Source organism: Phymastichus coffea, unplaced genomic scaffold, assembly GCF_024137745.1.
Source record: "Phymastichus coffea isolate CEN01 unplaced genomic scaffold, Cenicafe_Pcof_1.1 PCOF00007, whole genome shotgun sequence".
Lineage (NCBI taxonomy): Eukaryota > Metazoa > Arthropoda > Insecta > Hymenoptera > Eulophidae > Phymastichus > Phymastichus coffea.
In genome coordinates, this window is record NW_026706818.1 from 10,133,730 (window position 1) to 10,194,677 (window position 60,948).

Genomic DNA, 60,948 nt, shown 5'->3' on the forward strand with positions numbered 1-60,948 from the left:
GTTGATCCATTGAAGAAAATTGTGGAGGTAGCTATTGATAAAACTAACGATAATACTGAACAGGAAACGAACAAGGAGAAGAAAATTACGTTCGATAAAGTTTTCAAGTCAAAAACAACAGCTGACACTCGCTATAAATCTCGATATTTCAATAGTACTGTTAATGACGTAAATTCAACATTACATCCGCTTGATTCTACATTTGAATTCGCTATGTCTATTACTGATGATGGTGAGGAAGACGAATTTAGTAAGACTAGTGAATCAACACTTGATAGAACTGCAATAAATTTAGACAATGTTAGTTCAAAACAAAATAAACTGGATGACTCAATTGTAGGAAACTATATTCGACTATTGCACAGAAAAGTAATTTAGACAAGACATTTGGCGTTCGCTTGCATGAAAATACATATGTAATAGGCAATTCTCCAATTTCCTTCCAAAACGATAATGTGACTGTGAATGATAAAGCATTCAGCAAGACGCCTGGATTAATGGAACTTCTCTTTCGTAAAGAACCTAATTCTAAATTAATCAGTTCATCAGATATTGAAAATTATATAAAAATTCTTGAAATCACTAACGCTCATCGTAAGAGATATGAAACAAATGGAGAATATCGCAATAAGCGTGTAAATAAATTTAAAAAGTATATTGGTCCAAATTTATCTTTAAGTGGTAGTGCTAAGTTGCGAAAATTGACTATTGATGGAAGAGGTCTTTTTCCTAACTATAAAATAGCAAGAAAAGGAACATTATTTGATTATGTATATTGGGATGATCCAAACGAGCTCGTTGATCGATTGAGATTGCTTATCGCCGAACAAACCGCTGGTAATCCTAGTCATATTAATGAAATTCATTCAATCATTGAAGAATTACGTGAAGCTGGCTATATATATTAAGACAATTCTAAATATTCCTCAGTAATAAAATGAGTGTTGATGTATTTGGTTGTACATTGAAAAAAAAGGAGGGTAATCAAGGTCCTCCTGGTATAGGGTATAATATCACTAAAGACGGACAATACGACGCGAATGACAAAAGAATTTGTTATATAGCCGATCCTCAGGAGAGTAACGATGCTGTAAACTTACGAACGTTGCAAAAAACTATTGTAGCTAACGTTACTACGCTTACGAGTATGATAAATGATCTCTCAAAATCATTGAATACAATAAGATTAGAATTAGTAAAGCATCAACTAATTATTACTCAGTTAGGAAAAGATAATATGAGTAATCATAAAGAGAAAGAGAAAGAGAAAGAAAAAACTATTGGACCGTTAGACATTTTAAAAACTATTGGACCGTTTGAAATTTAAAAAAAAAACTTTAAAATGAAACATCAAAGAGTGGTGGATGAGTTACACAAACCAGCACGTCGAAACTATCCTCGTCGAAAAGTCGATATACGCGGAATAGATGAGACGTGGCAAGCTGATCTTGTTGAGATGCAAAACTATTCTAGAGAGAATAAAGGTTTTCGCTATCTATTAACTATTATAGATACATTCTCTAAATATGCTTGGGGAGTTCCAGTAAAACAGAAAACTGCTACAGATGTCACTAACGCAATGGAGTCTGTATTAAAAAAGGGACGCTTTCCTAAAAATCTCCAAGTGGATAGAGGCAAAGAGTTCTACAATACAAATTTTCAAACTTTAATGAAAAAATATAAAATAAACCTTTATTCTACTTATAGCAATCTTAAAGCATCAATTTGTGAACGTTTCAATCGAACACTAAAAAATATTATGTGGAAAAAATTCAGTTTAATAGGAAATTATAAGTGGATTGACTTTCTCCCCAGTTTAATAGAATCTTATAATAATCAAAAACATCGTACCATAAATATGAAGCCTAAAGACGTGACTAAAGAAAATGAAATGCAGGTCTTGACACGATTCTCTTACGATCAACGTCTTTTCAAAAAACCGAAATTCCAGGTAGGAGATAAAGTGCGAGTAAGCAAGTCTAAACACGTTTTTGAAAAAGGATATACGCCTAATTGGTCTACAGAAATTTTTACTATTCATCGTATTTCGAGAACTAAACCTGTAACATATCACCTACTAGATTATCAAGAAAATCCCATTGTTGGAGGTTTTTATGAGCAAGAACTACAGAAAGCTATGTATCCTGATATTTATCTTGTAGAAAAAATTCTCAGAAGACGGGGTAATGAAGTCTATGTAAAATGGCTTGGCTTTGATAATACTCACAATTCTTGGATAAATAAGGAGACTATTCAACAATGAATTACAAATATAAATTTATATGTATCTAGCTTGTATTTAAATAAATAATTGTTTTCATTTATAAATATTACATTGTTTTTTTATTTTAAGGATAAGAGCCCCAACCTTCGCTCTTACCTGTGAGGTACTTCCATTTTTTATATTCGACACTAGTGAGTCCATTAAGACAAGTCGAAACCTGCTTTAATAGAAACACTAATGACTCATTTACCTCTCCAGAAAATAAATTTATATAATACAATCTTTATTGAGATCTAATAAGATATACAAATACATTTACTTAATATTAAATTGAAATCGATCACATCCATAATATTGAATAAATAATGCATATTTTTGTACTCTATCAGAAAGATAAATAAAAAGATCCAAATGATGAATTATCGCTCTTGACATTCGGTCCGGTAGAACAATTTCGAACTCACAATCGAGTTCAAGAATAATTCGAGATTCATCTTGTCTCATGAATGTTATTAGATAATTCTCATCTTCATGCAATTCATAATGACTTTTTTCAGGAAGTATATCGAAAAGCTTCATTCCAATGTTATTCAACATTTCAAAATTCATCTTGCTGTAGGTAAAGAAATCTAGAATGTTACGTATTCTTCTTCTAATACTACTTCTACTACTACTACTTCTACTACTGCTCTCACTGCTGTTTGTACTGTTACTGCTGCTGCTGCTACTACTGCTACTACTGCTACTACTGCTACTACTGCTACTACTCGATTCTTGAGGCAGAATGAAGCTCTTCGAGGCTCACAGCTCTTTTAAAACCTTTCCCCACTACTTTGGTTTTCGAGCCGCCACAACCGCCTCCCTCTACTTTAAATTAGATTTCCATTTTATTTAACATATATATAGTGTGATGATTTTCTAATATAGGACCAAGCATTCTATTCATCATCAATATACGTTTCTTGAGTAATACTCGTGATATAACTTTATTCAATTCAGCAATACGTCTTTGGAGATGTTCGTGATCTCGTGCTATTTGCTCCCAAATACCTTTTCTAGAGTCTTCTTCTTCGTATGGAAGATGATGTATTTTAACATTCTTTGCAAACCATACATGCTTAGAAGAGGAGTGAGATCTCCTGTTGTCTCTTATAGCTGGCATGGCTAAGCTTCTACTACTACTACTACTTCTTCTTCTTACCAATGCTTCGAAGAGAATGGTATTCCTATTAACATCTTATCGATATTTTAGAATATAACCCCACTACTTCGCTTTTCGAGCCGCCGAAATCGCCCCCCCTCTCTTTCTTATTTTTTATTAGGGAATGGTGAGAGCCCCAACCATCGCTCTCACCTGTGAGGTGCTTCCACTACTAACATTGCTTATGAGACCTTTACACTAAGTCGAAACTCAGCAGAAAGAACGCATAAGTAATTACTTCAACCTCTCCAAAAAAAAAAAAGGATTTGAAGGAATAATTAAATTAGGATTAAAGAGATAATTAAAATTATAAATATAAATTTATTTACTATTTATACATTTACATATTATGCTAGATTAATTTTTAAAATTAATTTAAAATTTAAAATTATGCTAGATTAATTTTTAAAATTAATTTAAAATTCGAGCCTTCTCGATGGTAAATAAACAACTCCATTCTTTCCATAGTCTCGAATAATTTTTTCAGCATATCTTCATCTTTTTCTAATGCTAAGCTTACTCGCTTAGGTAGAAATATTTCGAATTCGTCGTCTACTGTTATAACTACACTAAATCCATAACGAGTATTAAGCCATCTTAATCTCGTTATCATGTAAGTACAGTTATTTTCTAATTGTGCCATCGTTTTTCTTGGTAAGAATGCCGATTTGGCAATTTTATTAATTGATGAAAAGTCCATTCTACAATAACAAAAAATCAATCAATAATTAATACTACTAGGATATATAGTTAGAGAGCTACTAGTATACAAGAACCTTACTTTTAAGAGAAAATCTAGAAGTTTAATAGGAGAACTAGGGAGAGAGACTACTGCTGTTGCTTCAACCTACTGCTGAAGAACTGCGACGGACTGAGGTGTTTTCTCCGTTTTGTACCATGCGTCCCCTCTCGGAGAACTCGAGCCGCCGTAATTTCCCTCTCTTTTCGCCTTATCCCCACTTGAGTAATTTCTCATATGATTCCATTGCCCATACTCCTCAGACTTCAGTCGCCATGTTTGCCGTTGTCCCCCACTCTACCGTTGTCCCCACTCTCTCACTATTCTATCATTAGTCTTTTCCTAACTGAGCCTTCTTCCTCCCCACTATTACTACTCTGTTCTGAGCGACTTCTGTCGGAGGTTGGAAGAAGCTTTCAACTTTCTTGAGGATTTTCTTTCATACTACTCTGTTCTGAGCGACTTCTGTCGGAGGTTAGAGGAAGCTTACAACTTTCTTGAGGATTTTCTTCCATTTCTATGATCTTTCTTTTCCTGCGTTGTTCCGCACTTTTGATTTTAAGCTTTGACGTTTCAATAGTTTTGTAATGACCCCGTGGAAGTGTATCAGGATTTTTATCGAATATACATCGTTTATCATCATATGGACTTAGTGCTACTTTCTGCACTCTTTTTGTTCTTACTTGATGTAATACACTTCGTATATTACATTGCTCACGCCTAATAATTTCTAAATCCAATAAACAGTTTCGAAAATCTTCATGATCTATTGTTTTTATGACAGTATGTGTTTTTACGCCTTTTGCTTTCTTTATTGCTTGATGGTTTTCTATTAGTATACTATACATTTTACTTCGAAGTCCAATGAATTCTCTCATAATATTACCATTGCATTCATCTTTCATAATACCGAGAACCTTTTTATTAACTAACAGCATATTAAACTGATTATTTTCTGAGTAATCTGATGTATCAAATTTATTGATATCTTCTTTCATTATTTCATATATATCAACATCTTTAAATTCATATACGAGGCTATCTGTATCAGTATAAAGTAATTTTGCTTTATGAGGTAGTCTTTCTTTTATGTAGCCATAGTGGAAGTCATATACTAATGTTTTTGAGAGATCTAGCACACAAAGTCCAATATATATTGGTTTTTTAATACTAATAGACGTCCATGATAACTGTATTGCTACTAAATTTTTATTAAAGATTGAACTACTATGAAAGTTGGGTTGTGCGATTCGTGCTTCTGATCCATATCTACCACTCCATGTACTAATTAATTTAACGTCTGTTCGTTTCCTTTCATCCTCCATAGTCTTTCCGTATACTGCATCAATCATGAGTTTATAGAATAACTTTTCAAATTCATTTTTAGCTTGTTTTCTTTATTCTGTATTCAAATCTACATAAGTTTTAAGCCAAGGCTTTTGATTAAACTGAAGTGCTCTGTGTATTTGTTTTATTTTGAGTCCGTATTTAATAGCCTGCTTTAGCGCTCTATAATGAATGACATACCGTTCTTTATCATACAGTGTTGTTAAAAGTTTTTTTTGTCTTGATCCAGGTGGTGTGTTGTGTTCAGGACAAAGTGGAAGGTCCTTATGTTCGTCGTGTAGTTCTTTTGGATACTCTAGATCAACTTCTAAAATATATCCAACCTCATTGTTATCGGAAACATTGAAAAAATGAGGCTCATCGATGTTAGAGACCCACTTAAAATTTTTATATGGTAATGATTGCGTCATCGCCCATCCATATAAATTGTTAACGTCAAAGTACATCAAAGTCTTGCTAGGTTCTTTTTCATTATATTCTGAGCCCATATATCGATTATTAGCTTTTGAGTATCTATTATAGCATTGACTAATACCTCCTCGAATGTCTTTTTGGATGAATAAAACCATGTCTATATCGGTTAAAAGTTCTAGCTCAATTTTTGTACACTTTAACATAGCATCCCATGTTAATCCACGAGTAGTATAATAGTGTGCCGGGTCGAGTTGATACGCGTCCATACACGTTTTACGAAAATTTTCAAAAATATCGGCCAAGAGTAATACGTCAGTTTTTAAATATAAATCACAATACTGTCCTAAATCAATGATATCAAATGCATTCCACACTTTTTGAGCATGCTCATAGTCAGCTTCAGAGATGTTGCTATCTATCAATTGACTATGAAAATCTTCGATAGGTGGTAATTGAGTCTGTTTTAATCTTTCAAAACTGTTAACATACTCATATGGAAAAACGCCTTTTCTCTTCAATAATTCTATTTGTGTTTTTGTATATTTATCTATCTTGAATTCATGCTCTACGATATTTAGTTTGGTTAAGTATGAAGACAGTTTTTTGAGAGATGATGGCATAAAACGAAACGAATCAATAAATCGAAAATTTATAGTACTACCGTCCACGTGTTTTGTGAAAGATATATATCTTTCCTTGTTTTCAGCTAAAACAGTCACATTTCCCTCAAGATCAGAGCTAGTAGCTATTTCTTTTATTATAAAATGAGAATCATATCCAGTAAGGTTATGGAAGACAACTGGTATAAAATAAGGATTCTTATAATTTAAATTACAGGATGCGTGAGCAGCACCTCTAAATCGACCCGTCAAATGACAATGATCTCTAACTCTTGTTTCATCAGGTTGAAAATATTTTCTATAAATATGACACATTTTGCTTATCTTGAAATCCATTTGATTACGCCATGAAAGATTCATTTCTATTGCATTCTTATATATTTGATTTATTTCATCTAACAAAATCTGAAATTGTTTGATAATCTATTGTGCGGGTGATTGTTCTTCTTTCAGTTTTTTTCTATACATCTTAAAGACTGATTTGAAATCATCATAACTACATTTTATATAAAGCCCCACACTAAAGGCTTCATGATCTTGGAAGGATCGTCCGTTATTTACTGGTTTCAATAAGCACTCTAAATCAGCATAGATAATAAACGGAACCATTTCTTTTCGATCATAATGATTAAATTTCAGAAGAGAAAAATTAGGTAGATTAACTCTATATTTATTTAATTTTGAACAATCTGTCTCATGAATATTTAATTTTTCTTTATTATTAAAATAGTGGAGACAGCGTTCACAGAGATAAATTTGTGCAGTATGTTTCGTTACTTGACTTCTAACAAGAGCAGATAAGTTTTTAATCCATTGTAACGTCGGGCCGTTTATTAGAAATAAATTTTTTTTTCCTCATGTACTTTTGTGTAGCTTAAATTTTAACTCGGTAAACTAGCGAAGGAGAGCCTTCAGCTGAAGCAGCTGGAGGACACGTGAAAATAGTCGTCCCTTTATCGCGCGCTTTCCGATGTTTACCTCGCACGATCATAAAGTTTTTTGAGTAGGTTTAGATAAAGAGTAAAGGAGCCGCGGAATTCCACCTGCATCCTGTTACTCGATTTCACCCAAAAGATTTCCACTTTTAGAAGTCAAAACTTTTGCTATAAAAAAAAAAACCTTAATAACTAATTTTACATAAATGAATCGGGAAAATAACAGCATGATAGGAAAATTTCGCAGCTTCTTGAAACCTCTCACGCTCCCACGCTCCACACAAGGTTTTAAGTGCAACTCATTGACCAAGTGCCAGGTCCAGATTGACTTCTCCAGTACCAGTTAACTAAATAAAAGAAAAGTAAGTTGAAACAAAATTTTATTCACTATCTCTCCTTTTCCTCTTCTTGTTAGAGTAGCTGATCGAAACTCGTGAAAAATAGGTCTTCGAAAAAGTATTTCAGCAGGAATTGGGATACTTTTTCAATAAGACAGTCGCGCCGTTAAACTAAAATAAAATACTTTTTATGTGATAATTCCGGCAAGGTTTGGGATTTTCACATCCAAGTCCCGATTCCATTGGACCCTGGTGTTTGATGGAAGGCTTGTAGTCCAGTTTAATTTTTTCACTCTTTTTACGCGAAACGCGAAGTAGAAAAGCTCTAATTCTCCAATCGCTCGTCCCGGTTTAAGCGTACGCACGCAAACCAAATAGAGCGCCTGAGATTACGTCCACCTCAGACGTACCTGAGATAGTGACCCGGATGTCACATAAAATTTTTGGAGGCCCCGGAGGGATAAGTTGGAGAAAAAGAGCTTTATAGGGTACTAACAACCTCATACTTTCCTGTCTTCTTTTTCTTGTATAGAAAATTACGGATTTGAAAAAGTAACGGATTTAATACAAATTAACGAATTTGAAAAATTTAAAAAAAAAAAATTTTTGAAATAAAATAACGAATTTGATAAATATATAAAAAATTCGAAACAAATTAACGAATTTGAAAAATATAAAAAAAAAATTTTTTGAAATAAAATAACGAATTTTATAAATATATAAAAAAATTCGAAATAAATTAACGAATTTGAAAAATATAAAAAAAAAAAAAAATTTTTTTTTAAATAAAGTAACGAATTTGATAAAAATATAAAAAAATTCGAAATAAAGTAACGAATTTGAAAAATATAACAAATTTGAAATAAAATAACGAGGTAGCAAAAATTGAGAAGTTGCAAAGATTTAATTAATAAAATAAATCAAAAGCGAAAAATTAGAGAAAATTATCACGTATTAAATAAAATAAAAAATTTTTTAGTGAAATCTAACCTTTTTTTTTTTTCTTCTTTTCTCTTCTGCCTCCTGTTATGCCTCCCTTTGTAGAATTTAGCGGTGTTTCGTACGATTTAATAGAAACGGTAGACCAAGTTGTAGAAGATATTTCAACAATTAGAGAAAGTCAGGACGCGGTAATAAGTCGGGTAAATAATCATAGTAACGATATCGCGAAAATAAATCAGAACGGTCGTAGTTTAAGTGCACGTGTTACGGAATTAGAGCTAGAAAATAAGAATAGAATTTACCAGATAGCTAGTTTAGGACATCTCTGCGTCAACCTTATTGAATCTAACACAGCCTTAAAAAAGGAAATAAAAAAACTTAGGAAGCGATCAGGAATTAAAGATAAATTAATCTCCAAAACCGCAATTTCGAATAAAGTTTTAACCGCAAAAATCGCGAAGTTAACCTTAAAATTAGAAAATTTAAAATTATAAAATAATATTATTAATTAATTAATTTAAAATATTTTTAACATAGTAATCTTATTAGTTAAACCTGAAAAAAATAAGGAAACTTAAGATAGTGTTAGTTTTTCGTTTGTATTTTGACTAAGCGTGATAATTAATAATTTTTTTTTTTTTCCTTTCTTTTGCCTGTTCAATTTTAGTGAACGCAGAAAACCGGCCCATTAGAAAGAAATTGACTAAGTGTCAACGCAGAAGGTTAGCGAGGGAGATCCAAAAACATCCCGACGCTCTACCAAAACACATTTATGAGGCCGAAAGAAAAAAACAGTTTCAAATAAATAGGGAAAGAAGAGACTTAGACCTGCGGATAAAGACCTTGTTAGCCGACAACAAACCATTCAGCTGCAAACACGGGAACGACCCGTATTACTGCAGGCTTTGCGTGCAGACATTCGAAAAATTAGGGCCTATCCCTAAGAAAGTAATAACCCCACCGAGTCTGCAAGAGCCTGCAAAAGAGCCGGAACAAATTAATAAACAAAATTGTGGAAAAAGGGACCCAAACAGGCTATATAAAAAACTATTTGCTCCAGATAAAAAAATATTGAAAAAAATAAATCAACACAAAGAAGAAAGGAAGAAAACAGAAGAAAACAGAAAAAGGGAAGAAGATAGAGCGAAGGAAATAGAAGAGCTAGAAAAGAAAATAAAATTAAAAGAAAAAGAAATAAAAGCAATTTTAAACAATTTATAACTTATTTTGTCTTTTTTAAAAAATATATTTTAGTTAAAATAATAAATTGGTGTTATTTTTTTTTTCTCTCTCTATTCCCCTATAAAATTATAAAATATTTTTTCCTCTCTTAATGAATAATAAAGAACCGGGTGATAAACGATTGACGCGTAGCCAAGCCCGAAATCCGTCTACATCTTGGACGGTAGGTATTGGTTCTGGACGGCTTAGGCATTCCGACGAATTTCAACAGGAGAAATCTGACGAGAAAGGATCCATAAACCCAAAATCTAACATAGGCGATAACGTATACCCTGACCTAGATAAGTTAAAAAAATTTAACGAAGAATTAGATAGTCTAAAAATAAATAACGAATTGGAAGGGCTAATAGGGAGGTCAGCTCCAAATAGTCAATTAGGATCTAGTGAAGATTTAGACAACGTCACTATAGAGATCAGCGACGAGGTTTTAAATAAGTCCATACGCGAAAATCACGGCATAAAATCAAACTCGGCTAAAATGGATCAAGAAATTCAAAGGACCATGAAGCAAACCATCCAATTGAAAGATGCCTTAAACGTTGTACCCAACTTCAATGGAAACCCTAACCAATGGGTACCATTTACAGAAGGTTGTAGGGAAGCTTTAAATATGCTGCCTTCAAAATGCGAAGAAGATCTAGTAAAATTAATAAAAGGTAAACTAGAAGGAGAGGCCAGATCAACAATGGTTGGCATCAATTTTAAAACCATTAACGAACTTATATCTCATTTAGCTGATATCTTTGCGCCACCTCAAACCATGAATCAATTATTAGGAGAATTAGGAAATGAATATCAGAAAGATAATGAAAAAGTCTTAACGTACGCTAATAGAATTCGCCTATTAACCACTAGGATAATAGATGCAAAAAAGAGACAAGACAATACCGATTCTATAAACATCGATGAGAAAAATGCCTTAGAAGAAAATGCATTTATATGCTTTAAACGAGGATTAAAGCCAGAAATAAAAATAAATCTCCCACCAGGGATTACTGCCACTAATGCCTTAAAGGAAGCCATCAAAGTAGAAAAAGAATTAGAATTACAAAGAAATCTAAGAGGAAAAATTAACTACACTTCAGATTATCTACAACCAAAGAAAAATGTAAGAATATGCCAAATTTGTGAAGAACACGGACATGAAGCTTTAAACTGCAACACGCTCGTGAACAAACATAAATTATGTAATTTCTGTAATAAAACAGGTCACGATACAAATAATTGCTTTGCTAAAATTAGGTTAGATAACCTAACTTGTCAAATATGCGGAAAAAAAGGACATAATGCACGCGAATGTAAATCGAGATTACAATGCCAAATTTGCAAAAAGATGGGACACGCTGCTAAAGAGTGTAGGAATAGAATTAGGACACAGGCTATACATGAAATAAAATGCCAATTATGCAATAATTTGGGGCACAGTGCTCAAAGTTGTCGAGATATAGAAAGGACACAAGTAAATAGCGAAATCGTATGTCAACTTTGCAATAACAGAGGACATACTGCAAAAGACTGTAAAACAAAAACTCCCAATTTTAACAATAATCAATTTCTAGCTAGTCAACCTTCTTTTAATAGATTTGATAAATCCAAAATAGAATGCCTTTTTTGTAAAAAACGCGGGCACATAATGGCTGATTGCTATAGGAAGAAATGGGTCGATGGTCAGAACCAGGGAAACGACAAGCCGTCCTCTGTAATTCCGACACAGAGGACGAATATGACTCGGATAGACAACAGCGAAGAATCAGAGGATGTTCGACTATTCCCATAAAAAATCAACCTCGATTTGCCGCCAAAGTACCCATAATAAGTGTCAGTTTTTTTGGAACTATATATGATACAATGTTAGACAGCGGATCAGAAGTTAATATTATGAAGATTGAAGTATTACAACAATATTTAGAATACGTAGACATGACTAAGCGACACACATTGAAAGGTATTGGTCTAGAAAGTTTCCAAACCATGGGAGTAATTACTCTCTATGTGTATGGAAGGGAAACTGAATTTTTAATAGTTGAGAATGATTTCCCAATTCCCTGTGATATAGTGATAGGAGCAAGTTATCTGTCATCCAACAAAATAATTCTTGATTTCGAAACCAGACAGTTTATCCTACCAGATAGAACAATAAATTTCAAAGAAATCAAAGATTTAGTTTATACTGGTATTTGCTGCATGTATAATGTTAAAGATGAATCAAAAATAGACCGAGTTATTCCAAGAATCGAGGTAAAGAATCCACCCACTGGCTCGAAAGAATATTTCTTAATAGACACAGGATCAGAATGTAATTTGATTAAAAAAGGATTATTACCACCTGGTAATAGTATTGACGATTCACTCATCATTAACCTAAAAGGAATAGGTAGAAATATGCAACTAACTCTGGGAATAACCGAAATTAAGCTTTTCGATACGGATACAATTTTCCATGTAGTCGAGGATAATTTTGAAATGATTCATGCTGGAATATTAGGTGCCGTATTTTTTGAAGACAGTAAAGCAAGAATAAACTTCAAAGATAATACTTTTGAAGTTAAAAATTTCCTAGCGCCATTAATCATAGAAACATTGGACAAGAAACTTACACAGGCAGAATTCGATAAACTATTACAGGAATTAATCCCTATGGAAGTACCTAGTTTCGCAGTACGCCATGTGTTTAATATATCTCAGAGTGAAATCTTTCAAGACCTTAACATTGAAGAATTTGACGATGTCGATTTTAACATAGCTGAGTTATACATCGAAGAAGAAACAAACGATGTTGAGAAAAAAATAGAAGATCATCTAGAATTGAGTCATTTAGATAACACAGAAAAAGAATATGTAATAGACTTGGTTAATAAAGTCGCCGATGTTTTTTACTTGCCTGGAGACAAACTACCAGGTACTGAATTAGTAATGCATGAAATACATACTGTTGATGACATACCCGTGAATTGTAAACAATACCAGTTCCCACATGCAATGAAAGATAAGCTTAATTATCATATTGACAAATTATTGAAAGCTGGTATCATTAAAGAATCTAATTCACCGTATAATATACCTGTATGGATAGTTCCAAAAGCTACAGATCCAAACGGCAGAATGGTACTCGACATGAGAGGGCTTAACGAAAAAACCGTAGCAGATTCTTATCCTATTCCAAATATCACACAGATATTTGACCAAGTAGGAGGAGCTAAGTTTTATTCCGTGCTTGATCTCGCAATGGGATTCTATCAAATTAAGATGCACCCAAAAGACGCTCATAAAACAGCGTTTAGTACCCCTTTTGGTCATTACGAATTTGTCCGCATGCCATTTGGTTTAAAGAATGCACCTGCAACCTTCCAACGGCTTATGGATACTTTATTGCGCGGACTACAAGGCCTCGATTTGTTTGTTTACCTAGATGACATAGTCATTTATGCTAACAATATTGAAGAACACGATCGGAAGTTTAAGTTACTAGTCGAACGGTTAAGAGAAGCAAAACTGAAGTTACAAATTAATAAATGTAAATTCCTCATGCGAAAAGTCAGCTACTTAGGGCACCTTATAAGTGAGGATGGTCTAGAAGTAGATCCCAAGAAGGTTGAAGCCGTACAAAAATTCCCAAGACCAAAAACCGTTAAAAACGTCCGCCAATTCTTAGGACTAGCTGGGTACTATAGGCGCTTTATCAAAGACTTTGCCAAGATAGCTAAACCATTAACTAAATTATTACAAAAGGATATAAAGTTCGAATGGAATGAGAAAGCCGAAAAGGCGTTTATTGAATTGAAAGAGATGTTATGTAATGCACCTCTTTTACAATTCCCTGATTTGTCCAAAGGGTATAACATACGTACCGATGCCTCTGGCACTGCTATCGCTGGAATATTATCCCAAGGCCCGATCGGATCCGACCGTCCTATTGCATATTTTTCTAGAGTTCTGCGTGGATCAGAGCTAAACTATGAAGTATATGAAAAGGAAGCCTTAGCGATCATACAGAGTGTCAAAGCTTTCAAATCCTATGTATATGACCGGCCTATCCAAATTATTACCGATCATCAGCCATTAGTTTGGTTTGAAACAGCAGATTTAAACACGCGAGTACAAAAATGGCGATTTTGGTTATCACAATTTAAGTATAAAATAATTTACACCAAAGGAAAATCTAATGCCGCAGCAGATGCACTCTCAAGAAATCCAGCAGATGTAAATGTTATTGAAAAAGCGCCCACTCTTCAAGAGTTTTTACCTGAAATTGAATTAGGAAATCTAGTAGTGAACATCACCAATAGTCTGATCGATAAAGAATTCGAATTTCTTATCGATACAATCTCCAGTGTAAATATAATCAAAATCAGTTCTATACCCAATAGATTATTAATTAAGCTGAATAAAGAAATATTACTACAAGGGCTTTTTTCAGATAATATCGTAGTAACACACTATACAGAATTGGCTATATTAGGACGCACTTTTGAATTTTATGCAGTAGAAGATAAATATGATTTGCCGTATCATGGAATCCTTGGTTCCAAATTTTTATATGAAATACGAAGTAGAATAGATTTTGATAAATTACAGTTAACACACTCAGGAATAGTCACACCGCTTAAGTCAGTATATAGCAAAAACAATGAAACAGAATTTAGGGCAATGCGAAATATTGATTTACACATTGTCAAAGATGATTTGTTGTTAGTGGATTCATACATTCGTAATCTCGAATGTCGGATACAACTCTCAATTAATACAATATGTGAACAAAGTATAATTAAGAAACAATATGTAACTGAAACAGAGAAGATAGATGAAAGCGACCGAATTATCTTACGAGACATTAGTGGGAAAACCTATCAAACACTTGGTACCATACAAATAGAAATCTTTTCCATAATAAATAAATTTTGCATAGTACCTAATGACTTTCCTATAAATTCCGAAGGATTATTAGGAATTGATTATCTCATTAGGAGTAAAGCGGCACTAAATTTCAACACCAGAACAATGCGCCTTGGAAATATGATTATCCCATTTCGTATACGGAATATTAGAATTGACAATCAAAACTCTTGTAAAAACTTACTCCCACAAACAAGCCGTGAAATAGCGGAAATAAATATAATGACACGAGGACAAAAACAAAGATTAGATAATTTACCATCTGCTATACCTACCCCACCGACTGTTAACGAAAGGATAAGTCCTGAGAAACGACCCCGAGGAAGGCCTCGCAAAAATCCACTCCAAATTCCCGGAAACACAGAACCAGCGCCAATCGAATCATTTCAACCACCGGAAAGCCATTCAAAAAAACCTCGAGGCAGACCAAAGAAGATACAATTATCTTCGACAAGTGAAGAAGAACCAGATCATGCCGATGCTTCTAACCAATCTGACGATGAATCGATTCTTAGTGACTTTGATGAATCTTCAACTGGGCACACTAAACTGGTTAAGATCAAGGATTCAATCCATATGCGTACTGACAGCGTAGTTTATTTTATTGATAGTAATGGCGCACCATGCGACGAAGGCGCCAAAATGATGATCGAAAACAATCAGATAGAAAGTAAACAGATTATTAATGTAGGAGAAGTTGTGAAAGAAAGAAAAGGAAAAAAATACTATCGCTTTGGACTCTGTATATGCGGAGAACACCCGGAGTCGTTGAGTCATTTAAGAGACAATATGCTTACAACTTTGAATGTATTAAGAGATATGTTGGTTAGCCTAAAGCTAACGGAAATTTGTATCGCCAAAAGTAAAGAGATAAGAAATCTAGAATGGGGAGAAGTAGTAAATTTATTGGATACTGTCTTCAGAAATACAGGAATAACGATTTTAATATGTATGAATAGCCTTGAGTATGTGCCTTTAGAGAAACGTGATATAGTATTTTACGAATGTCATCAATCTCCGGTCGGAGGACATCGTGGTGTTTCTAAAACATTTTATCGAATACGACAGAATTTTTATTGGGAGAATTTGAAGGAAGATATTCAAAGACGAATACAACAATGCCTTGAGTGTCAGTTAAAGAAATTAACTCGCCTACAGACCAAACAACCTATGGTAATCACCGATACCTGTGCCGCTACTTTTGACAAAATAGCAATGGATATTGTAGGACCCTTGAAAAAAACCCCGAAGAACAATGAATACATTTTAACCATGCAAGACCAACTAAGTAAGTTTTGCCTAGCCGTACCTCTAGTCGACACTTCATCCACAACGATCGCAGATGCATTCATAAAGAAATTCATTTGTATATTTGGTTGTCCAAAATCCGTTTTAACTGATCAAGGAAGAAATTTCTTGAGTAATTTGATGAGCCGTATAGCTAAACGTTTCAAGATTAAGAAGTTAAAGACCACAGCTTTTCATCCACAATCTAATGGTTCGCTTGAACGCTCCCATCATGTTTTAGCAGAATTTCTGAAACAATATACCAATAGCGATAACAATTGGGATGAATGGTTAGACTTAGCCATATTGAATTATAATACTTGTGTTCAAGAGAGTACCAAACACACTCCATATGAAGTCGTTTTTGGCAGATTAGCTAGACTGCCCTCAAGTTATCCATTACAAGAAGGAGATTTATTGCCCACTTATAAAGGATACATTACAGAGTTAGTCACCCGAATAACAGGAATTCAAAAGTTGGCATACGACAATTTAATAGCATCAAAAGAAAAATCAAAGAAATATTATGACAGACACCTTAATCCGAAAAATTTTAAGCTTGGAGATTTTGTATTTTTGAAAAGTGGTCCAAAACCCGGTAAATTAGAAGATCATTATTCAGGCCCTTTTAAAATAATAGGAATTTTACCGAAAAACAATGTCAAAATACAAATGAAAAAAGGAACCAAAGTAGTTCACGCGAATAGGCTTAGAATATCGTATATTAATAATAATAATAATTCATAAAAAGGAGGAGAGGCATAAAACTAGAAAACACAAAAAAAAAAAAAAAAAAAAAAAAAAAAAAAAAAAAAAAAAAAAAATAAATAAATAAATTTTTTTTTATATAAATAAATCATAGATAAAATGAACAATATCATTTCCAGTAAAATAATAATAGTAAAATAATAGTAATAAAATGATAGTAATAATAAGTATAAATAAATATACCGAATTAATCATTGGTTTTCCGTTCCAGCAATTAATAGTTAACATAAGAATTAACATTATTTATTTTTCAGAAAATGGATATGAATAAATTTGGATTTTACATATTAATCTTATCTACCATTGCATATCAAGGCCAAGCCATCATAGGATACGATTGCGGAGCGAGATCATTAAACATTACCACTGTTTCTTTGCTTGGCGTAGAAGAATGCGATATACCTCCCGGAAAAATTAATAGCACTCAGATCCATATACAGTTATTACAGTTAAACCAATTCGAGGAAGTACACGTGATACAATGCAAGATACAACTACAACGTCACATTTATCATTGTGGAATGCACTCCCATAGTTCGGCTGTCAAAGATGGAATACACGAATATATGGTCGAGATCAGCCAAAAACGCTGTTCAGACTTGTATAATACCGGCACATTATATTTCGATGAGATACGTGTACTACGCGATATTAAAGTTAACCAAACCATAATCCGACCCTTAACACTAGCTGGTAGTTTAAAAATCGATGGTAGTTGCAACGGTGGTGTGTATTCTGATGCATATGGTACCTGGGAGAATGTTGTAGTTCAAGGTTTAGTAAAAATAACCGTGCAAGACTATACTGCACCAGTTGACTTAAATAATGATCAAGTAAGACTACGCTCAGGTATCAAATGCACATTAACTGAAGAAACCTGTATAGACCCGGAAGGAGGTAATACTTTCTGGAAAAAGATACCACGGGATATATGTAAATTCAATCATTACGGGATATTATATGAAGGCATAGCTAACAAAATAATAGACGAGCACCAGAACCGTATATATTCCTTGATAACAGAAGATATTACCTTCGCCTTAATGGCCAAAGGAAAAAGACAAATCTGTGGATATGAAATAGTTCAAACAGAACATCCAAAATTATTCATTTTTGAAACCACTAGAGGAGTCTCGACCTTTGCCGTAGCAAAGAAATTATCATTAAGCAATTTAGACATATTTGCGTACGTTAATTCTAAATTTGTATTCGTCGAGCGTTATATCAAAAATCAAATAAATAGTTTGTATAGAGATGTAGTTGTACAGCGTTGTAGACAAGAACGCGAAATTTTAAAAAATGCTTTAGCAATAGCCACGTATTCACCTGATCAATTCGCATACAATTTAATGAAAGGACCTGGATATATGGCGGTAACGGCTGGCGAAGTAGTTCACGTCGTCAAATGTATCCCGGTAGACGTAAAGATTTCGCCGGGGACCAACTGTTATGAAGAATTAAAAGTAGTCCATAACAATATCACCAAATTTATGACACCCAAAACACATATTCTCAAGACTCAAGGAACAATAGTGGATTGTAACGCTCTGCTGTCCACTCACTTTTATGTCAACGAAAATTGGTATAAATTCATGCCACGTCCTGTAGACGCCAGAACACCAGAGATTTTGAAGCCTTTTGCCCAAATGACCTGGAAATATCAAGATATTCCAACTCTCGCTACAAGTGGTATTTATACTGAACAAGATCTGCAGGATCTTCTAAATCGAATCATGTATCCTCTCGAACAATCAGCTGTCATCAATGATGTTGCTCGAGAAATCAAAGGTCATGCGATGAAAGATCAAGAAGGAGTAATTAATAAATTGCTCAATGAGAACACTTTAGAACGCTTAGTTCATACCACTTGGAACCGAATGTGGGGTAAATTCATGACGTTTGGAACATTCAGTGCAGGAGTGATAGCTATCCTTTTTATTATTCAAATAATTAAAAAGGTGATAGAAATCTTTATCAACGGCATGGCTCTGCATAGTATTTATGGGTGGTCCTACCAACTTTTTGGAGCCATATGGAACAGTCTCACAACTTTCCTTATCCACTTAGGCCATTCAACGCAGAAGGAAAATGAAAAATCCCAGGAAGAACCAAGTAGAGTTCCTATGCCAATACAGATACCCCATTACATACCAGTTCAGGTTCAAGAAAGAGATGCCAACGTACCAAAAGAACATCCAGTGTCCTCAATCCAAACTAACAATAGTTTCTTTTCTCGACAGTAAATGTTAATAAATCTTGGTTACCATGCTCTACAATCACATCTTAATTAGCGATTACTTTGCCTCGCTGCGCTCCTTAAGTAACCGTTTAAGTGGGGGGGTGTAACGTCGGGCCGTTTATTAGAAATAAATTTTTTTTTCCTCATGTACTTTTGTGTAGCTTAAATTTTAATTCGGTAAACTAGCGAAGGAGAGCCTTCAGCTGAAGCAGCTGGAGGACACGTGAAAATAGTCGTCCCTTTATCGCGCGCTTTCCGATGTTTACCTCGCACGATCATAAAGTTTTTTGAGTAGGTTTAGATAAAGAGTAAAGGAGCCGCGGAATTCCACCTGCATCCTGTTACTCGATTTCACCCAAAAGATTTCCACTTTTAGAAGTCAAAACTTTTGCTATAAAAAAAAAAACCTTAATAACTAATTTTACATAAATGAATCGGGAAAATAACAGCATGATAGGAAAATTTCGCAGCTTCTTGAAACCTCTCACGCTCCCACGCTCCACACAAGGTTTTAAGTGCAACTCATTGACCAAGTGCCAGGTCCAGATTGACTTCTCCAGTACCAGTTAACTAAATAAAAGAAAAGTAAGTTGAAACAAAATTTTATTCACTATCTCTCCTTTTCCTCTTCTTGTTAGAGTAGCTGATCGAAACTCGTGAAAAATAGGTCTTCGAAAAAGTATTTCAGCAGGAATTGGGATACTTTTTCAATAAGACAGTCGCGCCGTTAAACTAAAATAAAATACTTTTTATGTGATAATTCCGGCAAGGTTTGGGATTTTCACATCCAAGTCCCGATTCCATTGGACCCTGGTGTTTGATGGAAGGCTTGTAGTCCAGTTTAATTTTTTCACTCTTTTTACGCGAAACGCGAAGTAGAAAAGCTCTAATTCTCCAATCGCTCGTCCCGGTTTAAGCGTACGCACGCAAACCAAATAGAGCGCCTGAGATTACGTCCACCTCAGACGTACCTGAGATAGTGACCCGGATGTCACACCATACATAGTGGAATTTTAATTTGAAATTATCACTGTTATTTGATCTATTAGATTTTTCTGTTTCATTCTCATCAATATAATCGCTTTGTAGTAACAAAAGATTTACATGCTTATCTTGTTTTAAAGTTTATATATACAGGGTGTCCCATTTTAATTTACCACCCCCTAAAACAGGTTAATAATTTGCTCTGAGAAAAAAATGTTTCAAATAAAATTTGTTGGTTATTTTGGTTATTTCAGCTGCAACCTTGAACATGACCTTCAAGGTCATTTGAAAGTCAAGACCAAATTTTCATATGAAATGTGCATATATTATGGCGGATTCGGATTCTACTAAAAAAGAGAAATACTTTTTGTCTGAATCATTTTTTGATCATCAATAGGTAGGTAGCTCTCCCTTTAACTGAAAAGAGAATTTTTTCTAGAAATAAGATGTTTTAGATGAATGTTACTAGCTTCAAACAAAGACAGAGGTATCCTTTGGATCACTTAAAGCAAGACCTTCACGTCCAACCACTTAAGGCAAGACCCCTTCGTTCAGCTAGTCACGGAAATTTCAATGTCTCAAGTGCTCTATCAATTGCCCATTTTGTTGAATGCACATTTGTATTCTCTGCCGAAAACTTTGGACATCTATTAATGTTTGTGGGGTTAACGCATGGAATGCTGCAACAATTCTCTCCATCATATTTTGTGCCGTCGTCGGGGCTTCCGCGTAAACTCTCTGCTTCACGGCCCCCCACAGAAAGAAGTCCAATGGGGTCAAATCTGGCGATCGCGCAGGGAATTCACAGATTGGACTACCAATTCCAATCCAACTATTTGGGTATCTTGCTGGAACCACATGTCTCGCCTTATTTCTAGCGGAATGTTTTCTAGAAGAGGTGGAATTTGGTTCTCGAGAATATCTAAATAAAGCTCGCCGTTTAAATTACTGTCATAAAAAATTGGACCGACAACGTATTCCCCAACTATGCCCGCCCAAACATTAATTGACCACCGTCTTTGTGTACGGTGATCTCGCTGCCAATGTTGATTTTCTTCTGCATAATAATGCGCGTTATGAAGATTAACTCCTTCCATATTGTCGAACTTTGCCTCGTCTGTAAAGAGAGTCCGATCAAAGAAAAATGGATCTATGCGCATTCGTGTTTCCGCCCATTGACAGAATCTAAGTCGCCTCGCAGGATCACCAGGCTCAATGGCATGTGTAAGGTGCAAGTGGTATGGATGAAATCTAAAATGACGCAATACACGGGAAACTGTTGATCTGGGTACTTTATGCATTCGCTGAATTTGTCGCGTCGAAATATGAGGATCCTCGGCAATTACAGCACGAACCCCAAGCGCAATATGCTCTCTTGGGCCCGTCCGTCGTCTCCCTTCTTAAGTTACCTCCTTGAGCTCTTATCGTTAGAAGTTTAATATTCCTCTTAGTAGGATGACGAGCGTCCGGATACCTTTCAGCGTACAGCCTCGCTGCAGCCTTGTAATTGTCGTGACATTCTCCCAGAATCTTGATCATGTTGACTATCTCTACTGGCGTGTAGTCAGCCATTATCTGTTGTAGGTAGATTTTTTAGGAAATATTTAATCTTAAATTAATAATTTAATTTTTATGTAATCTGAAATTCAGATAGTCAATGAAAACCTAATTATGAGAAGCTTTGAGGAGCTGTAAGAATTTACAAGCCTTACCAATAGAACGATAACGAAGCAAAAAAATGTCTTTTAGCGAGAAATAAAGCATTTACGAGAAAAATATTCTAATTCTAATATTCTAATTCCTCGGATAAAATGTAATGGTTACCTGTAAATAAAAATTTGACCTTCAAAAAATCTTGATGACCTTCAAATGACATTGATGGCTCTTAAGCAAGTTCGTGGTGAAGGTCACTACAGTATGTCCCTCATTGAATCTAGTAACATTCATCAAAATCATTCTTAACTGTGGGACAAATTCTAACCTCAGTTTAAGGTAGAGATATCTACTGATTTTTTCTACTTTTTTAAAGCCGTTTACAACAAAAATTTGGGATTTTTTCAAAAAATGATTCATACAAAAAGTGTTTTTCTTTTTTAGTAGAATCCGAATCCGCCATAAAATATGCACATTTCATATGAAAATTTGGTCTTGACTTTCAAATGACCTTGAAGGTCATGTTCAAGGTCGCAGCTGAAATAACCAAAATAACCAACAAATTTTATTTGAAACATTTTTTTCTCAGAGCAAATTATTAACCTGTTTTAGGGGGTGGTAAATTAAAATGGGACACCCTGTATAGTAATATGGTGGATAGTAATATGGACTTCGAATTTAAAACCGTAGTTTTTTAGTATGTATACATTTATTGAAATACTATTTAATTTTTCAAATTTAGGAATATTCTTTACCTTAACAGGAAAGTTTATATCATCGAATTTCAATTCATTCGCAAAGGGCATATAATTTTGAACTCTTTCGCTATGAAATCTAGCTGGATGAAGACAGGCAAGCACAGCCCATTTAAAACATTCATTATCTGTATTTTGAACGTTGATAATTGATTTTTTATCTGCTATTTGTTTTGGTATTTGAATATATGAGCCAGGTTTGAAAGGATTAAATTTATTTATATTAATAGTAATACCAATGATAGTTTTTAATGTCCAACCGGAATCTTTTTTTTGAAATTCTTCTAAATTTTTAAGTATAACATCATCAATATTTGCTATAAACCATAATTTAAGATCTGCCGTTTTATAAATAGAAACATTTTCGGTGTTGAAATACTTTACTTGAATGTCCTCTACATTATCTTTTATTAGGGTAAATTGAGCTGACATTTCTATATTTATTTTTAGAGTATTATGAATTGAAAGATATTTTGGTATTTGTAGTTGTAATAATTTATTTGCTGCTTTTAAGAATGACTTTATATCTCTATGTTCTTGATTGGCTATGAATGCAGTAATGATACGTTTTTCAAATGCTGAATTTATTTCACGCCAAATAACTCCGTCCCCTTCAATTTGTTTTGGAATGACTCGTAATGAATTAACATTTCCTCCGACTTTTATGGAATTATTTAAATTAATTTCGATTGAATTCAAATGAGTAGCGCATGTTTGACATCTCTGTCGTATTGCTCTACTTAAGTTAGGCCGTAACATATATTCTTCAAGAGAATGCAAAGCGGTAATTATTATATTTTTCCATCTAATAAAATCATCCTTATTAGCGTCTGAGTTTTAATAGGCTTTCCATAAATCGCGTACTATATTTTCAAAATAAGAAATAGAAGCCATTGTAATGAAAATGCACGTAGGATAACTAGTAATACTACTACTACTACTAGTACTACTACTACTACTACTACTACTACTACTACTACTACTACTACTACTACTACTACTACTACTGCTTGTCACTGCTAAGAAAGCTAGTGAAGCGGGCTGTCTCGAAAGACTGCGCTCTTTTCCCATCGAGCACGGCTTTTAAGCACTATGGTGGCGCTGAAAGCAGCGGTTTCGGCGCTGTAGGTTGAAGAGGGAGTAGTCAGACGAAAGGTAAGAGGTGGGTGGGTGGGTGGGTGGTGGCTGCGCCTAGCAAGCTAGAGACGCAACCCCCTCTCCGAGGGCCCACACTCAGCTAGCATAAGCTTACTAAGCGCCCTACTATCGAAGGAGAGCGAGAGAGAGAGAGAACGGCATCCACACTATACGGCGTACGCGCCTAGCAAGCTAGAGACGCTACCCCCTCTCCGAGGGTCCACATTCAGCCAGCATAAGCGCCCTACTATCGAAGGAGAGTGAGAGAGAGGGATAGAGAGAGAGAGAGAACAGCATCCTCACTATACGGCGTACGCGCCTAGCAAGCTAGAGACGCTACCCCCTCTCCGAGGGTCCACACTTAGCCAGCATAAGCATGTAGTTTACCAAACACCCTACCGACTTCTACAGCATCCTACCTTAACAACCTCTGTGGGAGGGGGTGGGTGGGTGGGTGAAGTGCCCTACTATCGAAGGAGGCGGGGGACTGGCCCCCTCGAAGGGCCCACTGGCATGCGGGAGGTGTCGAACGAACATCAAATGCAACACTCAGCATGGGGTCTCACCGTATCGCGATTAAAAGGTGTCACTACCTTCACACCTTCATCGGGCGGCTCCTTTGTGTCCCAGAACATACACGTATCCTTATACATTGGCGGCGCGCGCGAGGTGTCAAACCAACATCAAATGCCCCTTAACACTCACCATGGGGCCCACTGGCACGCGGAAGGTGTCAAAGGTACATCAAATCCCTTTTAGACACTCACCATAGGGTCTGACCATTAATTAAAAGGTGTCACTACCTTCACACCTTCATCGGGCGGCTCCTTTGTGTCCCAGAACATACACGTATCCTTATACATTGGCGGCATCCTTTGTCGGCTCCTTTGTGTCCAAGAACATACATTGCTTATCTACTCTTTAGTTTTTGCATAATTAACTTTGATTTTATATTTTGCGTTACTAAATTAACAATTTATTGTAGTTAGATATGATTACTTGATCTTATGTACTTTTTTATAATACTATTAACTTATCGTTGAAAGTATTAAGTTTAGCCAAAACTAAATATGTATTTGAACATTTTTCATAAATTGTCCATATTACTATTCATGTTCATTATGTAATGGACATAAAAGAAAAAGACCATCTAGTGTTAAATTCTCCATCAATTTTTTGAACATCTCCATTTTCATTGATAAATGCCGATGGATTTCTGTAAAATCTGTATGCGTTCGTGAAAATCTATACCTAAAATTAAAATTAAGAATCTGGATTTGACATCAAATCTATTTGGAACCCTTAGTAGTCTCAAAGTATTTATCAAAGTATTTATAAGGTTCAGTACCTACAATTTTGTAAAAGATTATAAGTTATTGTTGATATAACAGTCAGTATTTCACGTACAATTTACCGGAAGTAATAAAATCTATCTAAATATATTAAATATCTACCTAGATTTGTTACGAAATTCAAAAGTTTGTTCAAAGAATTCACCTACAGTTATCAGCGAATCCACCCGAGTTAAAAAAAAAAGTTCTCCTTAATCCACGTATATTTCTCTAGAAATTCATCTTAATATGCCAATAAATGAACCTGAATTTTCGAAAAAATATACCTAGAACTATTGAGGAATCTACCCGGATTTAAAGGGAAATCCGTCTAGATTTGCCGAGAAATCCATCTAGGCACGTCGAGAAATCCATCTAGATTTGCCGAAAAATCCATCTAGGCATGTCGAGAAATCCATCTAGATTTGCCGAGAAATCCACCTGGATCTGCCGAGAAATCCACCTAGATTTGTCGAAAAATCCATGTAGGCATGCCGAGAAATCCACCTAGATTTGTCGAGAAATCCATCTGGATCTGCCGAGAAATCCACCTAGATTTGCCGAGAAATCCACCTGGATCTGCCGAGAAATCCACCTAGATTTGCTAAGAAATCCATCTAGGCATGTCGAGAAATCCATCTAGATTTGCCTAGAAATCCATCTAGATTCTCCGAGAAATCCACCAGGATCTGCGGAGAAATCGAGCTGGAATTTGGGAGGATTCTATCATGGAAATCCATGCAAGAATCCTATTCTGGAAATCTATGTAGAATCCATATAGAATCTATACAAATCTACATGGAAATCTAGCTAGATATCTATATAGAAATCCAGCCTCGATTTCTTGATGGATTTTTTTAATAGGGACGCTACGACAATTCCATTGTAAGATATTTAAATTTTGATGAAAATTATACATATTGAAAATTTAATAAAATTAAATCCTATTACTAAAAGTAATAAATACAATAAAATTTAAATAGGATCTATTTAACCTTAGACTTATGTTTATTTGTAGTAGCGTTGCATGAACCTTTAGTATTTATTCTACCTTTACCACTATTTACATTCGCAAATCTCTCCAACAGTTTTTCTGTGACACTTTCATGCTGATTCAACGGGATCCTGGTATAGTCCTTGGGCTTCCCAGTTGGTTGTGTAGACTGACATAAGGCAGACTTATTTCCTTTCTTCTCTTTTTCTTTCTTCTCATTTTCTTGATTGTTCTTTTCCATATTGATTTTAGAATTTGTAGATATCCCCTGACTAGGCAAAGACTGATGGTTGATAATAGGAGGAGTAGAATTGGTTTTCTGCGTATAAGACACTCCAGTTGTCTTATTTAACTTGGGTTGGGTTGAGTATTACTTTTCCAATTGGGAAATGATTCAATAGTATTCAACGGTGTTTGACCTGAACTAACTATTTTGCTTCAAAATATGATAAATTTTCGAATGCCTTTTTTTCGTTGACTATAGTATTCATTTTGTAAATTCTACAACTTTTGTCAATGGATTTATGCGACTCCTTGCAATTACAGCATCTTGGAGTGAGGCCAATGCAGGGAGAACCAATGTGCTGAAATTCACCACATATAGAGCATTTAGTTTTACCACGGCAGTTTTTAGCCATATGGCCAAACTTGAAACAATTTAGTCACTGTAGAGTTTTCCTAACATATGGAAATACTTTGGCAATGACATGAAATATCACTATTTCTTTGGGTAATACATCACTTTCAAAATCAATCAAAATAGACGTAGTAGGAACCCACGTTATATCGCTTTCTGGTGTTAACTTCATTCTTTTATTCAATCTTGCGATCTTACTGATGATGACATCACTTTGAATGCCCACTTTTAAGTCATCTAAATCGATATCTACAGGAATGCCTTTGATCACGCCTTTGCGCGTTTTTTTGAATTCCGGAAGGTAGATAGACCTTTATCTACAAAACATTTGTTGGATAGAGCACGATTAGCCTCTTCCCTGTCTTTGAAGATGATAATACCTTTTGATCTACCGTCTCTTTTAACTTGAACGATCGAATTAAAATGACCGTGAACAGCCATTCCAATTTTAAAAATACTGAAAGGTTTGGCATCACTAGAATTTTCCTGTTTTACCCATACGTAGTATGGACCTTTATGAATACTACTATATCCTACAGGTTTAGAAGTAGAGTTACCATCTGTCGGTAAATTAGGGTTTACGTTGATCAATGTATTGCGGACATCAACTACGTTCAACCTCTTGGCTGACTTTCTTTTAATAATATCATTAATGTCATCTATTTCCGATGATTCGGAATCATTCAATTCAAGGCTTCTCTTTAACTTAAGCGCCTGATTATCATCATCCCCCTCCATGTGAACAAATGATTCGTATGGTGTATATAAGCTGACACCCTCGGCCATCTTGAATGTAAAAGTGCCTATCCGGCAGGTCTAAAAAGTTAGCACCCAGAATCCTTTTTTTTAAGCTAATCGATAAACTAATTATACCGTTAGATATTTCGTCAGGATAGAAACAACTTTTCTCTTTGTCGTTTGTTGGTTCGTCCACTGAAAATCCTTAAAATTAATAAAATAAGTCTTAGGTGCTGGCCTTTGCACCCAAACCAAAGTTGCGGTCAAACTTAGAAAATATTAAGTAAAAAAAATTCGTAAGTAAACCGATCGTTAGTTCGTCTTACGAACTAACAGCACCCATAATAAAATCATGACTAATTTGATTATTTAAGCAACTAAAAATAAAAAACTGTTTCGAATATTGGCTCACTTATTTTTTACTACACACAGGTGTAGTAAAAAATAAGAGCGGGGGTTCGCGTACCGGCGGGGATAATTCAGGAAGCATGCGTACCGCGCTTTGGCGTTTGAACGTGAGCCAATATTCGAAACAGTTTTTTATTTTTAGTTGCTTAAATAATCAAATTAGTCATGATTTTATTATGGGTGCTGTTAGTTCGTAAGACGAACTAACGATCGGTTTACTTACGAATTTTTTTTACTTAATATTTTCTAAGTTTGACCGCAACTTTGGTTTGGGTGCAAAGGCCAGCACCTAAGACTTATTTTATTAATTTTAAGGATTTCCAGTGGACGAACCAACAATCGACAAAGAGAAAAGTTGTTTCTATCCTGACGAAATATCTAACGGTATAATTAGTTTATCGATTAGCTTAAAAAAAAGGATTCTGGGTGCTAACTTTTTAGACCTCTATCCGGCAAGCTGGTAGCTGAGAAAAACGTGGATATTGCAATCAATAGGTCGTGGAATTACAATTAACCTTGTAACCAAAACTCCCCCGGAGGAAGGAAAACCAGGTTAACCACCAAGTGATTAAACCACCCTATACAATACTCACACTAGGCCACAATTACTCAAGCAAGTAGGAGGCACGACCTCAGCTCCTCACATATGTGATTACCAAACATTGGCGGCATATCGGAATCTCAGCTAAGAGACCCACCGCCATCTAGTAAACTGAATCTGAAACAGTACTGCTGCATGACCAATAGAATAATATAGTTTATATTCATTATCTAATATTTATGTTGATAATTTCGCAAAAGTAAAGATGGTGTAGTTAAGATCAGTCAAAGTGCAGTTTTTTTGTCAAATTAATATATACAAATATCGAATACTTAAAAAGATTTGACCGTTCAAAAAATCCGTAAAGTTATAAATTTTTTCTGGAAAAACTAGGACAGTGCAGTTTAAACTAGAAACAATTTTGAATAGTGCAGTTAGAGATATTTCGACTTGCATTTTTGTTTTTACTAAGAATTAAGTTTGCCGGCTGGAGTAAGATGGGTCGTTCCTGCTTACCAGCATCCCTTATTCATGCCTACTCTATCTGTAATATCTCATGCCTCCGTCTCTTTGATACAATTTCAATAATTTGAAGAAATAACTTTGAGAAAGTACTATTCAATCAATATAGCACAGTATATTTAATGAGTAAATATGCCCCGAATAGCTTTTCAACTAGCCTCTGGGTCTGGACTTCTTTCAAAATTCAATCAAAAAACTATAAGATTTGTTAAATATGGTTGTACGAACCGGCCGTTTTACCACATTGTCCTGACTCACGTAATTATTTTTTTTTCTTTGATAAAATTATTAGCTTTCATATTACTTAAACAATAAAAAAGTATTACTTCTGATAATTACGTAAAATTTATTTGTATTATTTATTTATTAGAGTTACAGGAAATTGTTGTACATTAGTGATTTTTTCATTTTAATACTTTTATTTATAATTTTTAAATACTTCACAAATTAAACTTATAAATCAATACAGTAATTCTCAACTAATAGAAGAAAATTAAATTTAATGACTGCCATACAAGAATTACCAAACTAAACTATATTTCAGTTTGTTGAATAAATTATTAGTTTCCACTGTATAAGCACTGCCCAGTATATGCTATAAATATTTTTAAAAATTTGATTTTTTCTGTTACGAGAAGAGAGATGTTCACTAACAGATATAAATAGTATTATTTATTCAGTCTACTTCTTCAAACATTCAATAATTTATCATTTTGTAGCAGCTTGTTAAATTTCACTTTTTTATTTGTAACTAAAATAGGAGTTAAAATAAATTTGAAGGCATGAATTATTTTAATAAATTTACCAATATTAAAATTATCAGCAAAAACTCTGTACTTTATCTTAATACATTCACTATTATTTGAGAGAAATCTAGCTGCAAGTATAATTAAGGCATAGTTAATCAGTAACATTACAGATTAAATAAGTCAAAACTATTCTCTTAATCACTGTACTTATGGTCAAAGTAAAGTTCTAATGAAAGTATTTTATTATTTTACTATTTTATTATTATTTATAAAATTATTTATAAGAATTAAATTTGAAAGCAGTATATTTTAATATCTTGCTTTGAGAAACTTTTAATCAAAGTTCTTTATTACTTTATTGCAATTTGATAAAAGAAAATCTAATGAAAAAGTTTTAATATTTTACCCTACTTTTATCGAATAGAAGTACAATTTAAAGAAATAAATATTCAAACATTTTTCCTGTAAAAAATAGACATGAATTATACACTTTTATTTTAGATTTCTTTACAGAAATATAGCGGAATTTCTAGATTATCAATAGAAAAAAAACTAAATAATTGCTAATAGCAGGGGGATATAGACCAGATAGCTTTGTAGCATAACAAAGACATACATCTGATATATCAGAAAAATAAAATTATTTTCATAAGTCAATGTATCTAGACTTGTCCCAAGAGATTGATTAATTTTACTTACTTACATCTCTATGCAGTTAATTAAAGTATGTATGGAGAAGATTTAGCCTAGTCTAGTTTACTTAGTTAAAGAAATAATTTAAGAATTGAACCATCAAAGTTTGTCAGTGGTTGATGAGAGATGGCTAAATATCATCTCTGTTCTTTATAGTCGGTGTATAAGATTTTCAGGCTATTTTATGCTTCAATGCCCTATTCACATTCTTTTCATGTCCATAAAACTTAAATTTTACAAATAGTTATCGCTATATTTATAAATTTATGTATCTTTAAAAATATAAATGTAGGATCTCTGATTATTAATAAGAAGAAAATTATTTAACAAAATTGATAAAATTGTTTATAGTCACTTCAATGTTCTATTAATTATACAATTTTATGAGAAAAAAATAAAAAAATGTATAGCAGATTTTTTTATACAATTATCGTATCAATAGATTATATCAATTAAGTGTAACTATTATTATGAGTATGAAGTTTTGATCGTTCACAGTGAACGAAAATTTCCAAATTTCAAGTTTCAATTTTCAATATGATATATTGCTTCTCAGCAATGCTATAATGAGATAAACAATGATTTCACATCATTAATTTAATTACAACCCCTATAAACTACTTTTAGAGCAACTGGCGTAATAAATGTTAATGTTTTACGTTAACACTTGTTATTACCAATAGATAAGAGGCAGCACAATGATTTCCCATTTAAGTATAATTGTAATAAGAGCACGAAAAAAATTTTTCTGGTCGGCGCCCTCGGGAAATACCCCTAAAGCCAATCAAACAATCATTAACACTAATCATACCAACACTTATTAGATACCTAGTTTACCATAGCGGGTCAAATGACCCGAAATTTACGTTTCCTACTTTTATGTATGAAATATGGATGTTGGAAAGGAAATAAAAATATAATGATAATAAAATATGTATTATAATTATATGAAATAGTATTTTTACAATTTCTATTTCAAACGCAAAAAATAAGAGTTGTTTCTATACATCACATTTTTTACACATAAGTGTTTCCGTCGCACATTTCCCGGAAACAAATTTTTTACAATTGGAGCAAATTTTATTAGTTTTATTTTCTTTGCGGTATCCTATTTGAATCCTCTTACGTTTATTAGAATCTGTAACAGGGTTAGGCAACGATCGTTTAGTATTTGCTTTTTCTTTTGGTTGTTCACGGGCAACTCGAAAATCGTCGGCAAGTTCTACTGCTAGCTTGAGTAAAAAATCTTGTCTCGAGATATTATCTCCTGTCGTTTGCTTGTATAAAATCCAGGCATTTATAGCAGCTAAATCAAGGATATTGAAAAAAAACTTGGAGTGGCCATCTGCAAGACTTAGACTTTGTAGTAAATTTCCTCGCCATTTAATCGGTCACGTGTACACCAAATTTATTGTAATATGAAACAGTTTCAGGTAAACGCTTATTATTATTTTCTATTGATACAAATTTATGTTTAGAACTAAGTAAAAGTACCTTTTTATTTGACTTGCTTTTATAAATTGTAAGAGTACAATTATCAGAAGTAAAAATTTTCGAAGAAAATCTTGCCATGTCATCTTTCTTTTGCTTTGCAATTAGTGGCAGCTCTCTCTTGTTTAAGCGAATGGTTCCAACTAGGGTAGTTCTTTTTGCTAGAAGTTGTATGGCTAGGGATTTGCTTGTGAAGAAGTTGTCTGTGGTCACAGTTCTTCCGCAACCCGTAAATGGCTCGATCAGCTTGAGTACAACATATTCAGAGAGTTGTACTGAAGAGGGTCTATTTTCATCTTTTCTTAGATATGGAAATGCATTTATGACGTATTTGCTATCGACGTCCGATGCTAACCAAAATTTGATTCCAAATTCATCCGGCTTGTTAGGCATATACTATATTGCGTAAATCTACATCGTACTTTAGTCGGAAATAGCTGTTCATCTATAGTAATATTACCGCCCGGTTTGTAACAGTTTTGGCTGTTCTGAATGAAAATATTCCAAATCGTGGATACCATAGCAAATTTATCTGCTTTCAAACGTTCACTTCGCTGACTTTTTTTATCAAAACGAATAAATCTAAGAATTTCGGTAAAATTATTTCTGCTCATAGTTTCAGAAAAAAATTTGGGCCCCCATATATTATTCCACAAAAAAGAAAGTTCCAAATTATTTGCTCCATATGCAACTCGTGCATATAAAATTGCAATAAATGCAGCAAGTTTTTCTTGAGATAAACTCCAATCGGATCCTAACACTCTGCTTCTTCTATTGTGCATGTTCTTATATGGTTCATAATACGGTGGTCAATTATCAATGAAAATGCAGTACTAACTTTACCTTTCCTTATATGACGTTTAGCATATCCTGTTGGGCCTATTTCTTGCCTGAAAATGTTATGAAGTGGTGGTCTTCCAGGTGTGCCACCCATTTATATTTCTTTCCAAACAGATCCATCAATTGCAACATGTTGTTCATTTATTTCTGCTTCACTTTCTTCAGAACTTGAGAGTAATCTTCTTCTTTTTCGTCCACAACCGATATTCACAATATTTTCCTCTTCATTGTCAGTATCTGTAGATTCAGACTCATTGTCGTTTGTAACCAATATATCTTCGTATTCAGAAAATTCAACTTCACCAATTTCCGAAAACTCTTCTCCAATATTATTTATATCTTCTAAGAATTTGGACTGTCTCGTTCGTTTCGACATTTTATGGGTAAGTAGTTACCTGTATCATTAATAAAGCTATCAAAATAAAATAAAAACTATGTACCAAACTTTTCTTTTTTTGCTACCTTTTTTACACAAAAATCTAGTTTCAATCTAAAATTTTTATATTTTCTTGAATTCTTCTCAGCTATTTTGATTGAACTACTTTACGTAACAGTCTTTGCATACCCTGCTAAAACAAGGACATTGGTACGGATTGGAAAATAATTCAATCCGGTTTGTGTCTATTTCTGAATTCAGAAAATGACAATTAAAACTTATTTCATGGGTACTAATCCTGGCGGTATGTAATGTACTCATCGGTATTAAATAGGATTAATATTCAGCATGAATCCTATTCATGTCAATCGCTTTCAATGGTGATTTTTCATGCCAAACCAATAGATTTTAATTGTTTCTCATTTTTGTGTCTAAAATTGGACATACACATGCTTTGAATACCACTTTTGAAGATTCACTTTTAGACTCAAAATGGATTACGAATCCATTTTAATCCAACTTAATACGATTTTATTCCAATCAGAATAGGTAATCTTATCGATCATTTTTAATGCCAATTTTTCGATTTCAATCAATCCGCTTTAATATTTGTGTATCGTTTTTTTGTATAAACATATATATTCAATTTGAATATGGTCTAATCTATTCTAATTCTACACCTGCCAACACTAATTATCTCCATGACCTATCAATCGATTTTAATCCATTTGAACTCTAATACGAATTAAATCGATTCCAATGCCATATTTATTCATATCTACGAATTGATTTTAATCCGATCTAATTCTATATCTGTTTAATCTATCCGAATGCTAATTTTATTTATCACCGATCAATCTATCTCAATCCATTTAAACTCTAATATGAATTTAATCGATTCCAATGCCATATTTATTCAAATCTGTTAATTTATTCTAATCCATTCTAATTCTACATCTTTTCAAGTTATTTCAATACTAATATTATTTATGATAGAACAATCGATCTGAATACGTTACAACTCTAATTAGTGAATTCAATTGATTCTAATACAAAATTAATTCATACTTTCTAGAAGCTTTTAATTTGTTTTAAATGTGATGCATATAAATGATTCAAATAACGATTTTATGCAAACCTACAAATATACTGTAAATCCATACCAATTTTTATTGTAAAGTACATAAATAGTATTACATTTATTTCTCATTACAAATAAATACAAAGAAATTTATTCTCCTACTTTTCTATCTGATTCCTCTTCCTTATCGCTTTCTCGAGACTCAGGTACAAAAAATGGAGGTAATGGTTTCAACGGGTCTTCTTCGTCATCTGTCACAAGGTCATCTGAAGGTATTTCAGTATCTGACTCATCTACATTCACAAATACACTTTTGGAAAAACCTGTAGTTTTTTTAATTTTTTCCTCTTCTTCCGATGTCTCATCGATGTCGTTTTCTTGACTTTTAGGTTCTATAAAAAATGCATAATCAATTATGAAAAAGATCATATTGTAAGACGAATAGTTACAAGAAAAGGTACATTAAATATAGCCGAATATACCTTTTTTAGCCTGAGTACATTTCTGTGGCCTTTTCAAATAGCTTAGACACTTTGATACATGAGTATCGAATTGTTTCAATAATTGTTGGAAATTAAATTCATGTGTTGATACCTTTTTTTTATACTCTGTTTCGATCCAATGCTCGTAGAAATCTGGAATGTATTTATTGTGGTTACGTTATGAAATATTAATTCATTTTATTTTATACAGTGACTCGAAAAAAGGTGTATTAAAAATGATTGAATGGCATTCAAAACTACATTAAATAGCATTATTGAATCCATTTGAATCCATTTTGAGACTATTTCTGAATGCCATTCAATCGTTTTCAATTGTTTTTAATAAATCTTTTTTAGCAGTGCAATATATTTTTGACGTTAAACTGTTTTAGACTATTTTAACAACCTACGCTCACTTGCTTATCAAAATTTGTTGCGTAAAAGTATTGGAAAATTGCTAATTACAAAATGTATAGTCAAACCTTTGCATTTTAAAAGCGTTACTGTATCCAAACTTTGAGGCATTCCACATGAATTCGAATTTCCGGCAGCATCCTCAGTGATCTTGGCAAGAGCTCTGTTACTCGGTCGTCCTGTCAAAGTACTATTTTGCAGTACTTCTAATTTGAACATGCATCTTAATACATTTGACACGGATTGATATGGTGTTTTTGATCTGCTTACAAGATTACTGTATACTTCTGTCGCAAGAAATGATCCTCGTCCTATATGAACCTACATACATATTTAAAATTTAAAAGTAGTGATTACTTAAAGCATGTAATTTTTGAAAAATTAAGGATGCTTTGAAATAGATAAATTAACAACATTTAAAATGTATTAAAAACGCATTAAAATATAATGAAAATCCATTTTCATAAAAAGTTCATTAAAAACAATGAATTTGCATTACAAATCCGCATGAAAACGTATAAGAAATATGAACCAACAATTAGAACCATCATTAAAATGGAGGTACTAGAATGAATTGTAAGCTCTTTTAATAAATCTTCTTTACTTGTAAGAGGACACATTTTTTGATACTCTACCTTATTTTCGCTTTTCATCTCAAAGCCAACTGGAGTAAAGTTACTAGCATGACTGATACTATTTGTCATTGTGGATGATGATGCAGCAATTTGCCTTTCTATAACTAAAATATCAATCATTTAATAATCAAATTCGGTTTTTTATAACAAAACATCTCCACTAAATCAAACCAAACGTACAACTTATAATTTATGTTTTACAGGTCGAGTGCTATTGGCGAACTGTAAAAATGTTATTGATAATCGCGGAGAAACAACAAGATTCATAACCAAAAAGTCTACATTATTTCAACAATTATAAGTGACTATACAACAAACTATTTGTATGTACTATATAGCACTTGATCTGTTCATATAACATGCTGAATGAAAAAACACCCACGAAAATTTTCTGGACGTTCACTGGAAAAACCTCATATTTTATAACTTTTTTAATATTTCAGAAATAAGTTAGTGGCTTTGGAATGCTCTTGTAATTTTTACACAAGCCAATTATTTTATGATTAATTATTAAGAGTTTCTTTAGTTCTTGAATTAGCAAACACGCTAAAAATCGCGCGATACGCTCGGCCTTTAAAAAAATATACATTATAATGTATCTTTCTTTAAAGGGTAAGCGTAGTGTCTGATTTTCAGCATGTTTTTTTATACTTATTCGAAAAGAAAATCTCCGTCTTGTGTAGGATCACTATTACTTCGGTCGGGCGAAAACATTACACGAGTCGGACATTTCTTTTTCAAAACTAGTATAGTAGAGTATACATTCAAGCTTGATTGATTTCCAATGAACGACCTTAAACTATTGACTTATTTAATAAATATGAAATCCAAAAACCAAAATAAAGTATTGTGAATATGTGTGTGTGTGTATGTGTGTGTGTGTATGTGTGTGTATGTGTGTGTGTATGTGTGTGTGTGTATGTGTGTGTGTGTGTGTTTTTTATTAAAGAGAGTTGGAGAATGCTTTATGCACGTAACGGCCTTCCGGCTCGTCCTGTGTGGGAATCCCTAAGCATGGTATACCCACTAAACTCCCATCTCTCTATGTCCTGCCTGTATCCCCCGCGGGAACCACCGCTAGGCATTACTTCGCGGGGGGGCTTCTGCTATATTAGCCTTGTCTTCTTCATTACCTTTCGGCTGTGTCGTTTTCTTCGATCTTCATCGTCTTCGGCTATGTTAGCCTCGTCTTCTTCTTACGGCATCGATTTACACGTCTTCTTCCAACGGCATCGTCCGATCGTCTTCTTCTATCGGCATCGTCCGGTCATCCTCTGGACAGACTCCACCTCGACACCTACGTTCCTCTGCATCGGGTGAGGGAGTCTGGGCTCAACTCAATGTTCTTTAGGATCGACGTATAGCGTAAGGAGGAATAATGGATGTTAAGGTGTGAATATTGAAATGAATTATTAAAACACACTGGTACTGTATTATTATTAATATTATGTTGAGTTAAAAAATGAGTGTGCTATGCGCAGACGAGCACTACAGAGTCTCACGAGGTTTGCGCGCGCGTACAATGTAAGTGTAGCGAGGCGAGGAGCTGGCGATGCTCACTCGTCGAGACGTCGCGACGTTCTGTCCATTCGCGGGGGTGCATGGATGCACCACCTAGTCAGGGTTTTGCTTCTCACTTTCTCCGAGAACACTCAATGCTATTTCTCGTTGGAGAAGGAAAAGAGAAAGCGGAAATCTGACGACAAAAAATGCGCGCGCGGGCCTGCTGCAAAAAAGGCCCCAGCCGAAAAGGTTCGGCTGTTTGCACTACGTGCTCCATGAGCTGATCGCTTGTTGGACACTATAAAAAATAAATCGTAAATCAACTTCTCAGTTGATTTACGATTTACCGGACAAACTGAGAGAAGGATTGAGGAACATGTGCGGTGCAGATTTTGGAAAAGTCTGCGACCCCACAGTACCCCCTTGCCAGTGATGAAATCACGAAAAGAACGTACAAATGGTGCTGATGAACGCGTGACAATGAACGATTATCATAATACCGTCATATTAATTGAAGCCAGCTTGATAGCGCTCAGCGAAACGAACACGACGTGTGGATCTTCGGATAGCTGGTTGTTGTCCGTTGTTTTCCTGAGCTGCCGGTGACTGTTGTTGTTGCTGCTGAGGAACTGGCTCTTGTTGTTGCTGCTGAGGAGCTGGCTCTTGTTGTTGCTGTTGTTGGGGCTGTGCCTGGCGATGACGTATTAACAGGAACTCGTCTTCCTCGTCGTTCTGATGCGCGTTCTCTGGAGCATCTCCGAGAACAAAGGCTGGCTTGAGTCTATCTATGGAAACGTTGGCTGTGTGACCGTTGAGCTGCAGCTTAAACATTTTGTCCGATCGAGTCAGCACGAGGAATGGTCCATCATAAGGCATTTGGAGTGAAGACCTCACAGCGTCACGGCGAACTAAAACGGATTTGCACGTTGCCAAATCCTTGAACATACAGGTTTTCTGCTCGCCATGAGGTTTTTCCGGGACTGGTCGAATCTTCGCGAAGTAGTTGCGCAACTCAGTCACGAAAGAAGCTGGGTCTTCATTGTTAGCTTTTGATGGTACGAGCAGTTCCCCGGGAAAGCGAAGTGGCTGTCCATATACTATATCGGCTGCTGTGGCTGCGGCGTCCTCGCGCCATGCGGCGCGTATGCCGAGAAGCACAGTTGGAAGAGCGCGCGTCCAGCTATCGTTCTCGTGGCACCGAATCGCAGCTTTTAGTTGCCTGTGAACGCGCTCGATCATGCCATTCGCTGCGGGATGATAGGCCGATGTGCGCAGGTGGGTCGTACCTGTCAAACGGCTAAGCGCATTGAACAGGTATGACTCGAATTGTCGGCCTTGGTCTGTTGTCACTCGAAGCGGCGTGCCAAAGCGACAAATCCAGCCGTTGTAGAAGGCTCTTGCGACGGTCTCGGCCTCCTGGTCCGGCATCGGGAAAGCTTCTGGCCAGCGAGAAAACCGGTCGATGCAGGTTAGGCAGTATCTCTGTCCTTCTGACGGCGGCAGCACGATGATGTCGATGTGTACGTGCTAGAACCTGGAAGAAGGAGGTACAAAGCTGCCGATGGGTGAGTGCACGTGACGTGTCACTTTGGAGCGTTGGCACTGTATACATGCCCGCGTCCAAGTGCGACAGTCGGTGTTGATCGATGGCCAGATGTAGCGCTTCGCAACTTCCTTGGTAGTTGCCTTTATGCCTGGGTGTGAGAGCCTGTGCACGGTGTCGAAGGCAATTCGTCGGAAAGCTGGTGGCAAGTAAGGCCGGGCTATTGCAGTAGAGTAGTCGCAAATCAACTCAGCATCGCTCCCTGGTAAGCGCATTCCTTTGAGTTGAAGAGAAGTCTTGGAAGCTTGCAAGCTCTTGAGCTCTGCGTCTACTTTCTGTGCTTGCGCTACAGCCGTGTAGTCGAGCGTTGCTGCTACTTCATCAATCCTTGAGAGTGCATCAGCTACGACGTTGTCTTTGCCAGAGATATGCCTGATGTCCGTAGTAAATTGACTTATGAAATCCAACTGACGACTTACCCGGGGTGAAGCTTTTTCGAGCTTTTGATGGAAAGCAAAGGTAAGCGGCTTGTGGTCAGTATATATGGTGAAATCGCGTGCTTCTACCATGTGGCGAAAGTACTTGACTGCAAGGTAGCCAGCAAGCAGCTCTCTATCGAAGGTGCTGTACTTGGCTTGAGCAGGGCAGAACTTTTTCGAAAAGAAACCCAACGGCTCCCAGACACCGTTGACTTTCTGCTTGAGAGCTGCTCCTGCGCTGAAGTCCGATGCGTCGCTGAAAATCGTAAGCTCCGCGTTCGTTTTCGGGTAAGCCAGTAGTGCTGCTTGCGCTAGGTCTTGTTTGAGCTTCTCGAAGCTCGAGATTGCGTGAGGTGTCCAAGTAAGCTTGGCCTTGCCCTTTATCTTGTCGACGAGCAAGTTGTTGAGTGGAGCTTGAGTTTCAGCGGTGTTTTGAAGAGTGGTCCTGAAGAAGTTGACCATGCCGAGGAATCGGCGTAGCTCCTCTGCTGTTGTTGGAAGTGGGAAGTCCTGCACCTCCTTGACTCTTTCAGGTGGTGGAGTAACTCCTTGGCTAGTGACGCGATACCCTAGAAAAATGACCTCGACCTTTCCCAGAACACATTTTTTTGTGTTGATTACGATGCCGTAATCGTTGAGGCGCTTGAAAACGATGCGCAGATGCTGCAGGTGTTCTTCTTCATTGGCAGAAGCGATTAAAATGTCGTCCAGGTATGAGTGCGCGAAGTCTAAACCTCGAAGTACTTCGTCAACGAAACGCTGGCAGGTTTGCGCTGCGTTACGAAGTCCAAAGGTCATGAAAAGAGGGTCGAAAAGGCCAAACGGAGCGATGATTGCAGCTTTCTCGACGTGCTCTTCGGCTATTGGTATTTGGTTAAACGCCCGCACCAAGTCAATTTTGCTGAAAATCTGCTTGCCGCGAAGCTGCATAGCAAAGTCGCCAATGTGCCGAACCGGGTATCGGTCGGGGATAGTGCGCGCATTGAGAGCACGATAGTCGCCGCATGGTCTCCACTCCTTTTCATCCTTGGGTACCATGTGAAGTGGGGATGCCCAGCTGCTCGAGGATGGTCTCATGACGCCGCGCTGAACCATTTCGTCAAATAAGTCGCTTGCTGCCCTATAGCGATCGTGTGCAAGTCGGCGCGGTCTACTCCAGACAGGTGGGCCTGGGGTAGTCATGATGTAGTGCTTCGTGTCGTGCTTGATAACTGGTGCTCGACCGTCGGGGCGTGTGATGTCTGGAAATTCAGCGAGTAATTTGTCATATTTCGTAGCACCTGTGGAGACGATGACTTTGATCGTTGGTGTGTCACACGTAAACAAACGTCCTTGTGAGGTCAGCTTCGTCTTCCTGTCTATAAGCTGGTTCTCTTGCAAATCGACGATCAGGCCGTAGTGTGCGAGGAAGTCGGCACCAATGATTGGCTTTGTGACTTCCGCGATCACGAATTTCCAGTTGAAGTCGCGCCGCAGTCCGAAGTTGGGCGAAAGCTCTGCTGTACCATAAGTATGTATGACAGAGCCATTCGCAGCGGAAAGCTCGTAAGTTGAGGCCCTTGTAAGCTTGGGCGAAAACATTGAGCGCGGAAGTACAGAGATGTCTGAGCCCGTGTCGATCAAAAAACATTTGTTTGTCCTCCTGTCTGTTAGGAATAGTCGGCGCGAGGAGGTGGCCGAGCTGCTCGCCGCAGCAATTACTCGGCCTTGAAGTTTGGGTGCATCCTGCAGTTACCGAAATACTTCCTTGCTTTACTACCAAACGTATGATGGTACCAGCACATATCACTGGGCTGTGGAGTGTGTGTGCGTGCGCGAGAGTGAGAGCGCGATCTTGGGCGGCCGTTCTGTGGATTGTTAAGTCCATTCGAGGCACGGAGCGAGTGCACTTCTTGACGCAGAGCGCGAATCTCATCTTGAAAAATGAGACTCATCTGAGACAACTTTAGCGAGAGTAGTCCCTCCAATGTGCTGCTGTTGAGCTCAGATACCTGTGCATGCACTTGCGCCTGCTTGGCTGACTCGTAAACCTTATCAGCAAGTATCGAAAGCTGGTCTAAGGTGGCTTCGCTTTGCGATGCGAGGATGCCGTGCATGTGCGTAGGCAAACGTCGAAGCCACAAGGTGCGTACGAATGGATCATTGACCGCGTCGCCCGCGAGATCACGCAAATGCCGAAGAAATGCAGAAGGCTTGCGATCGCCCATTACCTCGTTTTCCAGAAGCTGTATCGTCTTCTCCTCCTGCGATTTACAGAGTCTTTCGATGAGCTTGGTCTTCAGCGTGGTGTACGGATTTTCGGCCGGTGGACTCAGAATGATGTCCTTGACTTCCTGTGCGGCTTGCGGGGAAAGAGATCCAACGACGTAGCTGAATTTCATGTTTTCAGCCGTAATAGACGACGCCTGAAAACTCTGCTCAACCATACCGAACCACAGTTGAGTATCATTCGGTATAAATGCTGGCAGGCGTAAGCCTACGCGATAAATATGAGCGCTGTCCGCGGCGGCTGCTGCGGCGATGACTCCTGCTGTCGCCTGCGGGTTTACTCCGTTCGGTAACATAACGCACTATGGTCGATCACTCACAAAAAATCACAAAACCAGGTCACTATGTCAGTTCTCACTCACGATGCGAGTCCGTTGATCACGTCGGGGTCACCACTTTAGGATCGACGTATAGCGTAAGGAGGAATAATGGATGTTAAGGTGTGAATATTGAAATGAATTATTAAAACACACTGGTACTGTATTATTATTAATATTATGTTGAGTTAAAAAATGAGTGTGCTATGCGCAGACGAGCACTACAGAGTCTCACGAGGTTTGCGCGCGCGTACAATGTAAGTGTAGCGAGGCGAGGAGCTGGCGATGCTCACTCGTCGAGACGTCGCGACGTTCTGTCCATTCGCGGGGGTGCATGGATGCACCACCTAGTCAGGGTTTTGCTTCTCACTTTCTCCGAGAACACTCAATGCTATTTCTCGTTGGAGAAGGAAAAGAGAAAGCGGAAATCTGACGACAAAAAATGCGCGCGCGGACCTGCTGCAAAAAAGGCCCCAGCCGAAAAGGTTCGGCTGTTTGCACTACGTGCTCCATGAGCTGATCGCTTGTTGGACACTATAAAAAATAAATCGTAAATCAACTGAGAAGTTGATTTACGATTTACCGGAAAAACTGTGAGAAGGATTGAGGAACATTTGCGGTGCAGATTTTGGAAAAGTCTGCGACCCCACAGTTCTTTACTCTCCCGCAAAGGCAGGGGAGCGCTTAGGATAGGCTGGCGCCTTGTTATCCTATGGACATAGGTGACCCCAGATCCTACGTTCCTCTGCATCGGATGGGGTGACCGCGCTCTACCAACTACTCTGTGGTAGTTTAGGAGCGCTTTTTAGTCCCATAGTCTGGCACCTCGCTCTATCTATGCATGATAGACCTGTCGCGTCTTCTCTCTTCCTCCTTTCTTACTTCGGTCAGCCGGTTTACCACTGACGTGGCAAAGGTCACTACCGTTTCCCATCCCTCTGGCGAGCCGAGCAGGCAAGCTCCGAGCCCTTCGGGACTCATTGGATCATTCCACTCCGTGCGGAAATGCATCCGTTCTTCAGCGAAGCGGGGACACACAAATAGGACATGTTCTACGTCCTCGTCAGTGCCTGGACAGGCTGGGCATTCGGCACTCGCATAGACACCGATGCGTTGGAGATAACTGCGGAAGCAGCCATGACCGGTGAGCACCTGTGTCAGTTGGAAGGTGAGGTGTCCGTGGCGCCTGTCTGTCCACTTGTCAATGTTCGGGATGATGCGATGAGTCCAGCGACATTTCACTGCGTTGTCCCATTTTCTCTGCCATTCTCGCATTAAATTTTGCGTCCACCGTTTGCTGTGGACATGTCTATCAGCATTGTTCTCTTCGTTACGACCTCCTTCACGGTATATTTCTGCTGTGTCGCATGCTAGTAGGTCGATAGGCGCTATTCCAGCGATTACCGAGACTGCAATGTCCGATACAGTTCGGTATGCACGGGCAACTCGTAGCGCTGCTGCTCTGCAGACTCTTCGACACGTCCCTCCGTAGCTTGCATTATTTCTTAGCGCATCTGCCCATATAGGAGCTCCGTAGAGAATTACCGAGCTTACGACCGACGATAGGAGGGTTCTGCGTGGTTGCTTTGGCCCCCCGACGTTTGGCATGATACCTGCCAACGCCCTAGCAACGTTAGTGGCTTTGACACCTGTTTTCGAGAGGTGTTCCTTAAACGATAGCCGCGCATCTAGTATAACTCCCAGGTACCTCACCGTGTCAGTCGACTGTACTCGCTTATTTTCCACCGTGAATGTGGCATACTTCCGAGCTTTCGTGCGGGAGATGAGCACCGCTTCCGTCTTTTCCGCAGCGAGACTGAGCCCATGCTCTTTTAGCCATCGGGCCACCACCTCGATGGAGGCGTTTCCTATATATTCTATTTCCTCAACGCTCTTTGCCGTGACCACTAGTGCTACATCATCGGCAAAAGCTATTATCTCTGTTCCCCTTGGGAACTGCTGTCTTATTAGACCGTCATATAGGACGTTCCATAGCAAGGGGCCAAGCACCGATCCCTGCGGCACTCCTCCCGTGATGTTGTATGAGTGTGTGCCATCGTCGGTGTTATAGTGCAGGATTCGGTTGCTTAAGGGGGTATCCTCGTATAGATCGCGAAAAATGAAGACAAACTTTACGAGGATACCCCCTTAAGTAGCTCGATAGGGCTCTACACAAATACAGCGGCACCCTCAGTCCTTCCATGGCTGTCATAATGATGTCCCATCTTGCCGAATTGAACGCATTTCGGATGTCTAATGCGATTACAGCGCACATGCGTCTTGCGCTCCGTCCTCCGCTAATGGCATCTTTGGCCAGGTCCACAACTCGACCAATAGCGCCTAAGGTTGAACGGCCTTTTCTGAAGCCGAACTGGTTTCCAGACAGGTCCCCCGCTTCCGCTATAACTGCCTCCAATCTGGCATGGATTACTCTTTCCAGCAGTTTTCCTATAATGTCCAACATGCACAGTGGTCTGTAGGACAAAGGCTGCTCGGGAGGCTTATTTCCCTTGGATAGCAGGACCAGTCTTTGCAGCTTCCACGAGTTTGGGAAATGTCCTTCTCGCAGGCACGCACTAAATGTATCGCGAATTATTTCCGGGGCATTCAGTGCTGCCGTCTTGATCGCAATTCCCGGTATCCCATCCGGCCCTGGCGCTTTCCAGGTTCGAATTTTCTTCGCGGCTACTATCAGTTCTGCTTGGGTTACTTCTGTAAACTCGGTTTCATCGTCTCTTTCCATTAGGCCTGTTTGTTCTGGTCTCTCCCGATGTCTTGGGAACAGATGTCGCACTACTCTGTCGAGGAATAATGGGCAAGATGGTGGTGCGCCACTCCTGGGCTTGATCTTGCGCATGACCGTTTTATACGGCCGGCCCCAGGGGTCCTTATCTACTTCCTCGCAGAAGTCTCGCCAGCACTGTCTCTTAGCTGCTTTGATGGTGACCTTGAGCAGTGATCGCAGCTCCTTATATTTTTCGGTCAGAGCCTGGAAGTTGGGCTTGTTCCGTGCTCTTTGATGGCGCCTTCTGGCTGTGAGACATTTATGTCTCAGGCTTGCGATGTCCTCGTTCCACCAATATACCGGTAGTCGACCTCTTGCGTTATTTTTTGCTGCCATGGATGCATCACATGCAGTTTTCAGAGCACGTGTGAGACCCTGCGCCTTTTCCTCCGAGGTTCCGGACACTGATGTTCCTTCGAGGGAGTAGAGAAATGACTCTCTGTCGAAGGTATTTGGTGCCCATCTCCTCTTGTTTTCCGTTGTCCTGATGGATACCGCTGGTTTGGTCAACTGGAGCCGGTACGTTATGGCTTGATGGTCACTGCCCGTGTACCGATCGCTGACTCTCCAGTTGAGCTCCTTCGTCAATAGTTTGGCATCTATGAAGGTAACATCCACTATGGACGATTTCCCCGCCTTGGAATAGGTCGGGGTCGTTCCTCTATTGGCTACCTCGAGCTCCAATACTCCAAACGCCTCTAGAAGTGCATGCCCGCGAGCATTTGTTTTCGCGCTTCCCCAGTTTACGGCCCATGCATTAAAATCGCCTGCGATGACTACCGGTAGGCGTGATGTCATTGCGCTGGTAACAATGTCATCCAAGGATTTCTTAAACTCGCTTATCTCTTCGCCAGGTGGGAGATAGCAACTATATATACGCATGCCAGCCACTTCTATCCACGTAAAGTTTGAGGTTGGATCGATCATTCTTGCCGATACGTGTAGGTGTCCGCATACCCAGACAGCCGCCCTACCAGTCACATCTTTCACCCAGTTCGGCTCATCGAGATCACAGTACTTTTCGCTAACTATGACGATGTCGGCCCTTTCCTCCCTTACCAACTGGTGCAGCAGGTCTTGAGCCGCTGCACAGTGGTTGAGGTTGATTTGGAGTACTTTAGTCATTTTTAGCGTGAGGTCCCTCCGTCTTTGCTTCCGTGCAGTCCGCTGCCTTATGCCCCTCCTTTCTGCACCTGAAACACTGCTTGGAGCGGTCTTCATCGCTTTTGCAGTCCTTTGCGATGTGACCATTCTCCAGGCACCGGTAGCATCTTTGTGTCGGTGTGAAAGGCTGAACTCTACAATTCACCCATCTTATTCTCAGCTTCCCGTTTTCAAGTAGCTTTCTGGCCGCTGCTACTGGGAGCTGGATATGTGCCGCTTGTGTGCCGTTGTACAGTCCTCTGATTTTTATCAGGTGTGGTTGTCTCATCCATGTCTTCGATCCTGAGGGTTTCCTTATCGGTCATCAGGTGGACTTCTGCAGACTTCTATAGGATAGCCAGAACTGTCTCTTCGATATTTGGAGACGCCGTCCCTGGTTTCCCCAGTTCAAGGAGTAACTCTCCTGCTCTGGTGCGCCGTATTCGCGTAACTCGTTCTCCTATCTCCTTCATGTTTGGTGCTGCCTTGACCTTTCTCAGAATGTCGGCATACGACGTCCCGTCCAGTGCCTTGATATTAATGGCTTCTGGGTGAGGTTTTCTTTGACTGGTCTTTCGGTGTTCTGACTCCGTGATTTTTCCTCTTCTTCTATCGTCATTATGCTGTTCCGTAGTCTTCTTCTTTTTTGTGGCTCTTCTTTTGGCTTCTGTCCACTCTTCTGTTCCGGGTTTCGACGCCCTTATTTCTTGCTCGGTTGTTTCTGCTTCGTCGGCCGGTGTCTTCTTCCCTTTCCTCGACTTTTTGACCACTGGCGACTCTATTGGCGAATTTGGGTCCCGCTTTTTTCGCTTTTTCTCTGGTTTGGGGGACGTTTGCGTCTCTTCATCTTTTGCCGTTTTGTCGGCATTTTCCTTCGTACCACCTGCAGACCGTAGCTTTGCGTACTCATCAATAGTACTGTTTGCCCTTCTGGCCATGGTCTTTAATTCAGCGTGGAGGTTCTTTTTCTCCAGTATGAACTGCACCAGCTGTTTGACCTTCTTTTCTAAGCTCTTGAAGCATTTATCAGCTTCAAGTGCTTGCTCCTCCATATCTTCTCTCTCATTTGGTTTAATTATATTGCTCATTTTGTTCCCACGAGTACCTAGGGAACTATCGGTCCGCTTCGGCAGAGCCCCGGTTGCCGGAGTAAGGCTAATTACGAGGGATTTTCGCCAGGTGCTCCCAAGGCTCCGTTTGAGACTCTCTGTTACCCCCGAGAGCCAACAAGGCTACATCGGCACGGGTCGCTTCACACCTTCAGCTTGGGGGTCCGTTACCCTGGACGGGGACCCTTTAATAAGGTGCTATTATCCGGGCCAGATGAGCCTTGGTTTTTTAACGAGGTTGATACTCCTCCCCCTCCTCCTTCCCTGCATCTTGAGTAGCAGGGTCCCGGGCTTGGGACCGGCGGTGGCGGAGTTGTGTGTGTGTGTGTGTGTGTTTGTGCATGTGTGGGTGTGTGTGAAGTCGAGTCTATTACAAAATGTTAAAATGTATATTGAATTCTGCTAGAAAAAAAGTATTAAAAAGGATTAAAATGGATTCCATAATCTCATTAAAAACTATTGAAACGATAAATTTAATCCAATTCAATAGTCACTTTAATCGTTTTTAATAGTTTTTCATCTTTTTTAATAATTTTTATCGAGCAGCATGATTTAATTAGCTAAAATATTAATCAATTTGCAACCATTCCATTTTTTGTATAGGAGGCGTTAAGTGCTTGCTCTAGTATCTGGCAAAGTTTTACGACATGCATTTTGCGTGGTGACCATTTTACAAGCTCAACATACATTCACATGAAGCTGTATGAATTATGTATTATTTTGATGTTTACATTAATATTTCACAGCTTTTTGTGAATATTGACATGTTATGTAGATAAATGCAGAAATAGAAAAATTGTTGTAAATATGAGATGATGCTCTAATGCTAAAAAACCGATCAATTCTTTTCCACCAGATGATAAAAATACCTTTCGGATACCCACAAGACACTCTAAACCTTCAGCTCAGCTCGTACTGTTTACCTGTTCTATCATAAAAAAAGCCTTATTGTATTAGTATTAACAAATACCAAGGTTCGTTTTTATCCTCTGAATGCGACTCCACTTTAATAATCCACTGTAAGAATAATTTTTGTTTATATTATATCATATAGTCTACTTTTAAGTATTATCAACAAATTTTTCACCACGCCTGCTCGTAATAAGAGCTATATCGCAATGATTCGTTAAACATAATGTTCCAGATTGTGGTACAATACATTGAACAATACAGCACAATACATTTGTTGTAATAAGTATCCCTATTAAAAAAGTATTATCAAAAGCAATTAAGATGAATTAAAAACCCGTATAAAGAAGTATTCGAATGAAATACTTGCTACTTTCAAAATTTCTTTACGACAATTCAATTGTTTTTCATTGTTAAATTGATTGTAAATATACAAAAAACTTACCAACTTGTTCATTAAATTTATCAATAACCTTTTCTTGTAATTGAACGTTCAAAGCCTTCAATTTTTCGTTTTCTGATTCAAGTTGATTAATTTTCTTTTCTAAACATGATGATTTCTTGTTCAACTTTTTATTCTCTTTTCCTGATTTTTCAAATTTGCTTGTATTACCTAAGGAACTACTCTTTGTTATATCTCTATGCTTCTGCTTCTCTGGATAATCCTAAAATTTTAAAAATTAGTCAGAAAGTTTTTCTCAAAAATATAAATATGATTTATATGCGTTTATGCTATTATCATACTACACTAATCTTACCAAAGCTTTGTCGCTTATGGATTTTAATTTTGCAGTAGATGTTGATGGAACAGCATTGTCCTGAGCAGAATTATGGGATAGCACACTTTGGGTTTATACAGAGGAAATTTCAGTTGATCTTGACATCACTGATCCATTAGAACTATTAAGAGCTTTGACGCAAACTTTAGGTATTTTGTACACAGTTGACCCAGAAATTGCATTTGAAGCTTGTCTTTTTAACGACTTGCTTTTGACCCTAGTTGAACTATTATCTCTAGTCTAACAGAAAAAAAATTAATTGTAATTAAATTCAATATCTTTTTTACCATCACTAATAATTATATGCACTTGACGAGTCTTATACCTTTTTAGAAGCCATAATGTTTTTCAACACTTCTTGTTGCATGTTCAGAGTGGCAGCATACTGTTTTCGACGTTGTTCCTTTACATAACATTACAAAAATTATTACATGTTCAACGTAAGAATTAAAATGCAGTATACAACTTCATTAAACAGTCAAAGTATAAATTAAATCTGTATTCAAGTGCATTCAAATAATAAGCTGATAAGCAAACTAGGAGACTAGAAAGAGAAAGAAGAAAAGATAGAAACGAGTTGAATGAATTACATCTGCGCAGTTATACATTTACCTTCTTTTTCAATTCCTCAGATTTTTTTCCATTTCAATTTCTTTGTTTTGTTTGCTGCTTAATTTTTTACCTTCCTCTGCCTCTGATGCAGTATCCACTGTCTTAGTAGCCAAGACACCTCGACTGGATTTTTCTGACAATTTGGATTTAATCATCTCTTTTGTTTCTGCGTAACAAATAAAAAAATACATATATATATATATCTCTCTCTTTATATATATAAGTATATAAATATATATATATATATATGATACATTATAGGTACATATAACCTAACCATATCACGTACATATTATTATAAATACTTTAAATAAGAAAATTTATATAAATACCTGCTAGGAAAAAAATTTGGGTTTTGACTTTCACGCCAGAAGGATCAAGAGCTAAATACTTTGTTCTTTTGTTGAACTGCTCAACATTGAAATGAATTTTATCAGTTTCAATAGTATCAAATTCGTCATTATAAGCCCCCTCCTTATATTTAACATACGCCCACATGTTTGTAATATTCTAAATTATAAATTTTATGATGGGAATGTATTAAATTTTTACTTAAAGCGACTACTGCACTAACAAATCTCAAATTAGACACGCGTTCAACGACTTTCTTTGTTATATAGACGTACGCCGTTGTCTTTCTTAAGGGAGTTGAGTACCTACAAGAATTAACGAACAGAAAAATCTGAAACTTTACAGAGCGTTAGAATGTAACAAATTATGTACGTAAACCAATTTTCGGGAGCCTAGGTGGGTTTTTATAAAAGATATTCCTACTTTCATTTTCGGTCGTTACAAGCAAATTGAACACGTGGCCTTATGCGGAGTCACAGAGTTTTACGCATAAGATCGTTGATATCTTTTTAATTGACGAACAGATTTTAATGATATTTGAAAAGTAGATAGATAAGATATCCTAGAATACTTATCAACTTTAATAACATAGAAGGGTGAGCTCTATCAGTAATAATTATTACGATAACTACTGTAAATAGCTGTTTTTAGCTTGTTTGGTTACACATGTGGCAACGTCGCATACGCAGTTAACAGTTCGTAGCGACTAAGTATTAAAATTTGTTTGAAAGATTGGATTTTTAATATATAAAATTTAATATATAATTATTCGTCTAATACATTATTGTAGTAAGAATATACAAAAAAGCTTTATTTCTATATATAGCGACATACATGTAAATATTGTTCCATGCAATATTGATACATGTGCGACTAGTACTTACACACGCACGCGCACACAAGTTAACAAAACGCGACGTTGCCAGATCGACTACCGCTGTAGTCAACCTGAGTGTTCAGCTCTTATGTTACTAGGCGGGTAGGTACTCAACTCCCTTAAATTCGTCGAGCTGTTTCCTGTCTGTTCCTGCGTCTGACTGACACTAGATTAGAGACTATAATAGACAGGCGAAGGAAGAGACTCGACAGACAGCTAGTCTATGCGTTGGCGTTCAACACTTTTTCCGCTTTGAGGATGGTGTGGCGTATTCAAACATTACCACCCTTTCTCTCTGGGCGCCATTAGGTTCCTTAGACGATCAACCAACTATGCCTCCCTCCTGGGCTCGCGTTCGAAATACATCCCACCCTGCGTTCCTGTATTAAGGGATTTCTCCCACGACTCACAGGTCCATCGCTTCGACATGCCGGGGCATGTCTCCCCATTGCGTTTCGGTCCAACCCGCTCACGCTGGTGGGTATCCGTCATTCGAGAGGTTGTTTTTACCCCGTTCCGTCCCAAAGTCAGATCTTTCAAAACTCTGTCGTTGGGCCAAAACAGGGTTCATCGCGTTCAAGTTTAGCCAGAGCCGTCTTTTGGCCACCCTTCTGGGTGTTCACCGCGTCACCCCGTTGAGGCGGAGCAGTTGGCACTTGCGAGGTCTGCCGTTCAAAGAGATCTCGCGGAGACTCGACAGACAGTCGAAGGTGCATAGTACGCATGCGCTTTGATGCATATATGTGTATATATATATATATATATATAGGTTGTGTATATATATGTCCGGCCGCATGTGGAGGCGGCCATCACCCGTATAATTTTTTATTTCCAGATTTATAATAGACTAGAGTATTTAATATTGATTTGCGAGCGATCGCGCAAGCAGCTAATCAAACAAACTTAATAATAAACACCACAGTTCTTTAGTTCGATGATTCCAGATTATTCAGTATTGATCATGTTTATTGTGTATGCTTGATATATATATATATCGCACAAGCAGCAGACAAAAACAATTGATAATAAAAATTGTAGCATATTAAGATCACATAAAATATATATATTGACAGAAGTAAGTATATATTATATACCAGAGAGTTGAAAATTACATATTTGTCTTATTAATAATTGTTATATCCCATTTATTTTAGTTGCAGTATATGTAACATATATAGACTCTCTAAACATTAAATTGCAATTTCAAATGGAAGACAATATTGATGTAAGCAGCTGCAGTAGTAATCATAGTAGCTGCAGTACAGACACCCAAGAAATCAGCTCATCTGAAGACAGCTGCAATAGTGATCATGAAAGTCTTTCCAGATATCCGAAACGATATAAAAAAATGTTTCACATGGATTATCAGCCTGGCAATGTGTCAGATCTGACTCGTAAAAGATGGACTCATCAAACCAATTTACAAGCTAATAGTGATGTAAATAATGGTAATTTTCAGCATAAATTGAATATATTGCATGTATGAGCATGTGGTACTAACAAGTACGCATTTAAGCAATTATAAACCTTTAGAGCCAATATGCTTAGTTTGAGAATATATTTGATACCATAAGCATCAACTATACGCGATAAGGAAATAGCTATGTACGAGTATGTGTATTAGTAATTAACTTTCTGACTAATACATAATTGATGCGGCAACTAGAAATTTCAGCCTCTGTTATTTATTAAAATAAAGCATGTGACTTTCATATGTATTTATGTGACCGTCATTAATAAATTAATTTATAATGCCATGTGTACTTGAAATTATAACCAGTTACAAATCATATTTCACGGTAAAGAGAGGTAAATTTATATATATATATATATATATATATATATATACATTTGACAAAAAATCCTGTACAGATAGTAGAGATAATCGTTCTATCCCTAACAGATAAATTGTATTATGTTTTAGCTTGTGAGATAGTTTTCAACAATTTTCAGGGCCCAATCCAATTTATGTATCAGGATCTAATCTGATGTAAATAATTCCTGAAGAAAATTTATTCATCACCTAATAAAAATCAGTGCACGCAACTGATACATTGTGTTTATTGTTTCGCCTTTAGAAGCAGTAAATATTAGTTCTTATACATACATTATACTGATTTCTATTAAATGAATAATTTGTTTTAATGAAGGAATTTGCATATACATACAATTTGATTCCAATGTAATATTATTTAATTTAAAAGCATCAGAATACTATTCTATCGAATTGATTTGAAATTGTTTTAAATATTCTACCTTTATAATATATTATTTTATTATAGTTCCATATATTCTCGAATATAAATTAAACACTTAAACAATTTATATATATATATATATATATCTGTTTTTTTGGTGTATTTAATCGTTAAATACACTCAATTTTGCGTTAAAAATTAAAAATGTCTTGAACGAAAGTTGATGATTACATTCATAATAATTAACTCTGATTTTCCAGTATTTCTTATGGGCTTTTGGTAATTAGTTAATGATTAAAACTAATTAAATCTTGTTTGTTTCCAAATAAATATAATCCTTAACTTTTGTTTAGTTTTTTAGTTTTATTATAGACTAAATAATATTTTTGTATTAGCAAGATTAGAGTACCACACACACAATTAATTTAAATAATTAAAGATGAAAATAGTACATAGAGAACCATCTATGTGAAGAGGGCCCAAAACATTTGAATGAGGCCACTCCCGCATACTCTACCTCCGACCAATTAGGGTTCGAACTTCGCTTACGCTTGAGACACTTCCCAAATTTTTCAACCAATTAACCCTTTGAAGCATACATTTTTCTCTCCAGGATATTTAGATGAAAATTTATATATAGGGGTTATTGAGGTCGCTGATCATGAATCTGACATTAGATTGTTCGAATTTTGCATCTAAGATGGTGGATTCAGAATGGCGGACATAGATTTTTTTCTATATTCGCTTGAAAATTTTAAAATCCATAACTAATGAGTTTTAGGGGTCACTGATAACGAATCTGATATCAGGTTTCCTAAATGATGTATCCAAAATGGCGAATTCAAAATGGCGGACAGGCATTTATTTTCTATATTGGCCTGAATACTTCAAAATTCAATGTAAGGGCTTTTAGGGCTCGCTGATAACGAATCTGATATCAGATTTCCGAAATAATATATCCAAAATGGCGGATCCAAAAATTCGGATATCAAATTTCATTTTTAGGGACTTCATTTCCATGAAACGTAATTTCTAAGGGTTTTCGGTCGTGCTGATAACAAATCTAATAATATAATTTAGTATTCTGTTTCAAATATTCTAGTATTTTGTTTTCTGATTAGGTGAATGAATCTCTCAAAAAAACAAAAATATATATATATATATATGGCCCTCAGACCCATGGAGAGTACATTCAATACAAAGTGTTTGGTGCTCATACAAATCGCCAAAAGGCCCTCAACCCCCGACCTACGAAAAATAAATAAAGATCGGCTCTTTGCTTCTGGAGTCATCCATATATTTGTTGACACTCATTGACTAAAATAAAACATAAAAAATGCAGAAAATAATATATAAAAAATAAAAAATAATATAAAATATAAAAAATAAAAAAAATATATAAAATATAAAAAATATAAAAAAATATAAAATATGAAAAATACAAAAAAAACGTAAATGGAGCTTGAACTCATCACGTCCTCATCGTAAGCTCCGGGTAATGTCGAGAATGAGTGAAAGAAGTATCCACTATTCTGAGATATTATACTTTCAAGTCATGCAAATAAGCATGTACATCAATCATATCCTTTGGCCATCTTGGCTGCAGAATTTCAGAAAACTAGTATGATATTGATTATTACTGAGATTGAGGCACTTTAGATATGAGTTTGAGAGTATTCAAGCCAATATAAAAATATACATATCCGCCATTTTGAAAGCATTATTTCGGAAACCTGATACCAGAATCGTTATCTGCGACCCCTAAAACCCTTTAGATATGAATTTTAGAGTATTGGTATCAATATAGGAAATCTTCTTGCCCGCCATTTTAGATCCGCCATCTTGGATACACAATTTTTGAAATCTGATGTCAAATTATTATTCAGCGACCCCAAAAACCTTTGTATACCAAATTTGAAAGGGATACTCTCATTATTCGCGTCAATAATGAATTTCTCCCCAAAAATTCAATTTTTTTCTTCTTTGTTCATTTAAAAATATTAAAAAATAACCCAATATATTGATTTCAACTACAAAATTATGTTTTTGAACTATTAATGAACTGAAAGAATACAAAAGACCCTGTTGAAATCCATAATGTTGTTCTAAAATGGCTAAAGAAGCAATAAATCAATGTGTCCATCAGGATGGACACTGTGCTTCAAAGGGTTAAACCAGAAAAATTTAAGTTCTTCCTACCCAAAAATGACAAGAAATTCAGAGTGGGACTCTCTCGCGAAAAGCATAAAAGGAAGCTCGTGAAGAAAAATAGGCAGTTCTATCCCAGTTCGTTCCAGTTCAGTACTTTGTAAAAAGGACCTCCATTTTATTTTGTATGTGCGTGTGGGAAATAAGTACTAAAAAAGTAAGTAAACTAATTTAATGAAAACCAAAACTCTAATTTGGTTCATTTAATTCATTTCTTTAATCATTTTTTCCTTTCTTAGTTTCTTGTATGGTTTTTTTTTATTTTAGATAATTACACTCGATTGCCAAGCGTGGTGTGGTCGAGTGCATATTAGATAGGCTCCCTGTTACATAATTTTATTGCCAAGAGTGTGGTAACGTAACGCGAAGCATAACTATATTGCCAAGCGTGTGGTATAGCGAAACTTCAATCCCCCGTCGCCGAAAAGAAAATTTCTCGCGATAGTGGTAACGCACGACCCAGTTATTGTCCGAAAGGATAGACCAAAAAATGCGCCTGAGACTACGTCTACCTCAGACGTGCCTGAAAAAATATGTTGCGTTAACCGACGTCACAAGACGAATAGGTGATCAACCGTTACGACCGATATGATCGCCAGTAAAACTGTTCGACCATGTACGCGTGAGCATGACGCCCGAACATGCAAAAAGAGGAAGAGAGAAACACAGACGTTTATCCTCAGTCACGTAAACCCGGCAATAACGCACCCGAAAAAAATTCTAAACTCATCGGAAAATCGACGATGCGCCGAAAGCTACGGTCCAGCACTAAATTTTCCTAAAACTCTCTCTTTCTCTCATACGGCCCCTCACCCCTCTTGAACTTTCTCCATTCGCCGTCTCTTCATCACCCGCATTAATCAGCCGTTTCTGATTTCACCAATCATCTCGTTCACCGTTCCTCAAACGAAGGAAATACACACTCATACATATACACTCTCAACTTGAAATGGTGAACGGACGATTGTAAGTCGTAAAACTGTAATTTTCTGTTACAATTTGAAGAACATTAAAATAAAAGAATCACAGGAATTTAAAAGCCTTATTAGAATTATTTTTATATTATAGTTAAGATTACGATTATTTTCCAGATGTTAGCGTTAGCTTGATAATTACTGTATTTCCATTTTATCTAGGCAATTAAATTTTTTTCATATATTAATGATGTATATTTTAACGTTATTTTGAATTATGCTATATTTTGCAGGTAAAATCAAAACAAAAAACTTCTCCAATTGAACAATTGGGAACTTATGATTCATGTGTCAATATTGATAACGAGAAACTTGTAGCTTTTGATAGTGAACGGATACAGTACTGGGTGGGTCATGGTGCTAGAATATCTCGGCCGATTTTAGAAATTCTGGGAGTTTCTGGATTTTTACCGATACATCCACGATCTTATATTAAATCATGGAGAAGGCGTAATGATCAAAAACTTAATAATAATTGAAATATTTAAAATATGTGTTAATAATAATCATTAAAATGTATATTTGTTAAATAAATCATTATTTAAAAACTGTAAATTCTTTTTTCTTCATTACACTATAATAATGACTTATTTTTATCAAACCGAGAAAGTGAATCATATATCTTGGTAGTGACATTCTTCGCATAGAAATAAATAACATTTAAAACATCATCCCTTATATCTATGTTAAATAACGCGCACAAATGCTTGTGTATGTTATTCGAATAAAAGTTCACAAGAAAGCCAGTTCAGCGAAAGTCGAGACTGTACATTTGAGACATACTAAAGAGTCTTCTACCGGACATTACATAAGATTATAAGATATAAAGATTAAGTAACCATCACACCACTAATTTGAATAATAATAGTTTAAGCTTTCCGAGAAGCGGGCTATATATATGTTTAGGTCAAGATGTTTTTGCATAACACCATTTGTGTTCCAGATGGAAAATTTGTGCTGTTTATTATGTCATATTGTTTACTAGTATTATTAGTAGATTTAATATTGTGCCCATTTTTTCTGCTCTAACTTGGCGGTTGTTTTGTTTGGTCTGACTATTTGTTGATACTTAAATTTAAATTTGATTGAGTTTGATTGCTGTTTTGCCTTCGTTTTTTTTTTAATTTTTGCAATGATTTTGCTCTAGATGTCTCTGAATTAGATACCTTTTCTAATTTGCAGTGTCTTTACCATTAGAATTAGCACATTTTACATTTCTAATTTTTTCCCTTGTCGGGCAGTCTTTAGTTGTGTGTTGTTTTGCACATTTCACATAACTGTACTTTTATTACAATAATTTTCTCTATGCCCGAGTTTCTGTCAGTTATTACATTGTGAATGTTTCTTTTAGTAGATCGAATTTAATAGTAGTATTTAAATAACCAGACCGACACAGTTTCAAAATAGAAAAATTAAAAAACACGGTAGTACATTTCCTTAAGTTTTTGAAGCGATGAATCGGAATCTGGCTTCAAAATTGATTCATCACCTAAGATTATCAAAATATTCTAACCTAACAGTGTGAAAATCACAATATTTTTTTATATTCGAGATTATGTAACAATGTAAATATATTTCTTTCAAAAAATAAATTATGACGAAAAAGCACTCTTATCCGTTCTCAGTCATCTTTTTTTCTACCGATATATTGATATAAGTTGAGCATTTTAAATGTCGAACCCCAATTACGTTAACCCCCGACCCTTGTAACCTTTGACCATAAGCCCAAATCCTTGAACTCCAATTCTGATCTTTGTAACCTGTTAGTATATAACCCTAGGTCCTTGAATCCCAATTTCCTTAACTCCCGACCCCAGTAATTTGACGTTAAGTTTTTGTTGCGAAACTGCTACAATACAATATAATCAAACAATGATATTTTGACAGCTATGGAGGATGCAGAAATTCACACCGCAAGTCAATAAAAGAAAAAGAAACAGAGACGAGTTATCACTTACAAAAATTACATTTTATTGATAAAATGTACGTAAAGAGAAAAAGAGTACGTAATTTTAATTTTCCCCAGGTCAGCCCAAGGTCGGTCAATTCGTCGTTATCTGCCGGATCTACTACTACCTACTTAAACCTATTCGGTGCAACTCAGCCGAACGCTCATTTAACCCGCTCGCAATCTGCCCCAGTTGAATTCCCTACGTTATTTTGCCGTTCACAGAGCACCAGCTACTGATTCGATCCGGCTCATCAGGACGCGAACATGGCCCGCATCCGCGATGTTCATGAATTCAGTCTGTCCGCTAGGAAAAGAAAAATATAAGATGACAAAGGTTTCGCACGCTCCCAGTCACTCGCGGGCTAGCTTAATTGGCATCGCGAAGATCTTAACTCGAGCGGTTATTTGGCACGCTCCCGATCACGTAACGGAGAAGAAAAACTCTGTAAGATACTCACTGTTTCTCCGATTTTCCACTAAATGAAAAGAGAACTGTAACGGTATCTAGTTTGGCTCGTGATAGTTCAGGCACCGCACTCTCGACCTGTGACTCCCTTTTGTCACCTAACTCAAGCCTCCCCTCATCTCATCTTTTGAATTTGCATAAATTAATATGGACTTAGGCAAGCATATCTGTGTGTTTGTGTGTGTGTTAGTAGTTCAACCAGGCAGGTAGCAACCTTGATTGTTTATGTTGACGAGTGATATAGTGATGAGCTTTGATCTGTTTGTGTGGCTTACTTCAATGTATACGATATTGCTTAAAAATAAATAAAATTAGCAAACGTCTTAAGTTCTAACGCAAGTACCTGTACGCAATCTTGAGCAGAGCTAGCCGCTATAAGAGACACCAGCGGTGGTCAATGGCCAATTGTTGAGCGACCATATCACCTGTTACAATATATATGTGTGTGCGTGTGTGTGTCTGTATCTGTGTATCATGTAAATATGCTTTGCTATATCTTAATGAGGTATAAGCACGGTGGAAGATAGAAAGGTAGACCGTCTTCCTATGCCCGCTATTCGGAGAGCGAGTGCTCTTAAAGAGGTGTCACTGTTGCCAGTATAAGGCGCCAATTTTGATGAGTATCGACAGCTCACACCTATAACAAAGCCGACTAGTGTGCGTGCGGCCGTGTAGAGCGGGGAACGCTCACATGTAAGCACTACTATAAGGCATCAATTCAAATTTCCGGTCGGTAATATTTATAATGAACGTGCAACGTTTATTCATCATTTTTTCATTGCCAATCGTATAATATTTATTTCCAAATGCTTGATTATAATGCTTTAACTAACATTTTAGAGTTGACCCTAAATATTATTAGGGAAATACTTTTTCTTAAGTAAAAAGATCTGCTCTCTTCGAATCTGAGGTCAGATTTAAAAAGTTTCCCCCTAGAAATTCAATATGGCCGCTTGAATATGGCTGAATTCAAAGCCCTTTCTGTCTGATTTGAATAATTTACGTATTGTTTTATTCGAAAAAATAAGGTTTTGAAGCTAGCTATATTACATCCTTGGAATATAGAATTGATGGCAAAAATGTGAAAATGATAATACTAAACATCCTCAAAATCGCGTGTCCAATATGGCGGCCATTACTAAAAAATTTTTTTTTGCAAATTTATAGTAAGTGAGTAATCATTTCATATATTTTGGAATGTCTCATATAATATGCATAAGCTAGTGCATTAACTCGTACAGAATAAAAAAAAATTGTTTTACTTAAAAAACAAAAAAAATATAATTCCTGAATATTAGGTATTACTTTCTGTTCACCTCCTCATAATAGGAGTCGGTCAACATTTTGAATGACTAAGAAACAGAAAATCATAAAATTACTAAAATTTTTTGGAATTATGGGTATATTAGATCCGCCGTTTGGTAAATAGAAAATCTGTTACGAAATTCGGATTTATAACCCTCCAAAACATAAAATAATTACTCGCTTGCTTTGAATTTGATAAAACAAAAATATGGTAGTATTGGCGGCCATATTGTATCCGCCATATTGTACAATGATAATCTGTTATAATATCTGTATTCAATACCCTTCAAAGCATATAAAATGATTACTCGCTTGCTTTAAATTTATAAAAAAAAATTTTTTAGTAATAAGCAGCCATATTGGATCCGGCATTTTAAAAATATTTATTATTAACATTTTTACATCTTTCCCATAAATTCTACATTCCAAGGATGTAATATGGCTAGCTTCCAAACCTTATTTTTTCAAATAAAACAATACGTAAATTGTTAAAATCGGACAGACGGTACTTTGAGTTCAGTCATTTTCAGGCCGCCATATTGAATTTCTAGGGGAACATTTTTCAAATCTGACCTCAGATTCCAAGAATCTGATCCTTTTACTTAAGAAAATGTCTTTTTCGAACAATATTTAGGTTGCCTTATGTTTTTAGAGACGAAAAACCAACCGTCTATCAAATGTCCGCTTGGCCGTTAATGGGTTGAATTCATTCATTTTAGCATCTCAAAACCAACAGCTGCTTTATTAACCCTTAACTTGCATACCTCATTTTGGCCACGTAACTGCTCGATGGGATAAATCTACCCTAGACCGAAAAACATCGAATAAATCAGAGAATTTTAGATATTTTGTTATGTCAATTTTTTCTAGTATGTTTCAAACCTTTTACAAAAAAAAATATTCAGGTTAACAAGTTTTAATGTTACACACACTGAAAAAAATTGTTGAAAAAAAAAACATTTTATTTACTGTTAAAAATTGTCTGGGGTAAATCTACCCCACATAGCAGTTAAGGGTTAAATCACGCGTGTAAACTTTAAATGGAATTCAATTATTACAATTATTTTGGTATTTTTTACTTTCGCATTATTTAAACTAAGTTTAATTTGTTAAACCCAAGCACCAAATACACAAATATATTTACTCATGGTTAAGCCTTCGGGGGATTTCATAAACATATGCCACTTTCAATTTTAACCCGATGATTGCGGCGATAGCTGTGCGAGCTAAGTCTAACGCTCATTCTTAGTTTTGCCGGCGGAATCGTATGTTCGATCCCTGCATAATACTACTTTTTTTTTTCTTTTTTTTTTCTTCTTTCTTTCACTTGCACAAGACAATATTTTATAGTACTATAATTTTCTTCTATCTACCTCTTTATAAGTTGTGATAAAATGACGAATGAAATAGAAATCAATCATAATTTGCAAAACAAATTATTAATTGCTGAATATCAGTCTAAATATATATCATCTAATTTTCTTGCTACAATTCAGGTTGTAGATATTATTTATGAATTGT

General features: G+C 36.4%; 1 protein-coding gene across 1 annotated transcript; it reads left to right on the forward strand.

The window, feature by feature from the left end:
- Positions 1-28,807: 28,807 nt before the first annotated feature.
- LOC131669072 (small ribosomal subunit protein bS16m) lies at positions 28,808-56,250 on the forward strand. The gene is made up of 2 exons (XM_058943669.1): positions 28,808-29,147; positions 55,939-56,250. Exons 1-2 carry the CDS (start codon positions 29,022-29,024, stop codon positions 56,182-56,184), a joined length of 372 nt encoding a protein of 123 aa, XP_058799652.1. The 5' UTR covers positions 28,808-29,021; the 3' UTR covers positions 56,185-56,250.
- Positions 56,251-60,948: the final 4,698 nt, after the last annotated feature.

Coding starts and splice junctions, on each gene's coding strand:
- LOC131669072 (XM_058943669.1), top strand. CDS start 29,022: ATGCCCCGAATAGCTTTTCAACTAGCCTCTGGGTCTGGACTTCTTTCA. Junction 29,148..55,938: donor ACCACATTGTCCTGACTCAC/GTAATTATTTTT, acceptor TATATTTTGCAG/GTAAAATCAAAACAAAAAAC.